At 33.5% G+C, this 72,089-nt stretch overlaps 4 protein-coding genes and 3 long non-coding RNA genes across 12 annotated transcripts; 3 read left to right on the top strand and 4 right to left on the bottom strand.

Moving 5' to 3' along the window:
- Positions 1-3,412: 3,412 nt before the first annotated feature.
- Positions 3,413-4,716, bottom strand: LOC122598686. 2 transcript variants are annotated; one of them, XR_006323692.1, is made up of 4 exons: positions 4,379-4,716; positions 4,104-4,174; positions 3,959-4,005; positions 3,413-3,678 (listed from the first exon to the last, which is right to left on the bottom strand). It is a non-coding gene; the product is annotated as an uncharacterized LOC122598686 (long non-coding RNA). The 2 variants fall into 2 exon arrangements; XR_006323691.1 differs by lacking the exon at positions 4,379-4,716 and having other exon boundaries at positions 4,104-4,341.
- Positions 4,717-6,095: 1,379 nt separating this feature from the next.
- Positions 6,096-8,251, bottom strand: LOC122598068. Of its 3 annotated transcripts, XR_006323523.1 has the most exons (5): positions 8,100-8,251; positions 7,576-7,652; positions 7,298-7,483; positions 7,088-7,213; positions 6,096-6,568 (listed from the first exon to the last, which is right to left on the bottom strand). It is a non-coding gene; the product is annotated as an uncharacterized LOC122598068 (long non-coding RNA). The 3 variants fall into 3 exon arrangements; XR_006323522.1 differs by lacking the exon at positions 8,100-8,251 and having other exon boundaries at positions 7,576-7,889; XR_006323524.1 differs by lacking the exon at positions 8,100-8,251 and having other exon boundaries at positions 7,298-7,446; positions 7,576-7,887.
- Positions 8,252-33,171: 24,920 nt separating this feature from the next.
- Positions 33,172-34,630, top strand: LOC122597070. Its single transcript, XM_043769703.1, has 3 exons — positions 33,172-33,374; positions 33,638-34,017; positions 34,206-34,630. Exons 1-3 carry the CDS (start codon positions 33,172-33,174, stop codon positions 34,628-34,630), a joined length of 1,008 nt encoding a protein of 335 aa, XP_043625638.1.
- A 7,821-nt stretch (positions 34,631-42,451) lies between these two features.
- Positions 42,452-43,146, bottom strand: LOC122594966. Its single transcript, XR_006323168.1, has 2 exons — positions 42,866-43,146; positions 42,452-42,740 (listed from the first exon to the last, which is right to left on the bottom strand). It is a non-coding gene; the product is annotated as an uncharacterized LOC122594966 (long non-coding RNA).
- Positions 43,147-43,796: 650 nt separating this feature from the next.
- On the top strand, positions 43,797-47,327 carry LOC122596196 (equilibrative nucleotide transporter 3-like). 3 transcript variants are annotated; one of them, XM_043768731.1, is made up of 10 exons: positions 43,797-43,896; positions 44,564-44,643; positions 44,771-44,875; positions 45,092-45,247; positions 45,697-45,840; positions 45,954-46,059; positions 46,137-46,315; positions 46,410-46,570; positions 46,653-46,911; positions 46,996-47,327. In XM_043768731.1, exons 2-10 carry the CDS (start codon positions 44,602-44,604, stop codon positions 47,104-47,106), a joined length of 1,263 nt encoding a protein of 420 aa, XP_043624666.1. In that variant the 5' UTR covers positions 43,797-43,896; positions 44,564-44,601; the 3' UTR covers positions 47,107-47,327. The 3 variants fall into 3 exon arrangements, with proteins under 3 accessions (XP_043624666.1, XP_043624665.1, XP_043624667.1); XM_043768730.1 differs by lacking the exon at positions 43,797-43,896 and having other exon boundaries at positions 44,472-44,643; XM_043768732.1 differs by lacking the exons at positions 43,797-43,896; positions 45,092-45,247 and having other exon boundaries at positions 44,474-44,643.
- An 8,089-nt stretch (positions 47,328-55,416) lies between these two features.
- LOC122595845 (lysine-specific demethylase JMJ25-like) lies at positions 55,417-61,562 on the top strand. Its single transcript, XM_043768302.1, has 11 exons — positions 55,417-55,908; positions 58,081-58,226; positions 58,464-58,566; positions 58,665-58,800; positions 59,079-59,139; positions 59,231-60,194; positions 60,277-60,681; positions 60,788-60,860; positions 60,955-61,040; positions 61,118-61,237; positions 61,305-61,562. The coding sequence occupies exons 1-11, from the start codon at positions 55,546-55,548 to the stop codon at positions 61,374-61,376; spliced, it is 2,529 nt and encodes an 842-aa protein (XP_043624237.1). The 5' UTR covers positions 55,417-55,545; the 3' UTR covers positions 61,377-61,562.
- Positions 61,563-62,509: 947 nt separating this feature from the next.
- On the bottom strand, positions 62,510-65,279 carry LOC122596108 (transcription factor MYB41-like). The gene is made up of 3 exons (XM_043768629.1): positions 65,059-65,279; positions 63,875-64,004; positions 62,510-63,319 (listed from the first exon to the last, which is right to left on the bottom strand). Exons 1-3 carry the CDS (start codon positions 65,189-65,191, stop codon positions 62,581-62,583), a joined length of 1,002 nt encoding a protein of 333 aa, XP_043624564.1. The 5' UTR covers positions 65,192-65,279; the 3' UTR covers positions 62,510-62,580.
- Positions 65,280-72,089: the final 6,810 nt, after the last annotated feature.

Raw genomic sequence — 72,089 nt, 5'->3', positions numbered from 1 at the left:
GTTGAAAGGTGACGATGGATCAGTTGTAAAATAGAATAATGGTGTTTGTGGATCTTCTGAATCTGGATTTTTAACATGAAGGATTGATGAAACTGTCGATGATAACCTAACCAAACTCGGATTTCATGTGTGAGTTTTGAATTTTGTTTCTTTTTTGGGGTTTTAATTTCTGGTTTTATCATTTGATTGTGTTTCTGTCACATAGGTCAGTTATGCAACTTTTGAGCAGGAAACAACAAAAGCAGGTGATAATTATTAAAACTAATAATAACATTGTTGCTTTATAGGTGTTTGCTGATATGTTTATGATGAACTTCGAATTCTTTGAGGTATGTTTCTTTTTTAATTTGTGATGGTGGTGTTTAGGAAAAGAAAAAGGGTAAGTGATTGGTTGTAAAATCTGGTTTCATGACATGGTCAGTGCATGTACTAACTTGGTACTTAAAAAAAGGTCTATATACGTTCGCATAAAAGTGTAATCTGATTCATTTGAAATGAGGTATGTCATAAACCTAGAAAATAAGATTGGGATGAGGCTGAAATTGTTATTGGATGTTATGTCTCAAAGAAGAGTATGAGGTATGAGGTATGTTTTCTTTTGAAGAGGCTGTGTAAGAAATATGATCTAGTAAATATAGATTGATTCTTATTTTCTGGGTTTATGTCTTGTGTGTGAGTTAGTCTTTGTCTAAGTAATTCTATCAAAATGCTCTTAGTCTTTGTCTAATTAATTCTATCAAAATGCTATTTTTCATTATCGGTATAAAGAATGATTTTCATTTCTGAACTTTGAGTTTCAGTAGGGTTTCATTTGCTCTTACTTATACATGACTTTGGTACTTGCAAGTGCTTTCCACCATGGATCATAGCTTCAAGCATGTGATTTATATCTTGTGTCTTTAATTGAGTACCATTTTTATAATATGATTTGAAGGAATAGATCCAAAGTTAGAACCCCTTGTCATAACTAATTAGGTTCTGATTTTTCTAAACTTTAATGGGACCAAGAAGATATGAGGGAATGCACATTGCCCAAAGAATCTGTAAGCTTTCGATATTATTTGAACCAAACTTGTAAAAATAACTAGAGTATAAATACACTCTTGCCCACTTTATTATATACGTATCATTTATTGGCCAATTGGAATGACATTTGGACAACATTAGTGATGCTCCATTTAAGAGTCAAACTAGAGTGAAACATTGATTTTACTTATGTTTAGTAGCTAAATGATATATGGCTGGTGAATGTTATAGGTCTGTTATTGTTGTATTTCTTTAATCTCTTTGTGTATAGGTATCAAGGTCTTTCACTGGATGGTTTGGGTTTGTGGTTGGAAGCTATGGTGAGCATTCGTCGACAAGGATCGATTAAGCCTTATGTTACCGAGTGAATTAAATTTGGGGATATCCGAGTCTGATTATATGCAAGTAAATGGATACCCGGTTCAAGGTATCGTACCAGTATATGTCATCGGTTAATGCAGTTTATAAGGAATTTCTATATAGTTAATTGTAATCTCTATTAGTTTATTGGCTGTTCTTTTTCCTTTTTGGTAACAGTTCTTGAAAATTTCTTAAGCCTTCTTCTTGATCAAAATTAGAAGAGGAAGGTAAGTTGGATAATTATCTAATTCAGTTTATGTAAGAAATGGCAATATGGGTGGGTTGGATTGAGTCAAAACAGTTTATATATAATTTGTTTCTTTGGCATAATCGAAGCAAAGTATACCCAAATTGATTGCTTTATACATATGTGCCCATGCATTTTATGGTAAACCAAATAATTCTACTAAGATTATCATAGTTATCATCCAATTTAAATTTTTTAAGTTGACTTCAATTGTTTTCACTTTGTTTCTTATAGGAGAGATATGCTAAAATCAAGGTCTTTTGCAAGTCATGGTACAAGATTATGATGATTACTTTTTTAATTACTTATGATAATTACTTATATGTCTTTGGTGGGATTTAGCCATTTAGGTTTCAGTTATAAATGGTTGACGATAAAGGTTGAATGGTTAAAAGTATTTTCAAAAGCTTCAAAGGTGCCACTGATAATTTCTAGGTTTGTGCAATGACAACCGATATTATTGATGAAGCAATCCTGTATGGCTTTACCCAGAGAATGCATGTCAATGTGCATGCTGAGATAAGGTGAATGTTAGGGTGGCAAAATGGGAGGGCTCAAACAAGTTGGGTAACAGCCAAAACGAGTTAGTATGTCCATTTTAGTCTATCTTGATACCTGTTTTCAAATGCATATGCTTACTTCACCGTTTTGTTTATGACGGAAACACTACTTTAGAAAAATATTTTTAGATTAATACCTCTATTTATTAAGCTTTGATGCATTGTGTATTTAGAGATGTGACAAAATGGGTGGGTTGGGTAATGGGTCAAAATGGGTTGGGCTATTAAAAAGATTTATATCCAAGTCATTGCGCATAAATCTTCCGTCGCATTACTACATTCTATGGACTGCCAACATTCACAAGATCTAGCATAATGGATGGGATAAGTGACGGGTTGGGGTTAAAATGCTCCATTTTATAAAAACAACTCAACTAGGCTTGGGTTGGCCGAGTTACAACACAGACATTAAACAGAGAACGGGGTTAGAGCAAAAAGTTCGTCATAGCCTGATAGCCCGTAAGTAAGCAAAGTAATTTAGATTTACAAACATATTAACATGTAAATAACATTTGGAATCGGTGGTGGCACTATGTATAAGCATAAAAACAATGGCCCTATGATGGAAATAATATGAAAAAACAACAATAAGAAAATCGTCACATTAGATTAGATATTTTTGATATGATGAACAGTAGCAACAAGAGGACAATCACTATAAGTGAAGAGAATAAATTGCTACACTTTTAAGGTATTTGATATCTCTTATGAGCAAGTTGGTATTAATGTCCTAGATATTGCTATATATTAGATGTTATTTATTTATGTTAAATTTAAATTTGCAAAATAGGATGGATTGATATGTTTTCAACCAGTCTAAGGCTGCTGGAAGAAGCTTAGGGAAGGCTACATGAAGCGCAGAGTGTTCATTATTTTATAACGTGTCAAGAACCGTGGCGAATTAGTGGTGGTGAACTGGTGATATGAATCCAATACAAGAATTTCATAATGCATGCTAACTGGAAAAAAGTGATGGTCATCCTCAAGAGTTAATACTTAATAGGATTGCTAGCTACATGCTCAACATAAAAGATCTGTACTTTCTTACTCAAACAATTGTATTGATTTTGTATTTAGTATTTATAAAAGCTTATGGCATGGGAAGTTGTCTATATACTGGTTCCAGTGCTTGCATTGCTTCGAATGGTGATTTCTTGGTCAAATTTGTCTCTCCTAATATAAAATATTTAAAATAAATTAATTCAACAGGCTCGCGTTTTACGCGGGATCTAAATCTAGTGTATATATATATATATGTATGGCTAGAAATTAAAAAAACTATACAAATGGATAAAAAGGAAATATTCTTGTAATATTTATGAGTCATCCAAGAAAGAAGATAGTTGAATGGTTCACCTGCTGTTTTGCCTTAGTTTTGTTTTTCATTCACACTAACAGGAGGATTGAAATTGATAGACAAACTCATTCACCATATCCCACAACCACTGGTTTGTTTATTATATGAACCACCCCATGTAACACCACCTACAAATAAAACAAAAACAATCAAATGCACAATACAATGGGATTGATGATGGCTCGCTTGAAAATATATATTTTTACTGTATATTCATATATATATATATGAATAGATGGCAGTATTTGAGTGGAAGTCATGACAATAGCAACATATGACACGAAGATGCTTACTGAATATGCACATGAATCAAACTCAATACAAATTTTGATTTTGTCCAACTATTTCATATTTATTAACAACAATAACAAACTAATTGCAAAACTCCCAATTAAGACAATCTATTACCTTTTTCGTAGTTAGTGTTGTTTAGACCTTCCAACAAAACACAAAATCTGAAAAGCCCATCAAAACCTCACAAGTAAGATAAATATCATATAGAAGTGACGCTCTCACGCTTACATGCTAACAAAAAGATGAAAACTCAATATACCTTTTCATTGTCTTCATCTTCAATCCAAAAACATACCAAACTAAACCTATAAAACGATCTTAGCAGGCAAGCTATAAAACATAGAAATAGAAACTTCAGTCACAATTTCAGCAAATTAAACCTAAATTACAATATTTTATCAATCCAAATTTCTCTAAATATTATCAAACATCTTATGCCAAAAAACTAATCCCCAAACTTTATTGATGAACTACATAAGAGGAATACAAAACTAATCACAATGAAAAAAGCACAAATGAATTTAGCAATTTCACCTTTGTTGAAGAATCAAACAACAAAAAGTAATAAGCCAGACATCTCTGAAAATCGAAGGCAATCAAGCAACAAATCAGGAAAGGAAAAAAAACATACATAAATCAGCAATAACTAAAAAAATCTATTGCCATAACCTTATGTACAAATTTTGTAATAATATAGCATATGATAAACCAACCAAACATAAGTATGCTAAAAAAAACCCATTGCCTCCATAATCTTGAATAAGAAGCGGAAAGCACATGCAAGAGAACAAAAAAACATATGAAAACCAGAAAAAGGAGAAAGGATTTTTGCCTCTCTACACTCACGAAGTCTTGTTCACATAATAAATACTTAAAACATTCAATGCATCATTATTATTGAGTAATGACTTTTGACACTTCATATTCCAAACCACTTATAACAAATGAGTTTCATTAATTAACCTCAACTTAATAATAATAATAATAATAATAATAATAAAAATAAAAACTCAAATGACCGAAAATTACATATACATAATACGTGATCATCACAAAATCCCATTACATTACTCCCTTATTACTTCTTAATGAATTAATGGCCTAATGAAATAATGAACCCTATTTAGTACCCTAATAACCCTATTAAGTATATATCGATAAAGCGTTAAGAATGCGCTAATTTTTCCACCAACCTCAACTTAATAATAATAATAATAATAATAACTATAATAAAAACTCAAATGACCGAAAATTACATATACATAATACGTGATCATCACAAAATCCCATTACATTACTCCCTTATTACTTCTTAATGAATTAATGGCCTAATGAAATAATGAACCCTATTTAGTACCTTAATTAATACTATTAAGTACATATCGATAAAGCGTCAAGAATGCACTAATTTTTCCACCACCATCATAGATATATATAGATAAGAGACTCAAACTTGGACAACAAGATTGCTATCTGAACATAAACGAAAATTATGTCACTAACCAATTTTCATTTCAAATGTATCAAAATAGCCACGTTTTTTTAGTTATCGTAAAATAACCAACAAAATCGCAATGTGAACCTGAGAATCGCAATGTAACCATTCAAGATCACAATGAGAACTTGATACACAATGGAGGAATCGCAATAATATTGCGTTTTTTCGATTATTGAGATTCTATAAAAAAAATTTTGTTTTTTTTATCTTATAAGAAGATGAGATTTTATGCGATTTTATCAATAAAAGAATAAGTTTTTGCGAGATTTTCTGAACAAGTACATGAAAATATTTGTTACAAAATCGCAAAAAAGAAAAAAAAATTCTTTTCAAAATCGCAATAACCGAAGAATCACACTGCAATCTTGCAGAATCACATTGCAATTCTTCAATTACTGAGACTCTTCAATTGTGATTATCAGGTTCTCATTGCGATCTTGCATGATTGCATTGCCATTCTTTGACTATTGCGATTCTTACAGAATATTACGATTTTGTTCATTATTTTGTGATAATCCAAAAACACTTAGACTATTTGATGCATTCGAAACGAAAATTGGCTATTGATGTAATTTTCTCAAAGATATAATACATAAGAGGTAGAAACAACTTGATGGGCCACAAATACAATAACCAAATTAAAGTCTTTAGAACACGAGTAAAAAACTTCGACCAAGGGATTTAGCCTTTTTTATGTAGCCTTTTTTATGTAATCCAAACCATGTCTCAGGGTTATGACAGAATAATAATAAAAAAAAAAAAAACAAGTGGGAGACTATTACAAAAGAAATGTAAATTCGGTCTAAAGTGACATGAATAGAATGGTCATGATTAGGAGAGGTGACCAACAGCCAGAGCCATATCTAACCTATCATTAATGCATGGCGTAATAAAAAATGACCAACGCTACCACCAGGAATCCATCCATGACTTGAAGATGTAACCAGCAATCCACACGACCCAGCAGGCAAGTCTATTGCTTCAATAGATTAATACCAAAGTATAATAAGATCAATAGTATGTTACACCATATCATTGTAATCTAAGGCAAAGTGGTAAACTGGCAGATTTAAACTCAATCGGAAACCTTATGATGATGATCTCGTCATTCTGATAGCTTTCTTTTAAGTAGTATGATCACCATCTAAAAACTCAGGTAAACTCGTACCTCGACTGGTGGGTTCCAATTTACGTTGAAGAGATTGTTTTCTTTCGGTTGGAAGCCCCTAATGATCAACAGTTAAAATATGAATGTATATAACATTAAAAGCTTTTATTCAAACTGAAACTAAGAACGGTAGGAACATAAACACTATACACCATGAATTATTGCTGCCAATTTACTATTATCAAAATCGTACCGCATTACCATGACATAGCAAAGATATATTGAAGATAAAAACAAAAACGGCAGCATCTTTGTGACTTCAATCTTTTAGACGATAGGTATTAAGACAACCAAGAATAGTTACTATTTCATTAGTAATATATAACAATACTAAGAGTCCCAAATACTCAACAAAAACACAATTCAGACAACTCTTTGCTAGCGGGCTAGCGGCTATTAAACAACCTAAAGTACAAAACTTAGTACATGTTTTAGCCTTTACTATGCACTAAAGTGACGAAGACAAAATCTCTATTTACTGATAGTAAAATCTAACTTATGTGCTATAACTCAATTAAATAAAAAGGTGCATAGCATATTGCTACATAAATTAGTGTAAGACAAACAAATAAAATACCTGAACTATTGTGTGACATCATCTGCATCGTCGAGATCGGATTTGTAAAATGCTAAGGATGTCATATATGGAATATCATAGATACCAAAATGGCGTGCATCAATCCAAAGCTTTAAAAAAGTTAAGCTGAAAAGATAGATTAATAATTTGGTAACAAATATAACTTTTTGTAATTCAACCAACAAACAAGTTATCAAATCAAATACTTACATTTTGAAGGAATTCGACTTGTTTGCTTAAAACAAGCTCATACATGTGGTACAATAAGTAATAGCCGGATTCCCATTCCTCCTTTTGTTGATAACACTAAATTCAAAAAGCATACATAGTACCCCAACAACTGTGTTCATAGATCTTACCTGCACCATCATCCACTCAAAACTTGTCGCAAAAGCACTATATTGAAAAACCATGGTGTTAATTTTAACTATTATAGAAATTATATATGTAGATATATACGCCGATTCAATAATATTAGAAATTATTACCTCTCTAATATAGGTGTGAGATGGTAATCTTTTTCACTCATTTCTTGATAACGTGATGAATCAATTATATATCCCCTCTTCAAGTATAGACAAACCAATGAGAATGAGAATGCTCACTAGGTATAACCGGACTCTCATCACAGTTAGTTTAAGGTATGAATCTATATTTTTACTCATAGTGAAAGGTGCAAAATAGCAAAGATTTGGAGTTGCTATAAGGAATGTTAAACTTATACCTTTACACAAATGATTCTTCTTCTAGTGTTTTCGAAAAACTATTAGACCTCTACCAAAATAGAAAAAAAATATGTAAATAAATCATAATCAGTCAACAATTTCTAAATTTTTTAAAAACACACTAACGAAACATTAACAAATACTTTAAAGAAAACACTTGTTGTTTTATCTTTAAATGAGAAATAAAACAGCATAATGTAACCAAATATCAAATAAATGATAAGTGAAAAAATATTGATTCAAGTAAAATGTGAACACATATAATGATAAAAAAAAATGCAGGTTACCTCATTTTTTTAAACGGTGAACTCATGATCGGAAATTGGATGAACCGGTTGATGGTATAAAAATCAGAAGCCATCAATTAGTGCCTGAGTTTTTTCTTATTAAAAGAAAATTAGTGAAAAGAAAAAGAGGTATGAAGACGGAAGAGTATAGGGAAAGACAAAGAAGAGTTCAACAAGATAGGGTTCCACTAGTTCCAAGTACCAACTATCAATTCAAGTTTTCTATGTTAGAAAGTTATATATACGGGGCCCAGCCCAGCCTAACGCCCAAGCCCACTCATTTTAATTAGCTTTAGCAAATACTAGTTGTTAGCCTTGGGAAAAAAACCGGTTCCAAAAAAACCGGTCCCAATAAACCGAGAACTCGAACTGAAAAAAATTGGTTCTTTAAGACCCGGTTTCGGTTATTGAGGAACCGATAGGTCCCTAGCCGATTCTCTCTTTTGTTTTTAAAATCGGTCCAAGAAATTGGTTTGGAACCGATTTTTTGACTAGCCGTTACTGGCCATTAGATGTAGTCGTTTCTAGTCCTTTATGTCCGTTAGGAGCTCTTAGTTACCCTTTTTTTTACCCAATAATTACCATTTTGTCATCATACAACTAGTATATATATATATATATATGTAGGATCATTTTTGGTTGTTTTTACACATTTTATCACTTACAAAAGCACAATATGTTCATAAATATCTTAACATAATCACTATATTTTACATATATATATATATATATCACTAAATATACAATATCACATATATATATACTATATATAATATATATCAAATCTCTATCAAAATGGAGTATAATTCCGCTTCACAAACGCAATCTACCGGTATTAGTTCCACAAGTGAGACAACGGTGGTGGCTATATTACCAAATAAAAGATCAGCGACCGTGTTTGAACACTTTCAATTAGTTAAGTTGTCGAATAATGATAATAAGGCTCCGTGTAATTATTGTCACCATCTTTTTGTGAAAAATGCAAACTCGACATTGACAAAACATTATAAAAATCATTGTCCGGTGAGAAAAGCACAAGAAGTCGGTACCTCCTCACAAGGTCAACAAACCTTGGCAAATGATGGCATTATTTTTCATTATTCGACGGAGACGGTTCATGAGACATTTTCCAATCTTGTTATTCAAAAACTTTAGCCATTCAACCCTTGGGACGACGAGTGCGTCACTTGCGCAATTCAAAACACCCTTTAACCAAGGTACACTACTTTAACTCGTTATACATTAACACGTTATAAAAAATTGGAAAATGGCTAAAAAAATTAAAACTACTTATAACGGAATTTGAAAATTTAAATGGTAGTTTAAATTTGACAACCGATGTTTGGAGTGCTCGCCATGGTTTGTCCGGTTCTTACATATGCGTTACGACGCATTGCATCAATCCTAGTACTTGGCAAATGATAAAGTGCACGATTGCTTTTGAAAATTTTGAGGAACCTCACGCAGGTGAAAATCTATAGTATAAGTTAAAAGATGTGTTTGCATATTATAAAATTGAACAAAAGATTTTTTCAATATCATTTGATAATGCAAGTAATAATACAAAAGCGGTTGACCATTTAAAACTAAATTATACTCCTATTTGTGATGGTGTTTTTTTTGTCATTGTGGATGTGTTGTACATATTCTTAACTTGGTTGTGCAAAGCGGTATAGGTGAAAAGGTCATTGACCTTATTAGAAAAGACTTTAAAAAGATGTTATCAGAGGTATTTTTGGGGGTAAGACTAGACATAAGAAATATATCAAAATATGTAGATACGGATTCGATATATTTAACACCTCATTGGGATTGTCCTGCTAGATGGAATTCCACTCTTCTAATGTTTGAAAATGTTTTACGTCAAAAATCTACTTTAAAACATTTTCGTGATGACCTAGTTAACAACCGTACGACATCTTCTAAGTTTGACAATTGAGAAATTATACAATCTTTAGTAGATATACTTCAAGTGTTTAAAAAGGCCACGATTTTGGTTTCGGGGGTTTATTTTTCTACTAGTAATTTCGTGCATCATCAAATTTATGTGATTTGTGAAAATTTGGTAGAATATGAGTGTGTGAATGAGGGTTTCTATGAAGACATGGTAAAAGACATGGGAATAAATTGAAAAAATATTTTATGAAAACGTCCCCAATATTTGCTTGTGCCACCGCAATAAACCCCACTTTAAATGTTAGCGGCGTTGAGACACTTATTGAAAGTATAAGTGATAATTTGGAGTGTTGAGAAAATGATGTAAACTTTGTCATGAATGCAAAAAATGAGTTTAATAGACTTATAGAAAAATTGTATAAAGTTTATGAAGATAAATGTGCCTCAAGTTCGTCTACTACTCATAGTCCTTTTATTTCTACCAACAAAAGAAAGAATTCAAAAATAAACCTATACAATATCGTTGTCCAAGCAACCACCAAACGTTAAAGAAATGAGTCTACAAGTTCAAACGAGAACACCGATTTGAATAGGTTTACCGGAACCAACTTTTTGACAAGCCTTGGAGTTGATGCTTTCATGAATGTGGATGTATTGAGTTGGTGGAAGCAAAGGGAAAGTCAATTTCCCATTCTATCTATCATGGAACGTGATTTACTAAGCGTCAAACTTCAACGGTGGCTAGTGAATCCGCATTTTCAACTAGTGGAAGAGTTTTGTCCATAATAAGAACAAAACTTACACCGGCATCATTGCAGATGTGTATTTCCTACAAAGACCACTTGGACGCCATGGAGCGTAGACAAAACGTATCAAGCCTTGAAGATACTTTGGACGTTGAAAAACATATTAACAATGAAGAAGTTGAGGAAGGTACATCCATATCACTTTCCGATAAAGAAATTCAACTTGATGAAGTTCAAACTCAAGCTCAAAAACAAGTAACCCAACTAGACTCCGATTGAAGATTAAGACTTTTATTTGATTGAGAAGTTTGTATTTGTTTCAAGAAGACCACTTGAAGATGAATCAAGACAAATGAAGACAATTTGAAGACAATGAAGATTGGAGACTTATTTGAAGACTGTTTTATTTGTTTAAGAATTTGTATTTGTTTGAAGACTTGTTATTTGATTGAAAACATTGTTATTTGGTTGAAGACATTGTATTTGATTGAAGACTTTGAATTTGTTGAAGATTAAGATGGTCAATAATAAAAGTATGCAGTTTTAACGAAAAAGAATGAATTATAGTGAATTATTAGTGAGTTTTCACTTAATTTTAAGTGTTTTTTGTGTCAATTCACTAGAGATTATCATTTGCAAGGTATCTTAAGTCTTAGTCTCGAGCCATTAACAATCAAGTTGCCCAAAATTGATTTATGATGGAAAAAAGTGGCATTAACGGCCGTTAAATGAATTATAGTGAATTATAGTCTATTTCTCACTTAATTTTAAGTGTTTTTTTGTGGAATAACTTTGAGTTTTTTGTGTCAATTCACTAAATATTATCATTCGAAAGGTATCTTGGGTCGAAGTCTCGAGCCATTAGCAATCAAGTGGCCTAAAATCGATTTACGATGAAAAAAAGTGGCCTTAATGGCTGTTAAATGAATTATAGTCTATTTTTCACTTAATTTTAAGCTTTTTTTATGAAATAACTTGGAGTTTGTTGTGTCAATCTATTAGATATTATCATTTGGAAGGTATCTTGGATCTTAGTCTCGAGCCATTAGGAATCAAGTGGCCCAAAATCGTTTTAGGATGAAAAAAAGTGGACTTAACGGTCGTTCAATAAATTATAGTGAATTATAGTCTATTTTTCACTTAACTTTAAGTGTTTTTTGTGAAATAACTTGGCGTTTTTTGTGTCACTTCACTAGATATTATCATTTGGAAGGTATCTTGGGTCTTAAGGCTCGGTGTATTAGCAATCAAGTGACCCAAAATCGATTTACGATGAAAAAAAGTGGCCTTAACGGCCGTTAAATGAATTATTAGTGAGTTTTCACTTATTTCAAGTGTTTTTTGTCAAATAACTTGAAGTTTTTTGTGTCAATTCACTAGATGTTATCATTTGGAAGGTATCTTGGGTCCTAGTCTCGAGCCATTAGTAATCAAGTGGCCAAAAAAATTTTCCATAGTTAAAAAGTGGCCATTAAATGAATTATCACTACTACACGTTCCTAAATTTGTCCCGGTTAAAAAGTGTAATGGAACCCGCTTCTTAGGCGTGTCCTATACAGGGGAGTCCTATTTAAGTGATAATAATACACGCTTTATCAACCGAGTCTTTTACATCAACAACCGGATCCTTTTAACATAATAGAACCCGCCTCCTTGGTCAATAAGAACCCGCCTGTTCTTTTTAGAACCCGCTTCCTTCCTATGGCGCCCAAATAGTAATGGAACCCACCAGTTTCTAGTTCTTTTCTTTTCCTTTCCATTAGTTCTTTTCTTTTCCTTTCCAGCTTTACACTACAGATACTATATCTTTGAACACACTAAATTCACAACAATGAAAAACACAAAATTTATAGGAAAACTTCAATAAAAACAAGTTTGAAAGCAACAATGACAAAACCAAAGCATCACTACAATACATAACAAACCAAGTCACCTTAAGCAAAACATTAAAACTAAAATTATCGTACGCAATACAGAACTATTAAACCAAGTCATTAGCTATACATAAAATATTCCTCTACGGACTCATCATCTATAGTTTTTGTATTTCAATATTGCACTTCCGTTCATTCCAAGATTAAGTGAGTCAAGGCATGTGATTTTCCTCACCAAATTTGTTGACCCATGTGTAAACAACTTTGTCCAAATCAACCCATATAATGCAGGATCGGTCCTTCTTAAAAAGATCTATCTGCAAATACAGAAAATAGGTTATATGACAGAGATGGTTTTCTGAATTTAACCGATTGGAAAAGAATTTTACAGTGTACTTGCACCTGGACCTTGAAGCACAATCGCAAATAACCATCTCAGGACGTAGTAACCACACTCCTAGCCTCCATTTTGTTGGTTGCACTAAATGGTAATATAAAGTATACATAAAATAAACATATATTATATTAACTGGTATATATATATATATATTAATATACTCCATTCATTATCTATTAAAGCATTATTCATTCTAAAATGTTCTTTAAAACTTATATCTAATTGCAATTTCTCCAACCGACAACCACCTTGAACGAATTATTGAGTTAATTAGAAAGATGAATTAATTAACATGATCAAATACGAATATGGCTTAAGATGTATACCTCTAAAGATGAATGTAACTCTGTAACAACTCAAACGACAATAGGACGAACACGAGCCATTGTTTCCCCAAACTAGCACGAGATCCACAAGCTTAGAGTAGTGATTTTGTTGAATTTTGACGACTTTTTTTGTGAACTAACTTGGAGTTTTTTGTGTCAATCTGTAACATCCTAAATTTTTAGGCCAATGAATATTAACCTTTATTATAGTTTTGTCATTAAAATAGCTTCTTAATATTTTATTTTTAGATACAGGGTTAATCTAGTTGGAACTTTACAGGATAACGGGTAAAATACCCACTAAAGTTAAGAAAGGGGTGTGGCACTCAGGAGAAGTGTCAGTCATCCCTCCTTTTGTGACTTATACTTCATTAACTCCTCCTTTTTTCCTTTTGTGACTTATATTCCATTAACTCCTCCTTTTTCTACCTTCTCTAATCTTCTTCTCTTCATTCTTTTCCTAATCAAATTCAATATATTAAGAATCATCTAACAGGAATAATAATAATAAGCTTCCAATATCTTATAAATTCAAAGTGAGGGTTTGTGTGTATGATGCGTTGGCTAAATTTTAAGAGCAAAGAGGGAACATAAAAATTTATGATTTGAATCCTTGACCTTATTCTTGAATCCTTGAGTTAATAATTTTCCTTTAACTTAATTTTGCTTTCTTTTAGAAATTAGAGTTCTTACTATTAATTGAATTGGGAAAAATTGGGGGTTTCTTTAAATAAGTTAATTGCTTCAATACAAGTTAGGGTTCTTGAATTTAACTAAATTAGGGGTTTCTAGTTGGGTTGCATGAAAGTTTTGATGATTGTTAGTGAGAACAAAATTTGACTGATTTTGCAACGAGTTAAACACTGCTGTAACAGATTATTCACTTGTTGATCACTCAAAAGAAAATGTAGGTTTACCTGTTATCTTGAAATGGCCACTGGAATGGGATAAAAAGGTGGAGTAGAACTCTAGTTATGAATTTTCGAAGTCCGTATGGTCATGCTGATCTTTCAGCAAGAAATGATTTTGTGTCTGTTTTTGAAACGAGTAAAACACACTTATACGGGTCAAATCTTGTGTTGGTCACTGAAGATAAAATGTAGATATATGTGTTTTCTTGAAGTGTCCACTAGAATGAGGTAAAATGTAGATATATTTGTTTTGTCAGCAAGAACAAAGACAATATTGGTTTCTAAAACAAGCATAAGTCACTTTTGAAGGACAATTCACATGTTGGTCACTAAAGATAAAATGTAGATATATGTGTTTTCTAATTTTGGTCACTGGAATCACGTAAAAAGACTGAGTAGAACCAAAGTTATGTTTGTTTGAAGTCAGTATAGTCAAATATGAATATGGTAATTTTGTTATGAAAGTGAGTTTGACATCATGATACAGATATAAGAGATTCATGTTTTGAAAATCAAACCAAGAGCAATATGAGATTGTAAAAGACGGGTTTGGTGCTAAGATGCTATTGAATGTGGCTAAGTGACCTTGTATGTGAATGATGATATTCTATGTACTTGTGAATCATTGCTAGGTTGAAGCATACATATTGTGTACTTGCGGTCTTGTTGATTGTTGATTTGTGGTCGCAAAGAAGGTGAGTATTCTTGCATACATTTATATATGCGTCGGCTCGATTACCATATAATGATTGATTTCATGTGTGGTAATTGATTTTGCGTTAAAGCCAACCTCTTGAGATATGAGATATATGAGGCCTCGGAAACTCTTGATATGTGATATATTGGGCCTAAGAACCTCTTGTGAATGGGACCTAAGAATCCCCAGATTGTTGATGTTGATTGAGTTGATATAGCTTATATGGATCCATGTAATGCGTTAAAGTGCAAAGGTGAGTATGTAGATATGGTACAATGGTGCCATAGGCTACATGTGATAGTCCTTTGTGTGTTGCCCTCCCTCGTGTGTATAAACGTATGCAAGATTATTCACTAAGCTTTGCTTACCTTTTATTTGTTTACCTTTTTTATAGGTTGTCCTGGATGTGGAAACAAAGACAAGTGCTTGAAGTTCGAAGCTAATTTATGGATTTGAATGTTTTAGCTAAATGCGGAAAATGGTGATGTTGATAGGACCCGTAGATACCCCTTTAAACTATTGGTTCATGATACATTTGATTGTTTTGGTAAAATATCTGTTATGTCAAGTGTTAGATTCAAGGAGTTTTTGGTTATTTATAATAGGTCATTTTGTAATAGTAATGTATAGATCATGATCAAACGTATTTTGAAAACTTATTATCCGTAACAGATTTTGACAAAGATTTACGAAAAGATCATGCCAAAGTTTCTAATTTTTGTGCATTGTCTCTTATAACAAGTTTTGGTAAATGTATTTGTCAAGATTTTGGCTATGTAACTTCTGTAAAGTTTTCGTTGTGTCATGGTCTTTTTGTATCAAAATGTAATTGCTTAACTTGAAGTCTCAACAACTTGGGTAGGTGACCCGTTTTGGTATAATATAAACGTTTGATCAAATGGATACTTCAATCGTGTTTAAAATGGTTTTGACTACTTGTTTGAATTCATAAATATGTTGGTATTAAGCTTGTAATTGATTTTGGCAAGGTTCTGAGTTGAGTCAAATGTCAAAGGTTGAATCTTGGTTCTGATTGTACTTCATCTTGGTTCTGATTTTTACTTCATCTTTGTTCTAATTTTTACTTCATCTTAGTTCTGATTTTTAGTTACTCTTGGTTCTGATTTTTACTTCATCTTGGTCCTGATTTTATTTCATCTTGGTTGTGATTTTTCTTCATATGAGTTTAAAAAAAAATTCCTTATTTTTTTCCCATTAATCGAGTTGTGTCGTTTCACAAATCACTAAATATTATCATTTGAAAGGTATCTTGGGTCTTAGTCTCGAGCCATTAGCAACCAAGTGACCAAAAGATAACAATAGGAAGTTATTCTAGAAGGAACCGAACCGATTCGGTACCTATAGTTTCCATCTTTTGCTAACCAGAATCGGTTCCGGTGGAGGAACCGGATTTTGCCCATGTCTACTATATGTGAAAAGGATTTATTTCATTTCATTGCTTTAGAATTTAGATGGTCGACTTTTGGTTTAGTGGCTTCGTTTAGGAAGATAATAAAAATAAAAAGTATATTATTTTAGGTTTTTCTTTAAAACCCCCATATACTTTTCATTTTGTCCCTTTTATTTTAACTTTAATTAATATAAGTTGAAAATAATCATTATAATTAATAAAAGAGTAAATTACACGCATGGTAACTCAAGTATACCTCAGGATACTCTTTTGGTACAATCTTTTTAATTTCTACTCGGACCATACCTAAAGTTTCAAAATCCTACTCATATGGTACCTGAAACTGACGGTCGTCTATTGACTGTAAAGTCAATCTATTTAAGGACTCATATTGTTATTTTAAAAAAAAGGACCAAAAATGTAATTATATTTAAAATAATAAACTTTATTTATTAAAAACATATACATACACATATACTTATATATTTATTTTTACTATGTCTTTTCATTTGCTTACTTTAAATTTTTAAATATTATTTTATTTTATTTTTTTGTTTTTCAGTTTTTATAAAAAAAAATTGTTTTTAATAAAAACTCATTCTTAAAAAATCAAAAATAAATCAAATTATAAAAAGTTAATCAAATTTTTTATATATAAAAGCCCTATAACCTATCACTTCCATCTAGTTAAATCTTATTATTACCATAATTTTTGGAATACATTTTTATAATAAAAAATAAACCATGTTCCAATTTTATTAGAAAAACATGTTCCAATTTTTTTTTGATAATAATACGGTACGGGATTCAATCTTAAGGCTATTGATAAGGGGTAGCGGATGAAGACAATTAGTCATATTTTTTTAGTTTTGATTTATTCTTTTTTATTTGAATATGAGTTTTATTTTAAAAAAAATAAACTAACTGAATGAAAAAACTTGGTCAAAATAAATAAATAAAGTATATGTATATGTATATGTTTTTAATGAATAAAGTTTATTATTATAAAAATAATTACATTTTTGGTCTTCTTTGTACAAAAATAACAATATTAGTCCTTAAATAGATGGACTTAACAGCCAATAAACGGTTGTCAGTTTCAGGTACCATATGAGTAGGATTTTTAAAATTTAGATATGGTCCGAGTAGTGATTGAAAAGATTTTACCAAAAGGGTAATCTGAGGCATACTTCAGGTACCATCCGTGTAATTTACTTTTAATAAAAATAAAATATAATCTGAATTATCTTATTTTCTAATCATTAGATTTTTTTTATTTTCTGATAGGTTATTTTGTTTTAACGTTAATTAATATATACGTATGATGATGGTGATTGAAGATTTATGTATAATATTTAAATTTATAAATAATTTCTTTTCTTCTTATTTAAATAGTGCAAAGGTTACTATTACGACTTCATGTTTTTGTTTTATTATTTAATGATTCTTTTTGTAATAAATCTTTATATAATTAAAAGAGGATATGAAAATTTTTATACGACACATTTATTAAGATACAAATATGATTTTAGTTTTATTGTAATTTTTTAAAATATTTGGTTTATTTCTTCATTTCATATAGATTAGTAATTATTTAAGTTACTTTTGTACTTATCTTTTTTGTAATTTTTCGATTTATTTAATCTCTATATATTTAATATGAACATAGTTATTTTAAAGAATGCTTCTTTGCTATTTTTTTCTCTTTTTAATACTTTGTAATATTATTTAAAGAAAGTTCTTAGTCAAATCTATATTTAATTATTGTAACATCCCAATATTTTAAGTTAATACAAAATTAACCCTTTTTATAGTTTTGACATTTAATTACTTTTCTAGTATTTTGTTTTGAAATAAGGAGTTAATTTTAGTTGGAACTTTAGTGGCTAGCGGGTATTTTACCCACAAAAATTAGAATGGGACGTGGCTATCAGGAAATAAGCCAGCCAATTCATCCTTATGACTCATAATTCCTACTTCAAAATTCTACTCTTCTCCTAACTATCTTATTTTCTCAAATTCTTCCAAAGTACATGCAATTGAATCTTCAAATTATAAATTAAAGAACCTTAATCTTTGAACAATAACAACAATCACCACCAATTGAATAAGAAATTGAAATTTGAGGGTTGTGTGGAGGTGGTGGTGGCCGAAATTCTTAAGAAGAAAAAGGGGGAAGAATTGTGATTGAAAGCCCTTATCTCTTGTCTCTCACATTGAGGTATTGATTTTCATAACCTTAGTTTAAATTATTATTGAAATTTAGGGTTCTTAGCCTTAGAATTGGGGGTTTTTGCTATTGGAGATTTTCAAGTAAAACCCTAACTAAATTTGAATGATAAATGGATAATTGATTGAAACAATTGTTGTTAATGAAAACCCCCCTTGATAAGAATCTCATATTTTATGATGTTTGGCTAGTGATTATGAAATAAAGCTTTATTTTGAGAATTTGGAATTTGTTGGAAAAGTGTTTAGTAGCCAAACACCATAATCTTAGAGTTGTTGAATGCAAGTAGATGTTTGTAAGAAGATGAGTCATGGAACTCATAAATGATATGTGATTATTCTTGTATAGGTGTTGAAGAATAAATTGTTGAACTTGTAGCCTTATAGTGTCAAGTAGCCATATTGAGGTGAGTATATATGCATATAATCATATTTTTGTTATTAGAGGTCATAGGTGGGTAATTCTCATGACCCATAGTTTGATTATTTATAAGAACTAGTAGGTGGGTAAATTCCTACTAGTCATAATGTATGTAAGAGCTAGTAGGTGGGTAAATTCCTACTAGCCAAAATATCCATGGCCATGTTGAAAATGTATGTTTGATGTTTGTTATGAATGATAAGGCTAGCTTGCTAGGCTTTATGTGGTGCTTGATGCACGATGTTAAGATAGCAAGGTTATGATTATATGTGTATGCGTTCGCTAAGCGTAGCTTACGTTTTAGTTGTTTAACTCTATTATAGGAATTGGTAGTAGCAAGAGTAAAGAAGCGTTAAAGTGAAGATCAAGTTGAAGGTTCTTGCCATCTCAAAGGTTGGCATTTGGGTAACTTGGGTAGAATATCCCTTTTGTACTTAATGGCTCTTGATACAAGTTCTTTTGGTTAATGTATTTTAGTACATTTCTGGAAATTTGAGGTTAAGGTGGAATTGTAAGTTTTTGGAAGAAACATGTACATGATTTGGTGATTATCCAAGATGGGTAATGACCCACTTGTGAAACAATGTTGTTGTTGATAGTTCATAGATGGCAAATCTTTTTGCAAAAATGTTTTTGTATGTCTCAAAATGTTTAGTTTAGGTTTTGAAAAGTTTAAATGTGAAATGGTGTTTTGAAGTTTGAGGTTAAAATCTTTGTGCAGGAAAAATCTGATTTTTTGAACAAAGGATTTCCTGCAGGTCTCACTGCGCCGCAGTGGGAGCCCTTCTTGGCCCACTACGCCGCAGTGGGTAATTTCCCTTTTGTTTCCGAGATTTCCCACTGCGCCACAGTGGGTGTGAATTGCGCAGTGGGGTACTGTAAAAAAAAACCTTTTATTCGATTTTGATTTAAATGGTTTGGGTCCTTACATTTTTGGTATCAAAGCCATGGTTCAAGGAATTAAAGTTTCAATCTTTTAGTTAAGATGCCTAGATTTGAACCATAGGAAATTGACATGGACCTTAGGTTTTGGATTTTTCATGTTTGAGAGTTGAAGTGTTTCGTAAGATTGGTTTAAAATGAAATAGTTTATGATAATAATAGAGCTAGCCTATTATCGGTCGTAAGCTATTACGTTTTAAATTGAACTTACTAAATATGGAAATGATCGAATATGAAGGTTTGGGGGTATTAGAAGTTATGTAATGAATGAAATGCGATATTTATAAGTCTCTTGGATGTTGTAGTATGGATTCATCTCAAGATGAAGATGGGTCAAGTCGCGATAGAAATAAGAGTGTGATGAATGAAGATTTGAGTCGTGACTTCATTAGTGAACAGACAGGGAAAGCCATGGAGAATTTCTCCCCGTTCATTGTTAAGAAACTAAATTGGACTCTCGAAGGAGCGATGAGCGATTCTATCGCAACCAAAATAAGAGAAAAGTGGCCCTCGCGGTACAGGAAGAATTTGATAAACGCTTTCCTAAAGAGAAAGTACCGGAAGCACAAAATGCTGAAGAACAACCGAAGCCTAAGAATCAGAAGCCTTATGATCTTAAGAGCTTCACTATTGCTAACCCTCCCAAATACAACGGGGACCCTGACCCGATTGTGAGCACGAGATGGGTGAATGAGATTGAGGGAGCTTTTCGCATCACAAAAACTCCACCAAAAGACAAGACCTTGTATGGGTCAAGCATGTTATGTGATAGAGCTAAGTTATGGTTGGGTGACGAAATAGTGAAGAAAGGAGAGGATGCGACGGTGAAGATGGAGTGGGCTGATTTTAAGGTGGCCTTTTTCAAAGAATTTCGATCCGAAGCCGATGTGACTAGGCTTAGGAGTGAGTTTACGAATGACTCGCAAGGCACCTTGAATGTGAATGAATTCCGGGTAAAATTTCTAGACAAAGCTCAATTTTGTTCGGAGTATTTCAAGGATGATAGGTAGTTGAAGGAGCATTTTTATCGCAAGCTTCGCAAGAGTATTCGAGAAAAGATTACTCTACTTCAAATTGAATCGTTTACCCAACTAGTGGATGTGGCAAGATGGCATGAGGTTGAACAAGGCATGCCGGATGATGAGTCTTCGAAGAGAAAGGTGGAACAAGGTAACTCTCCAAACAAAAAATTTCGGCCTAGTGGAATTTCGGGGGGTAACTCAAATAGAAGAAACATTCTCACGTGTAACAATTGTGAGAAACATCATTCCGGGGTTTGTTTATCACCCTCCAAGAAGGGATGCTTCATTTGTGGCCAACCGGGTCACATAAGTCGTGATTGTAAATTCTCCGCACGCAAACCGACCGTGTGTTTCAAGTGCTTTAATGAAGGGCATATGAAGAGTGCTTGCCCATTGTTGTCGGAGGAAGAGAGGCAAGTCGAAGCAAGAAAGGCAAATGAAAGAAGGTTGGCAAAACAAGTGGGAAATCCAAGGGGAAGATCTTTCCAAATCTCAGTAGCTCAAGCTAAAGAATCCCCCGATGTTGTGTCAGGTACCTTTCTAGTTCATGACACCCCCGCTAAGATTTTATTTGATTTCGGAGCAAATCGTTCCATTGTTGCTACTCGGTTCACTAAATACATTCCTTTACAATTGTCTTTTCTTGAATCTCCTTTATTGGTGGAAGTAGCGGGTGATCAAACTTATGTGATTAAAAAAGTATATTTAGGTTGTAGTTTAACCCTAAATTTCGAAAATTTCAAAGCAAATCTTATCCCGATGGGTTTGGGGGAATTTGACGTGATTTTGGGTATGGATTGGCTTGACCAACATAAGGCAAATATTTCTTGTACCGACAAGAGTGTTCATCTCAAGGCTCCTAACAGTAAAGATATGATCATTTTCGGTGAAAGAAATCAAGACCCCTTACCTTTATGCACCTATGCTCGAGCCCGTCGATTTATCTCTCGAGGATGCAAAGCTTTTCTTGCCCATGTTGTTGATTCAAATACGGAGACTAAGTCGATATCTAAAATTCTGGTCGTAAATGAATTTGTTGATGTATTTCCCGATGATCTACCGGGTCTTCCTCCCGATAGACAAATTGATTTTAAAATTGATCTCATTCCGGGTGCTACACCTATTGCCAAGGCTCCTTATCGTCTCGCTCCAACCAAAATGCGAGAAATGATGGATCAACTCCAAGAACTACTTCATAAGAGTTTTATTCACCCAAGTAGTTCACCATGGGGTGCTCCCATGTTGTTTGTTAAGAAGAAGGATGGTAGTTTACGGATGTGCATTGATTACCGTGAGCTCAATAAGGTTACTATCAAAAACAAGTATCCTTTGCCACGTATCGATGATCTATTTGATCAACTTCAACGAGCTTCTAATTTCTCAAAGATTGATCTTCGATCGGGGTATCATCAACTTAAAATTTGTGAAGAAGATATTCCAAAAATCGCGTTCAAGACTCGTTATGGTCATTATGAGTTCTTGGTCATGCCTTTTGGATTGACAAACGCTCCTGTAGCCTTCATGGATCTTATGAATCGTGTATGCCACCGATTTCTCGATAAGTCCATTATCGTTTTCATTGACGACATTTTGATTTATTCTAAGTGTCCATCCGATCATGAGAAACATCTTCGTGAAGTTCTTGAAACCCTTCGCCGGGAGAAGTTATATGCTAAATTCTCGAAATGTGAATTTTGGTTACGGAAGGTGCAATTTCTTGGTCATGTTGTCAATCAAAATGGAATTAAAGTCGATCCGGCGAAAATAAGTACAATCATGAAGTGGGAATCTCCCAAGTCTCCGACGGAGATTCGTAGCTTTCTTGATTTGGCGGGTTATTACCGTCGATTCATTCAAGATTTTTCTAAGTTGGTTTCACCTCTTACAAAATTGACTCGAAAGAACGAGAAGTTTGATTGGAAAGGTGAACAAGAAGGTTCATTTCAAACTCTAAAAGAAAAGTTGAGCCAAGCGCCTATTCTTACTTTGCCGGATGGAGTTAAAGATTTATCGGTTGTATTGTGATGCCTCGTTCAATGGTCTTGGTTGTGTCCTTATGCAAAAGGGGCGAGTTATCGCTTATGCATATAGACAATTAAAAACTCATGAGAAGTCATATCCCGTCCATGATTTGGAGCTTGCGGCGGTTGCTTTTGCATTGAAGATTTGGCATCATTACTTGTATGGTGTTAAATTCTCCATTTATTCCGATCATAAAAGCCTTAAGTATTTTTTTGAGCAACGTGATCTTAATAATTGTCAATGGAGGTGGTTAGACTTGTTGAAGGATTACGATTGTTGTTAGGTCCAGTTTTGGCTATAAACTGGAGCTCTCCAGCTGCATCTGGAGAGCATGAAGAATTGTCTGAAATATTAGAAGTCCAGTTGCATCGTACAGTTTAAGCAACTGATGACTTCCTCCAGTTGAGATCTAAAGACTTAAATCTGAAGACCTTCCAGTTGAAGTCGAAGACAACAAGTGGAAGAAAGGGAATGGCAATGGCAGCGAAGCCCAGTTGACATTTCACCAGATCAATCAACTGGAGATCCTTCAGTGTAAAAGCCTTTACAAAGCTTTACACTGATTACTAGGAAGACCTTTTACACTACATTCTTTTAACCGAACAATAATCTCGTCTGTGGATAAAAGTGCAAAGATGTAGAGTGGTTGAATAAAGTAACCTTTTATCTTACTTTATTTAGCACACACAAAGGATTATTTACTAATATTTTTGTGTGTTGTCAACCATATTTGTACGTCGAAGTTGAGATCCCAATGCTCATACTTCGACTATAAATAGAGGTCCTTGCCCAAGCATTTCAACAACTTTGCAAATACATACATTCTGCAATATTGGTGAAGTTGTGCAATATTCTCTCAATCGCAAAAAGGAACATTTCACAACTTTAAGTGTTTCGATTGTTAGGATAATTTCCAAGTATAGATCAATTGTATTCCATAGGTTGTTAGGATATTTACATACTTGTATTATCTTGGTTCTGCAACAACCTTTTATTTTATTTAACAATTAATAAATAAAATACACTTGAAAAATACATATTGTCTCACCAATATAAATACTTGTAACTTATATTTATTGCATTGTATTTACTTATTTACATTGTCACCTTAATAAGTAAACCTCCAGATTACCTGGTACACAATCACTCTAAACTGGTCACGTCCAGATTAAGTGATTGTGTTGCAAAGTACACTCACCATTGACATAGATGTGTCTTCAGCACCCAGCCTGTAATAGTTGGGACTAATAAGTGGTATCAGAGCGGGCAGGTTGAATTGTTTCAATTCTATAACCTAGGTCTGCTTCGATGGCTGCTGAAGGTGAGAATGGTTCTGGTCCAAATGAACCTAATCCTAATGTTACAACTCCTTTAAATACTAACCCTCCTCCTCCTACTCCTGGAGCGAGCCACGTCCATGTACATTACTCCAACACTCATGTTCCCAAATTTGATGGAAACCAGGATACCTTTGGAACATGAAAAGCTAGAATGCTCTTGCATTTTGGTGGGATAGAGAGGTATATGTTGAAAATCCTCAAGGATGGACCATATATACCCATGTCCAGTGGTGTTAGTCCTCTTCTTGACCTAACTGGGAGAAGAGGTTCAAGGGAAAAATCTGAAGAACATTGGACTGATGAGGATTGCAGACTGGTTGACCTTGATACCAGACTGAAAAACATGATCCTCGCAGCTATTCCAGAGGAATTAATTCCAACCCTTGTTTTGTTTCCCAGTTCAAAGTCTATGTGGGAAGAATTGGTTCTCCAGTTTGAAGGAGGAGCTGACACTCTTTCTACCAGAAAAGTTGCTTTAAACAAGAAGTATGAAACCTTCTTTGCTCTTCCCAATGAAAGCCTGACCAATACCTATACAAGGTTTACCAATTTGATTAATCAACTGAGAGGCTTAGGGATTGAAATGGATAAGGACATCCTTCTTGAAAAATTTTGTGATATTTTGCCATCCAAATGGGCACACATGGTTCTTGTCCTAAGACAAGGAAAGACCTTGCACAGTCACACTCTTGCATCTCTCTTTGGAGCCTTCAGATTCACTAAAAATAATAATGTTGCAAGACTGGTAGCTGAGCAAGATGCTTTAAACCATGCACAGAATTCCAAGGTCGCCAGTTTGACTGGGCAACCTTATGCTGCTTTAATGTCTGCTGAGAATGTCCAGTCACATTCTATGAAGGAGATGTTAAATAGCTTTTTGAATTCTGGCCTGACAACTGATCTCAGTGATGGTTGTGATGAGACTGACGATGATGATCTGATCGCCATGATTGCTAAAACCTTTAATAGGTTCAAGCATAAATCTAATCGATTTAATGGGTCCAATAATGCTTCCAGTTCCAACTCTCTGGATAAGGCCAATCTTACCTGCTACAAGTGTGGTAAGAAAGGTCATTTCATGAAGGAATGCAGATCTAGTTAGATTAATAGCCAAACTGGTCCCTCTGTTCCTAACTTTGTTAAATCTGATGATTACAAGGCTAAATACAAGAAGCTCAAGGCTCAGATAGCCCTTATGTCACTTGAACAAGAAAAAGAAAAAGAAAAGAATAAGTGAATGATGGCTCAAACTGAAGAAAAGTGGGAACTCTCTGATGACTCATCTGATGATGATGAAGAGATTAGAGATGTTTGTTTTATGGCTCTGGAAAATAAGCAACTGATGGTTAAAGATGATGTCATTTCTGGAAGATGGGTGGACATCATATTGAAAAAGGTAAGGGATTATGATGTTGAATTGGACATCATATTGATGGTTAAAGATGATGTCATTTCTGAATCAAAACTTGACATTGTTGAATCATTAAATGATGATCTGTTATTTGTTGAAACTTTGAGAACTGACAGTGAAAGATATCTTGAGACTGTTTTAACTGAATTTAATAACATGAAAAATAATATTAATGATTTACAAAGTGTTCAGTTGGCTCTTAAAGAATCTGATTTGAAAATTGAGGCACTGGAAAAGGATAACCAAAAATTAAAATTTGATCTTGAAAAGGAACGCATGGTTATCAAATCTTGGGTACAAGCATCTGGTAAAAGTTATGATGCATTTTCTACAACCATTGATGCTCAAAAAACTGCCTGGAAATCTGGTGATCTTCAGATGGCAGCTGTTTTACCTACAATCCACCAGATGCCAGATTCGGTTAGAATTGAGACTCCTTATGACTCTTCTGGCCCTCTCAAGTTAGATTCTGTTGAGACCACCCTTGTTGAGGTTCAAACTGGAGCCAAAAAGGCTAAAGCTCCTGTTAAGAAGGAAGCTGGTGATATTCCTCTACCTCAAAAGTCCAAAGAGCCCAAGACTCAAAAGACTAAAACCCCGGCTGAGCCCAAGTCCATGGGCCAGCAGCCTGATGAAAAGAGCTTTTTGTTGAAACTAGAGAGTCAACTCCAGAACTTGTCAAGGCAAGTACAAAGTTGTACTGCCAGAATTAAAAATTTAGAAGGAGCCTCGACTTCTTTAGTTGAAAAACAAATTGTTAAAACACCTCCTCAGAAACAAAAAGCTGAACAATCTGCTCAGAAAGGAGCAAAATCTAGCAAGAAAAAGGAGGTCAATGTTCCCATCAAACCAATTGTTTTTACTTCTGAAGCTGGAAATAATCCTCCAGATTCTTCCTCCAGTTCCAACCTGAGTCAAACTCCTGAGATATCTCAGAAGGAGTCCAGTGGACCCATCAAGAAAATATGGGTTCACAAAAATAACTAATCATTTGCCTGGGTGTGCAGGGCGATCGAAAGAAGAATATCTGGTATCTGGACAGCGCTGCTGGCCAAACTATGACCGGATGTAAGCCCCTGCTGGAAGAGTTCACTGTCCAAGATGGACCGGTAGTGACATTTGGTAATGATGGAAGTGGGAAAACTGAAGGGTATGGTGTTGTTGACAATGGGCAGGTCCAGTTCACAAAAGTTGCATTTGTTAATGGTTTGAAAAATAACCTGATCAGTGTCAGTCAACTTTGTGATGATGGATACAAGGTTCTGTTCGATATTGCTCAAGGCACCATTTATAACAAGGATTGGAAGGTAGTGATGATTGCACCAAGAAAAGGGAATGTGTACATCATGGACATGGAACCAGCTCCAAAAGAACATTGTTTCTATGCCAAGGTTGATGAGGACACCAACTGGCTGTGGCATAAAAGGTTATCCCATCTTAATTTCAAAAATATCAATAAGTTGTCTAGAAAACAACTGGTGGATGGGATACCTTTAATTTCCTTTAAAAGGAGAAGCCATGTCCAGGGTGTGAGATGGGCAAAAAGAAAAGAGCCAGTTTCAAGACCAGGCAAAACTTCAGTATCACTGAACCTCTTCACATGCTTCATATGGATCTTTTTGGTCCAGTGAATGTTCAAACTAAAGCTGGTAAAAGATACACTTTAGTTGTTGTTGATGAATACACCAGGTATTGTTGGGTGGTATTTATCAGATCAAAAAGTGATGCACCTGGTGAAATTATCTCTCTCATCAAGAAAATTGAGCTCAAGTATACCAAGAAAGTTTGTCAGTTGCGAAGTGATAATGGAACTGAATTCATCAACAAAGAATTGGAATCATTTTGCACTAACACTGGCATTTCTCAGAACTTCTCGTCAGCTCGTTCTCTAGAGCAAAATGGTGTGGTTGAAAGAAAGAATCGCACATTAATTGAAGCTGCCAGAAGTATGTTATCTGAATCAGGCCTTCCCACCTGTTTTTGGGCTAAAGCTGTGGCAACTGCTTGCCATACCCAAAATCAGTCAGTTTATGTCAAGAGACATAGGAAGACTGCCTATGAAGTCCTCAGGAATCGTAAACCAAATATTGGATATTTTCATGTATTTGGTTGTCCAGTTTTTATCTTAAACGATTCTAGTCAGTTAGGAAAGTTTGATGCAAAAGCTGATGAGGGCGTTTTTATGGGGTATTCAGATATAAGAAAAGCCTATAGAGTTTATAATTATAGACTCCAAAAGGTACATGAGACAGTTCATGTCACATTCGATGAATCTAATGAAGCAATCAATAAAAGACCAAGCCTTGATTTATCTCCAGTTGTCCCAGTCGATTTTGGTGTATCTGATCAAGTTCATCAATCAGTCAATACACCAAGAGATGTTTCTAGTCACCAGGACTTGGAACCAGTTATACTAAAGAAAAGCTCCAGTGACACTTCTTTCTATCATTCCATCAGTTTTAATCTACCTCATAAACTAGTGATTGGATCAGATGTACGTGCCGCAACAACATCAGAACCAGTTCAAACCTCTCCATTTCTTCAAGACATGCCTCTGTTTAAAGATAATCGTGTTAACACCCCAGTTGACACTGATGATGAAGCTGAAGTAGTTTGGGCTGATCCTTCTCCAATTACCACAACTGTTGAAGATCGCCAACTCCTTCCAGGCAGAAATGGCATATTGCCTTTGGTATGGGCTGAGGGTAGATTTCGCGAGCATCCTCTTCAGAAGCCTTGTCTTCAAGTTGAAAGGTAATAGGGGTCCATGTATCCCCTTCTCTCGGTTTCTATCTCTTTGTTTCAAGTTAATTCTGGGCAGAGACGAATACAAAAACACTCAGTCTCTTTACTCTGTGCCAGAATTACTGAGGAATCTGGACAACCTTGTATCTACTACTAACGAGGTCCAGATTCCTCCGAGAATGATACTGGCATTCTCTAAAACTGATGCACCAATACCAGGTGAGTCAGAAAGACAACTGGGCGGGCCTCAAAACAATGAGGGACCCACCAGTTCGTCTGCTGGTAATGTGATAGTTGCCGAACCTGGGCAACAGTCTAACCCCACCAGCTCCAGTGTGTCAGTCCAACCTTTCACCCACCCTAGAGACCTCCCAACAGGTCTTCAGGCTGCTCCAAAGGCACAAAGGTCAAAAACCCGTCGTAAGAAAAGGTCAGAACGTGCCACTGACACTAGTGCCCCAACTAGCCCTTCAGGTACTTCCCAACAAGTACCTGAAGAAAGTCAAAGGGAACAACTGCAAGCAATCACTCTCGAAACTTCTTTAGGAGAGAGTGGTGAAGTTAATACTGGGTCAGCCCAACCTAGAGTAGAGTCCGTGTCAGCACTCAACTTGAAGAGCCAAACTTTTGACACACTTGCACGAACTGACAAAATCTCTGGCCAGTCACAGCTGGAGACCGAGGTTCCAAATTCTACGGCCAATGATGCCACAACCGAGGAAAGAGCAGTTTTGGTTGAGGCACAAGTGACCTCTTTTCAGGAAGTAATTCCGACAACAGATGAAACCATTGAGGAAACTCAAACTGATCATCAGGAGCCTGAACAATCTAGGCATAATTGAGGGTGACATTCAGCTTAAGTCCTCGGACTCTTTTGAAACTGAATCTGATCAGGAAATGGCTGATGCATCTGTACATGATCAGCTCCCTTCTTTTTCTGATCAACCCTAGATCGCCAAGTTTCAATTTCACCTCTTTACCAGAAAGCTTACAAGATCCTCCTATATTCGCCTCTCGCCAGCTACTATCTTCCATGGGTGTGCCTAGAAATAGACACATCCTAACACCACCGTCGTCGTCGTTCACACCTGAGCATTCTCAGCATGAACGACAACTTGAATCTCTTCCCATCATTTCTTCAACAACTCCTCTTGTTTCAACTGCTGCTACTACAACTGGTGAACCATCATTTATATTATCTTCTCCAGTTGTACCTGTAGCCCTTCAAGCAGGTCCAGTGACACCTTCCCCTCAGTCACTGGATAGTCAATTTGCTGCCTTTCAATCCGATCTCTCAAACCTTCTTACGAGGGTGGATGAGATTCAAAAGGAACTCGATAAAAATGCTAAGTCCCTCTCCAGGTACCAGAAGGAGCACATCACAAATGTTAGAGTGGTTGACCTGGGGATCAATAAATTTTCTGCAAATGAGGACTTAGTGTTTGGCAAGCTTAATGAGTTGGTGCAGTCCTCCAATCAACTGGCAACATTGTTAAGGGAGGCATTTGCACTGACCCAAACTGGTGTCACATCTTCCATCACCAATCTATTAACTAATACTGTCAGATCTTCAGAGGTGGATGTGAAGGAACTTGAAAGACAGGTCAAGTTGCTCTTTGAAAAACCTGGTCTTAATGTGACTGAGCTTGGTACCCAGTTGGCCACTTCAGTTGGTCAGAAGATTGAAGACACCTTGGCTGCCAGAGAACAAGTATTTTTGGAAAAGGTGATGTCTGAGATCACCAAGACTGCAGCACCCCAGGTTGATCTCACTCCCATAACATATGAGATTGATCGGTTGAGGTGCAGTCTTGATACTCTGGCCAGCAAGGTATCTAAACACTCTACTGTTTTAACCAATCTGACAACTGAAGCTGGTAAAAACAAGAATGAAGAGTTGAAGACAATGTTGAAGGAGGTTCTTCATGAGATGGTTCCCTCTAGTCTCTCGCCTGATGATACGAAGCTTTTAACTGACATCCAAAAGAGTCAAGTGCACACCTTTGAAAATGCTATGACTCAATCTAAAGAAATCAATCATCCGTGGAGGACTATGAGGTTGGTTTGTAGGACTTTCAAGCAGTGTAAAGATATGCAGTCGTGGCAGCCTCTAGCTAATTTGCCTTCAAGCCCTTCAGATTTTGACAGTCTTCGTAAAGGGCTAGATGCTGCCAAGGGGGAAAGATCTGTGCATACTTCTTCTACTGCCTTTGAAGTTCCCAAAACCACTGGGAAAGAGTTGGTAGTTGCCAGTGCTAGTACTGATGCTAGCCAAGTTGTTGCTGCCACCAGTACTGAAGCTGGTGGGCATATTGAAACTTTTGATGATGTTGTGTTAAGGAGGAATGTTGATAAAGGTAAGGCAATGGCCACTGATGAATCTGACAAGCTGGCCACTGATGCACCATTATTGGAAACTGGCAATGTTGACCAGTTGCCTCCAGTTACTGAAAGTGAAAGTCAAAAGCTAGCAAAGATTGGGTATCTGGTTAAGGAAAGAAAGAAACAGATGAAGATTAATCAAGAAGAATCTAGGAAATCTTTCCCACTCACCCTTGTTGATGCAACTGACGCACAACTCCTTGGCATACAACTAGTGGAATATAAGAAAATAAAAGAAGATGCAAGGATTGTGAAATGTGTGAATGAAATGCTGGAGGTTGAACTGGACAAACACTATCAAGATGATGAAGTCAAACTTGATGTTGGCTGTCTAAATGTATCAGTGGATAAGGCCAAGAAAATAAGGTCAGAAGGGATTTCGAAAAGAATTGAGCAAGTAAAGAAGATTGTCAGCCAAGTCTTGAATCCACCCAAGGTCAAAGGAAAGAAACATAAAACTAAGGCATTGCCCAGAGATGCCAATCTGAGGACTTGGGTGGAACCTTCTGAACCAACCAATGATGACATTCGAGCAGCCACTCAGAAGCTAAGCACGAGCCAGATCAAGCTGACAAATGAATCTGAGGCTCGAACATATTTGCAAGATGTGCTGCGTCGAAGGCATAATAAGGGCAAGATTCAAGATGTGCAAGTATCAATCAAGCCAGGTGCCAGACATTATGTGGTTAAGGTACAATACTTTGGTGGACCAACTCGAACAACTAAAAATCCTGATATTCATCAGTATGGTCATTCTGAACATGTGAAGATGTTGGACATTTTGGCTAAGAGGCAACACAAGAACAAGTTTGAGAAAGGCTGGGAGTATATATTGCAGAACCTGATCAATTTCAAAGAAAATGTTGAAGAAAGATTGGGATTTGATCATGAAGACAAACAGCCGATTTCATCTGTTGCCAAGAAAAGGAAAATTGGCGAAGGGCTACATTCTTAAATTTTCCTTTGTCTATCTACTTGTAATTTTATTTTACTTTCTTGTAACTGATGTAAAGTTATTGTATATACAAGTTGTCAGATTGCAACCCACAAGATAGATAGTGATAAAATCTACAAACAATTAAAATTGAACCCAAGGCATTTGATGATCTATAAAAATGCCTTGGAACATTAATAGGTTTTATCAAACTCAAGTATTTCAAACTTACACCTGTATACAAACAAGTTTGAAAATACTTGGTAATATTTCAGGACAATTAGGGGGAATTTGTTAGGTCCAGTTTTGGCTATAAACTGGAGCTCTCCAGCTGCATCTGGAGAACATGAAGAATTGTCCGAAATATTAGAAGTCCAGTTGCATTGTACAGTTTAAACAACTGATGACTTCCTCCAGTTGATATCTAAAGACTTAAATCTGAAGACCTTCCAGTTGAAGTCAAAGACAACAAGTGGAAGAAAGGGAATGGCAATGGCAGCGAAGCCCAGTTGATATTTCACCAGATCAATCAACTGGAGATCCTTCAGTGTAAATGCCTTTACAAAGCTTTACACTGATTACTAGGAAAACCTTTTACACTACATTCTTTTAACCAGGCAATAATCTCGTCTGTGGATAAAAGTGCAAAGATGTAGAGTGGTTGAATAAAGTAACCTTTTGTCTTACTTTATTTAGCACACACAAAGGATTATTTACTAATACTTTTGTGTGCTGTCAACCATATTTGTACGTCGAAGTTGAGATCCCAATGCTCATACTTCGACTATAAATAGAGGTCCTTGCCCAAGCATTTCAACAACTTTGCAAATACATACATTCTACAATATTGGTGAACTTGTGTAATATTCTCTCAATCGCAAAAAGGAACATTTCATAACTTTAAGTGTTTCGATTGTTAGGAGAATTTCCAAGTATAGATCAATTGTATTTCATAGGTTGTTAGGATATTTACATACTTGTATCATCTTGGTTCCGCAACAACCTTGTATTTTATTTAACAATCAATAAATAAAATACACTTGAAAAATACATATTATCTCACCAATATAAATACTTGTAACTTATATTTATTGCATTGTATTTACTTATGTACATTGTCACCTTAATAAGTAAACCTCCAGATTACCTGGTAAACAATCACTCCAAACTGGTCACGTCCAGATTAAGTGATTGTGTTGCAAAGTACACTCACCATTGACATAGAGGGGTCTTCAGCACCCATCCTGTAATAGTTGGGACTAATAATTGTGAAATCTTGTATCATCCCGGGAAAACCAATGTGGTAGCCGACGCCTTGAGTAGAAAAAGCTCTCATTTTGCAATCCGTGTTTCGCCTCTTTGGGTAATGTTTGCAAACGACTTCTTTGAACGAATAAAGAAAGCTCAAGAAGAAGCCTTGAAACATGACCCTAAACAAGAGAGAATTAAAGGGCAATTGCAACATCTCTCGAAGGACTCTCGTGGTCTCATGGTTCGTTATGGAAGAATTTGGATTCCATCCTCGTGCACGTTGAAGGAAACTCTTTTCGATGAAACACATAAGTCCAAGTATTCTATCCACCCCGGCGCAACGAAAATGTATCACGACTTAAAAGTCGACTATTGGTGGCCGGGTATGAAACGAGACATCGTCAAGTATGTGGAAAAGTGTTTGACTTGTTTACAAGTTAAGGCAGAGCATTAAAAGCCGTATGGGAAGCTCCAACCACTTGATATACCACAATGAAAATGGGAGCACTTGACTATGGACTTTATTACCAAACTCCCCAAGACACCCAAACATCAATTTGATTCCATTTGGGTGATTGTAGATCGGTTAACAAAAAGTGCCTTATTTTGCCCATTCGTGAATCATCATCTTCCGAAGTTTTAGCCGATTTATTTGTGAAAGAAGTTGTAGCTCGGCATGGCATCCCCGTCTCTATTGTTTCGGATAGGGATACTCGTTTTACCTCCCATTTTTGGAGGATGTTTCATGAAGATATGGGTACTAAGTTACATTTTAGTACCACATACCACCCGCAAACGGACGGTCAAAGCGAAAGAACCATCCAAACATTGGAAGATATGTTACGAGCGTGCATTATTGATTTTGGGGGACCATGGGATGCATACTTACCTTTGGCAGAATTTTCGTACAACAATAGCTACCATTCTAGTATTAAGATGCCACCGTACGAAATGCTTTATGGTAGAAGATATCGAACTCCCATTTGTTAGGGAGAAGTGGGCCAACGAGAGTTAGGAGGAACCGATGTTGTCCTCGAAACTACACAAAAGATAGATGAGATTCGTGAAAGGCTTAAAGCGGCCCAAGATAGAAAAAAGTCATATGTCGATGTTAGAATGAGGCCCATTGAGTTTATGGTTGGTGACCAGGTTATGTTAAAGGTATCTCCATGGAAGGGTTTGCTACGATTTCGCAAACGTGGAAAGTTGAGTCCACGGTTCATAGCCCGTTTCGGATTGTAGCCCGTATTGGCAAAATGGCATACCAATTGGAGTTGCCCGAAGAGCTATCTCGTATTCATAACACTTTTCATGTGTCACAAATCCGAAAATGTCTTGTTGATGATGCGACGTGTGTTCCATTAAATGAAATCGAGCTACACAAGAAGTTAACTTATGTCGAGGAACCGGTTGCCATAGTTGAAGAAGAGTTGGGAAGGATAAACAATAAGACGGTACACACTTTCAAGGTGCGATGGAAACACCATAAGAGCTCCGAGTATACCTGGGAAACCGAGCATGACATGTTGGTGTACTATCCGTCTTTGCACATGGCATGGATCACGGGGACGTGATCGACTCTAAGTGGTGGAGAATTGTAACATCCCAATATTTTAAGGTAATAGAAAATTAACCCTTTTTATAGTTTTGACATTTAATTAATTTCCTAGTATTTTGTTTTGAGATAAGGGGTTAATTTAGTTGGAACTTTAGTGGCTAACGGGTATTTTACCCACAAAATCTAGAATGGGACGTGGCTATCAGGAAATAAGCCAGCCAATTCATCCTTATGACTCATAATTCCTACTTCAAAATTCTACTCTTCTCCTAACTATCTTATTTTCTCAAATTCTTCCAAAGTACATGAAATTGAATCTTCAAATTATAAATTAAAGAACCTTAATCTTCGAACAATAAAAACAATCACTACCAATTGAATAACAAATTGAAATTTGAGGGTTGTGTGGAGGTGGTGGTGGCCGAAATTCTTAAGAAGAAAAAGGGGGAAGAATTGTGATTGAAAGCCCTAATCTCTTGTCTCTCACATTGAGGTATTGATTTTCATAACCTTAGTTTAATTTATTATTGAAATTTAGGGTTCTTAGCCTTAGAATTGAGAGTTTTTGCTATTGGAGATTTTCAAGTAAAACCCTAACTAAATTTGAATGATAAATGGATAATTGATTGAAAGAATTGTTGTTAATGAAAATCCCCCTTGGTAAGAATCTCATATTTTATGGTGTTTGGCTAGTGATTATGAAATAAAGCTTTATTTTGAGAATTTGGAATTTGTTGGAAAAGTGTTTAGTAGCCAAACACCATAATCTTAGAGTTGTTGAATGCAAGTAGATGTTTGTAAGAAGATGAGTCATGGAACTCATAGATGATATGTGATTATTCTTGTATAGGTGTTGAAGAATAAATTGTTGAACTTGTAGCCTTATAGTGTCAAGTAGCCAAATTGAGGTGAGTGTATATGCACATAATCATATTCTTGTTATTAGAGGTCATAGGTGGGTAAATTCCTATGACCCATAGTTTGATTGTTTGTAAGAACTAGTAGGTGGGTAAATTCCTACTAGTAATAATGTATGTAAGAGCTAGTAGGTGTGTAAATTTCTACTAGCCAAAATATCCATGGCCATGTTGAAAATGTATGTGTGATGTTTGTTATGAATGATAAGGCTAGCTTGCTAGGCTTTATGTGGCGCTTGATGCACGATGTTAAAATAGCATGGTTATGATTATACGTGTATGCATTCACTAAGCGTAGCTTACGTTTTAGTTGTTTAACTCTTTTATAGGAATTGGTAGTAGCAAAAGTAAAGAAGCGTTAAACTTGGGTAGAATATCCCATTTGTACTTAATGGCTCTTGATACAAATTCTTTTAGTTAATGTATTTTGGTACATTTCTGGAAATTTGATAGTTCATAGATGGCAAATCTTTTTGCAAAGATGTTTTTGTATGTCTCAAAATGTTTAGTTTAGCTTTTGAAAGGTTTAGATGTGAAATGGTTTTTTGAAGTTTGAGGTTAAAATCTTTGTGCAGAAAAAATCTGATTTTTTGAACAAAGGGTTTCCTGCAGGTGGTCTCACTGCGCCGCAGTGGGAGCCCTTCTTGGCCCACTGTGCCGCAGTGGGCAATTGCCCTTTTGTTTCCAAGATTTCCCACTGCAGCGCAGTGGGTGTGAATTGCCTCACTGCACCGCAGTGGGGTATTGTAAAAAAAAAACTTTTATTCGATTTTGATTTAAATGGTTTGGGTCCTTACAATTATTCACCATATACCCACGAGAAAATAGCTCAATTGTACATAGGTATATCACACAAATCTTTTAGTGATGCAAAACCAAAGTTCAAGTCTTACTGAGGGGGCATATTTCTATCACAATTAAATTTTGTGCCTTTAGGTAGTTTAATTGGGGTTTTTTTTTCCTTTTACAAGGTCTTGAGGGTCAGGGTTTTTCTAGCGCAGACCCGGTTAATATAACGTAAGCTAGATCTTTGTTGCGAGCAATTGTTCTATACCTTTCAAAAAAAATTATTTACCATGCAACGCGAGGGTAGGTTGTGATCATTTGAAAACTAAAATTTTCGTGAAAACTAAAAAACTGGCCAAAACACACTGTGATCTGAATTTAACACAATGTGTTTTTATTTTATTTTTTTTGGAAAACACATTGTGTTAAGTTGATATCACAATGTCTTTGAACAATTTTTTTATTTTCACACGCTATCAAAAAACACATTGTGATTTAAAGCTTAACACAATGTGTTTTTAGATTGCACATTGTATATACATTGTGTTTTCTAAAAAAAATTAAAAAACACATTGTGTTAAATTTAGATCACAGTGTATTTTGGCCAATTTTCTAGTTTCACAGAAAATTTAGTTTTCAAATGAACATTTCACACCAAGGGTTTTATCTATTATGATCATATTTTATCATGTCTTGTTAATAGTTGTTATGTTAAGGTGATATATTGTTCACAATAGGGTTTTTTTTTTAAAGATGTGGATCAATTGTTTGCAACAAGTGATCTAACTTACGTTGTTTTAACCGGGTCCACGCTAGAACTCTTTTTCACCCACGAATACCTTGTATGAGGAAAAACCCCCAAATAACTAACCTAAAGGCACAAGATTTATATGGGATAAAACTCTACCCTTCAACAAAACTCAAACTTGGGTCTTGCATCACTGAGAGATTTGTGTGAGATACCTTGTACTTTTGAACTGTTTGCTTGTTGGTTCTCTCTTCTTCCTATCTTTTCCTTGATTGGATTACGTTAGATGCCACATATGTTTGTAAATATTAGGTTATCTCCGATGCTAGGCGTCCTTCAGCTGCAACATCACATCTTTGCAAATCCTTGAAAATCTTTCAAATCTTTTAATTTTACCTCTAACCATACAAACATCCTAACATATCCTTACATTTTACACATCATCACCAATTACTTAAAAGATTTTACAAACTTTTAAAAACATGTATTTAGTTAAAAATATATACCCTATAAACATCCATGGACAAACATGCTTCAAAGTTATGGCCAAAGAAAAAAAATCAAATATTAGAAAGGATGTGTAATGAAAGGATGTATAAGATTGAAGATACCTTTAGTTTGTAAAATATTTGTCACTCTAATATATCATTTTAAAAAAGTTTTTGAAAAGTTGAAGAAAATTTTGTACAGAAAAAAAAATACCCTCAATTTAAGAGGGCCATTAAATAAATAAATAAAAAACTTAGATTATTAGCTATATTACATTATAACTCAAATTTTAATAGGGCTACAAGCCTTCCCGGTTTCTATTTTGTTCAGTCCTTATATGCTTGTGTCATGTTGGAACATATGAAAAGATAAAAAAAAAAAAAGCTAGGAACAAGTATATAGCTTAAAGGGACTCCATTATCCATCCAACAAGTATTTGAAAGGAATGCATTCAAATAAGCAGGTAAGAATGATCACCCTACTTATGTGAGAGATGGTAAAATTCTAGTAGAGATATAGATGTAAAACATGAAGTGAAAAAAAAACATAACTAGTTAAAAAGAGATTCAATTACAGGAAAGGACAAATACCCAAAAGTGGTATTCATCCAAAATAGAGATGTCATGTTACATTGTATAACGATGATGAAAATGATAGTAGAGAGAAATAATAATGAAAATTATAATAATGACAATTATTATGGTGTAACTGAGTGAATGTTTTAGGTTGTTGATTCTATGAGTGCAGATAATCTTTAATATATATTAAAACAAAATCCTTAATTATAAATTGGAAAAGTAAGGAACATTGATTGAATCTCATCTTTAATTTTCTACCATTATATTATTTTGATGACATTTTCATTGACTAAATAATTAATCAATAACGCTTTATTCCTCATATTTTATATAAATATCTTGTAAAGTTCCTTAATTTTATATATTAAATGGCCTAATTTAATACCACTTTATAACTTTGGTAACCATATATTTAAATAGAAAAATGATAAATCTTTTTAAAAATTAGTCTAAAAATCATCCTAAAACTTTAAGAAGATGACATTTGTCATCCACTAATTCTGTTTCCTAATTTTGCCCACTGGTTATTCCACATGTCATCATCCATTAGTTAGGAGGTTTTTTAGGGTATTTTGTTATGGGGATTAATCATTTCCCATTTAAATAATAGTACTTCGTAGTCGTTAATGTATATAACTTATATATAAATAAAATCATTTATATAATTTATTATATTTTCATGTATACATAGTTTTATATATATGTATTTTTAATGTGGTGTGAATGATACAAATATTTAAGAAAATTTCCATTTAGAATGGGTTAATATGTTGAATATGGTATTTATATTTTAATGAAATTTTTTTATAAATTAACTATGTGCTTATTTATTTTTTAATAGTACATACCATTTACTTCACTATATTTTTTTTGGTAAATACTTTTTGTTATATTATATTTTTATTGTTTATTTATAACAAAACATTAAAAATATGATATTATAACGATAAATTTCAATTACATTTTCTTTTTATTATTAACGTATATTTCAACAACATCACAAGCTTTTTTCAGATATCTTTATACTACATTTCTTTATATCATTGTTTAAATGCATTGACTAAAATAATACATATGATACTCCTAATATGAGTAAAAGTTATATAATTATTACTTAGTGTTAATAAGGATATCTTTTTAATATTTCATAACTAATATAATGATGAACTACACTTATTGGAATATATTTGTTTCATACTTTCATGCATATATTTTAGTTTAATGGTTGAAAACTTTATTTGTTAATATTTCCATTGACCATGAACATGGTACGTATCATAATTGTGGTTAAAAAGTTTGTAAACATTTATTTAGATGTTAATCAAATTTTCATATATTAAAAGTTTTCTAATGTAAAGGATAATGTGATTATATAGACACTGAAGTTCCAAGCTTCTTCCTCTTAGTTTTGCTTTGTCCACTTCTGATCCTTCAACTTCTGACTTCCTTTTATTCCTCTAAATGCACCTATAATCTATACTATCTAATAAAGTGAAAAACCTTTTTTTTCCTTTTAACAATTCAGCTTTTGAATTATCTTTATTACCACTAACCTTTTAACACATGTATCCTAAACCCTAAAACACCTTACATAAAATCAAACATCTTCATAGATATCGCATATTTCACAAGTGTCTCTTTTCATTAACTATGTTATCCTTTTACGTCAACTATCTTTGCATTAATAACCACACCATTAATATCACCATCATCCGTCCCGCCGCATTGTGTGAGTACCCTCTCGTAAATGCAACTTATTATGATGCACCTATAATTGAATGTAGATGCATCTTATTACTTAACTTTTTAAAACCTGCATAAAACTTTCTAAGTTGTATTTCAACAGGAGAACCGGAAAAAATTCTTCAATATATGGATTTCAAGTCATGTGTATATATCTCTATTGGTGTATCCTTTCAAGTTATGAGGGGTAAAGTTAAAGAAAATTAAAGATTAAGATTCAAAAATCAATTTGAATCTTAATCTTTGATTTTTGTAATATGTCTCTAACTTTACCTAATTTTCTAATTTAGAGGGACTTCAATAAGATATAGGTGAAAAAGAGAAAAAATAATAATAATAAGAAAGACCTGCAAGAACATAAATATAGGAATGTCATTATCATCATTAGTATATGTTCGAAAATGTCAACATATGAATATCACTTCCAGATTATATCCAAAAATAAAACGATGAAATAGAATAAAGAGTTAATCACATAACCCTGTGGTTTACATAAATTCATGGTTTACATCCCTGCAAGTTTTTTTTAGTGTTTTTCATCCTTGTTTCAAGTATTATTAGCAAATTACTTCCTTTTCATTAACACCATTAGTTTCTTTCCGTGAACATGTTGCACGTGCCCCACATGTGAGGTCTTTTTTGTCTTTTGCTTTATCACGGGGACGTTTTATGCAACTTGGAGTGCAAACCACATGGGCGTTTTATGCAAATAACTTCTTTAATAATCTTTTTTCTTTTTGCTATTTTTTTACTTTATTTAAAGGATTATTACCTTGTAAATGTAACTAACTATGATTAAATGTCTATGTTATTTAAAGATCACGTATATGCCAATAATATATAATTAACTTTCATATTACAATTATTCAGTGTACTTGAGTATATGTGACAATCATATAATCTGTCACTTCTAAATTTTTGATTAGTCGGGGACGTCCAATAACCGAGATGTAAAAGTTCATTACATGACATCGATATTATACAAAACTTTTAATAACATATATATTTAGGGGGTGCCTGGTGGGGGGTTTTAGGGGTGGGGAATGGGAAAGACAATGAATAAACATGTCTGGTTGTACAAAAAAAAGGTATTCAATGCTTAGTAATGGGTAATGGACTATTACCCAATAAATTGAGGGGTAAGGTAATCAATCCTTACAAAATTCTTCTTCTACCTTTCTTCTCTCTTCTCTGACCGGTTGGGAACCACCATTACCACCCAACACCTCCGACAGCTGTCTGACATCACCTCTCCATCACCCTAAAAGTTCTCCCGCCACCTCCCACCGGAATACCTCCAGCCCCACCACCCACTGGAAATACCTCAGCCGCCACTGCCACCCACCGGAAACACCTCCAGCCGCCACCACAACCTTTGGTCAAGCCATCATCGTCATCATCAAGCCACCACCGGAAAATACATCATCGATAATACTATTACTATTATCTACCCATTGTACATATGAAGATACAATAAAAATATGAAGATTATGAAGATGCAGGACCTTATTTTTATGTATTATTATCAGAGAGAGAAAGGAGAGATATGTGATAGTGGGTGTGATATATATGATAGAAAAGTAATACTGATAATTGTTATTCACATTTTTTGAAAAGCTACAGATGAAGAAACCTTCTTCAATCAAGCACGCATAATATTTTCTTTATATTTTATTCATATTTATGGTTCTATACAGAGTTCTATTACCGAATATAACCAAGCAATTTTAATGCATTGATGGTATTCCTTAACATTCTATTATATTCTTTTTCCCTTTCCCTTTTCCCATTCCTTCATATGAACCAGGCACCTCTTTAATCATTGTTAGTTACATCCACATATAATAATATCTTTTATAATCATATGTTCTAAAAACCAAAAACATTTCTCAACCTTGCTTTCGTTTTTTAGATTTAAAACCAACCATCCAACACTTTTTCATTTATAACTCACCAAATTTTTACAAATTAAACGAACTATAATATGGTTATTTCTACAACAAAAATGGTTTATTATGGTTATTTCACGTAAGGAAGGAAGATTTGCAGAGTTTGTGATGGCATTGATATATGATTTATTTAGATTTTTAGCTACAACAAAAATGGTTTATTATGGTTTTTAGAGCATATGATTAAAAAAGAGATTATTACATGTGGTTATAATTAACAATGGCTAAATATTTATGTTATTAAAAGTTTCGTAAAATGTCGATTTCAAGTAATGAACCATATCCCCATTATTCATAAGTCATATTCCTAAAAAAAAATAAAAATGAAAGAAAAAAAAAAAGATAAAGAAGTTATTTGCATAAAACGTCCATGTAGTTTGCACACCAAGTTGCATACACTACTAGAAAAAACACCTTTAATGACATCGATTTAGTATCATAAAATGGGTGAGATGACACGCTTTTTGATGCCATAAATCGAGCCGTCATAAATCTTTATGACACACATTTAACGCATCATAAATTTATGACACGCTTTTATAATACCCTATTAGCAGCTAATACATGATCCTTAAACATGTAACAGGCAGACATCATACAATGAAACGGGCCTTTATTACCACGTTATGAAATTTGACACATATTAGTAGTATATTACACATGGATTGCATGAATGAAGTACATTACAAATGTCATCTAAAACTTACAAACTAGGCCTACATTATCATTTCCAAGCACAAGAAGAACCAGATCTCGATTCATCCATCCAAGAAACAGAGCACTTACAATTAAGATTGATCAAATGTGCACTATTCATATCCATATAATAATCACACAATGCCTAAATCCAAAAATTCACTCCCAAATTTCAGTTCCTGTACAACTTAATTCTTCAGTTTCATATCATACACTTCCACTACGAGCAGGATATACATATATATATAATCAGTTATAATCAGATTTAGAGAGTCAGGCAATTGAAATCAAACTAAATTGCATCTAAATTTAGTAACAAACTTAAATAAAAAAAAGAGAATTTACTGAAATGAAATCTCGAAGAAACCCTTCCAATCATCATTATCGATTGGAGCAAAATTTGAACCTTCAATCGATCGATTTTGGGGAGCGGAATTTGTGTAGATTTAGGGTTTTTTTGAGGAGCGGAATTTGTGTAAATTTGTGTAGATTTTGAGGAGCGGAATTCGAACCTTCAATCAATCGATTTTGGAGCAGATTTTCGGGGCTTCGATGTTGTAACTTGGTGGTAATCGATCGATCGATTGAATGGTTTTTTTTTGGTTATTAGTACTTAGGTTTTTTTGGTGGGGTTTTGTCAAGCGGAAGCTTTTGTCAATACGGGAAACATTATAATAAGACGACATTCAGGGATGACATGCAAAGAAAGTGTATTTCGTGTTAAACTATATTTTTTTAATGACACTAATAATTATGTATCATAAACCCTTCAGATTTTACAAGTTTAGACAGTTTTTTTATGACACACGTTTTTACAAAAGACGAAAAAGCCCTCACATGTGGGGCATGTGCAACATGTTAATGGAAAGAAACTAATGGTGTTAATGAAAATGATATACTTTGCTAATAATATTTGAAACAGGGATGAAAAAACTGAAACACACGTTTTAACAAAAGACGAAAAAGCCCTCACATGTAAGGCATGTGCAACATGTTAATGGAAAGAAACTAATGGTGTTAATGAAAATGATATACTTTGCTAATAATATTTGAAACAGGGATGAAAAACTTGAAAAAAACTTACAAGAATATAAACCACAAATTTGTGTAAACTCACATGGATGTTTTGTGCAATTAACTCTATAATAGAATACAGTGAAGAGTCCCTACAGTGAATTGCTTGTATTTAATAATTAAAGTAATTTAAGGTTGCTTGTAGATTTGAAAAATGCAACATTTTAGTACTCATAACTATGCAATTACAACTAAATCTAGTCAACCCACACAGTTAAAAGGAGATCGTTCGGACATTTTGTAGCTTTAAATCCAAAAACTTCACAGCAGATACCAAAGTAACTACCATAGAATTGAAATAGGTAACTTCATGCTCTTGCATTTATTTAAAATTTAGCTGTTTTTTTTTTTCTGAATTTCTAATTTAATAAAAGATGTTATTTTTATAACTTAAATTATTCTCAATAGCATAATATGTGGTGCTCAATGGTTGGTCAAAATGACTGGGTTTTCAAAAGCAAAAACTTCAATGGAATTCATTTATATATATTTTTAGTAACTTAGATTATCTAAATTTAAGTTCAAAATAACTAAATGCTTGGAGCTAGTTTGATTTTAAGTTTTAGTTAGAGTCTATATTAATCTTGTTTGGAGAATAACTGAGTTGACCATACAAAAGTAAAAAAGACGATGCTGTACTTTATGTTATTTACGTAATTGAGTCTGGTAGTAACTGATTTTGATCTTTTTACTATGAACGTCAATTTCATCATTCAAAAATGAACATCTTTTATTTTAGAAACAAGAATCCATTTTATAGTATAAACATTTTTTTATGGTTTTGTTTCTATCTGTATGTATGTATGTATGTATGTATGTATGTATGTATGTATGTATGTAAGCCAAGCGGCCGAACTTAATAATAATTAGAGGTGAAAGTAATAATCAAATAGATATTTTTTGCATATCTGATCAATATATCATTTTTTGCATTGTACACAACTAATCAAACCAAGAATTCTTCCGAAGGTTTTAAAAAAATCTAATACGAGTATTAGGAAAGCATCATGGCTGTTGGTGATTCAAGTCAAACTTCAATAAGGCTCGAGGTATCTCATTTTTATTATAACCATGTTTTGTTGAGTTGAAAGAAAAAGAGTGACCGGCTTGCAGCCCTTGTGTTCGTGGGCTCGGGTCTTTATAGTATAGTGGTCTTGATCTTGCATTTATATGCAGGGAAAGTTTGGTGCAAATGTGATATGTTGGATTCTTGGAATTGGATCCCTTATTTCTTGGAACAGTCTTACTTCAATAGAAGATTACTACTATGACGTATTTCCGGTGAGTTTCCTGAACCAATGACAATAAAAATACTCAATCCGTAATAGGTGGGGTTTAGGGTGGGATAGTCGGATATAGACAGTCATACGTCCACCCAGGAGTAGAGATACACCTACAGATGCGATAGAAAAAGAAAAGTCTGTACATTTTGACTTTTATTTCAATCTAGTTTAATTGATGAAATTTATCTTTCTTTTTGGCCCTTTACTTTGGAAGGACTACCATCCTTCTAGGGTACTTACCCTTGTCTATCAGCCTTTTGCTTTTGGAACAATGGCATTTGCTGCATATAATGAATCAAAGATCGATACCAGGAGACGTAACATTGTTGGATACATCATATTCTTCGCCGGGACTCTGGCCCTCATTTTGGTTTGTATTAAAATAATTTTCGGAAATAGAACCTTATTAATTAGCTGTGGGTGGCACAATGGATGGGTTGGGTAAGGGTTAAATTTGGATGGGTTGAAAGAATTTATAGTTGGTATGCGTTGAAGTCGGTAGAGTTGATTAAATACTTTTTCTCTATTTTCTCTGGATCTCATATTAATCAGTGATTAGTAAAACGATGTTGTTCACACAAACGATATAGGAGGTTGTACTTAATAGCCCTGCAACTTACAACCCGTTCTAGTTTTCACCTTTTTCTATTTGGCCCATTCAAGAAAAGAAATCGGCCCAAATCGACCCATTCATATGTAACGGAATTGAAATGGACACAGTTTGATTGCATTGTGGGTGTCATCTTTGGTTTTCCTAGTACAATATAATAAAAACATATCAATTGCCAACTTTAGTTCATATATGTATGTATATTACAGGTGGATTTAGGTACATCTGGGAAGGGTAGCATTGGGTCTTATATGGGTATATGTTCGATTGTTGCTGCTTTTGGGTTTGCAGATGCCCTAATTCAAGGTGGGATGCTTGGTGATTTGGCTCTCATGTGCCCGGAATTCATCCAAGTAGGCTATCAACTAACATTCCTTTTTTGACTTAAAATTGTTTTGAAGCCCCGAAAACATCATCATGGAGAACTTCATTACACCATTTTTATGATCATAATCTCTTTGTCTAGTCCTTCTTGGCCGGTATGGCTGCAGCAGGAGCTCTAACTTCTGCCTTGAGACTAGTCACAAAAGCAGTTTTCAACGATATTGATGATGGTCTTCGCAGAGGAGCATGTAAAAATCCTCATTACATTAATCTGTTTGGATTCAACTAACAAACGTGCATTTCTGAATATGGTAATTTATTGCAGTGTTATTCCTCTCAATCTCTACATTCTTTGAGTTTTTCTGCATCTTTCTCTATGCATTCGTCTTTGCGAAGTTACCAATCGTGAAGTACTACCGTAGTAAAGCAGCCCTTGAAGGTTCATTGACTGTTTCATCAGATCTTTCTGCTGCTGGAATTCAAACCGATCTGACCCAAAAACTAGTTTGTAACCTAATTTTTCCTGGAATTTCATTACTGACATTTAATTGATATACAGTAGTTCATAGTTTTTAATGAAGTTATGGGATCTGTTTAGGTTGATGGTTATGTCGAAAATTTACAAAGGCTGAGCAACAAAGAACTTCTATTTCAAAACATGGATTACGCATTAGATTTGTTCTTGATATTTGTCCTGACTTTGTCAATATTCCCAGGGTTTTTATACGAAAATACTGGAGAGCACCAGTTGGGTTCATGGTAAAATGCTCTTTTTTGTAGTCCGGGATTGTAAACCAATTATATATAAAAAAAAAAAGTTAACAAGCTAACGATTCTGTAGGTATCCGCTTGTTTTAGTAGCCACATTCAACATTTGGGACTTGATATCAAGATATATCCCTCTAATACAATGCCTCAAGTTAGAATCACGAAAGGGGCTGTTGGCCATAGTCATGTTGCGTTTCTTGCTTGTGCCAGCATTTAGTTTTGCTGCAAAATATGCCGATCAAGGATGGATGATTATGCTAGTATCCATTTTGGGATTAACTAATGGATACCTTGCCGTATGCGTTCTCATGGCTGCGCCCAAGGGTTATAAGGTAACTTTATATCACATTATGTTTAAGGAATTTAGTGCTTAATCATGTCATGTTAGAAATCATATAAGTAATGTAAACTTTCAGGGTCCGGAGCAAAATGCACTTGGAAATTTGCTTGTGTTTTTCTTGTTGGGAGGCATATTTTTGGGGGCGGCCCTCGACTGGTTATGGCTTATTGGTAATGGAAGCTTTTAGGAACAGCGCACGCAGTTGTTGACAATATGTAAATGCCGCCCTTTACCTCAACGTAACCGGTTTCACGTACTCGCGTATGTTTACATATATCAACATATGCACATATTTGTTTATATGGCTAATTACAACCTATATTAAGGAAGTGTACACATGTACTCAAGTGTGTAAGTTATGTACATCATGATGTACATGTATGTTTTATATTCAAAATTTAAAACGAATGAAGGCAGTTAATTGTGGCGGTTAATATCTTTAAGGTCACCATTTGTAGATAAAGATTGACCCCTCTTTGTCATTATAGATCTCCCTCCTATATCTTCTAAACAAAATCTTTTCAAAACTCCTAAAACAACATGGATCATAAATCCAGTTTTTTATTTCGATTGTTTATAATAATAAGATGCTAACTTGATGATATGATTCAGAATCTTCCTTTCTTGTCCAAGTTCGCAAAACCCCAAATACAAACTTTCCTAGAGATTCATTATGTTCATCAAGATCATGCTAATTTTCATAGATTTTTATTCAAAATCTTTTACCAATTACACATTTGTGTTATAAAATGTATGTTGTATATATGGCTATATTTCTGTAAATTCATTACATTTATCTGCATTCCAAAAAAGAAGTATATCTTAAATTGTAAATCTATGTCGATAATATTTGGCATATTTAGAAGTTACAAATTAGCACAAAGCCCGTTTCGAGTTTTTCTTAGGAAGTGTCATAAAGAACCAGCTAACGTTTTATGGAAGAAACCCGAAATTGGATGGACAAAACTAAACTTTGACGGATCATGTAAATTGGAGACGGGTAAAGCAAGCATAGGAGGAGTTGTGAGGGATCACAATGCAGAGTTCCTGTTAGGATATGCTGAACCCATCGGTGATGCAACAAGTACTATAGCTGAAGTTGCAGCGCTTCAAAGAGGCCTTGAGTTGGTTCTTGAAAATGGTTACACTGATTTATGGCTTGAAGGAGATTACAAGACTTTGATGGACATAATAGCACATAAAAGGAATGTCAAATGTCCTGAACTTCAAAAGCGCATTACTTCTATTAATCTAATTCTACCAGAGTTTCGTAACTGTTATGTGACCCATGTTCATAGACAAGGGAATAGACTTGCAGATAAATTCGCGAAAATGGGACATGAGTTAATACAGCCTCAAGTTTGGCATGTTCCTCCTTGTGAAGTCTTGAGAATTGTGGATGAGGATGCAAATGGTAAGGTTAATTTTCATATGAAATAGTCTACTTAATAAGTAAATATGTCATATTTTACGACATATATGTCAAAACTGACAACTAGTTTTTTTTGTTTTTGGGACAACATCTTCTTTTCTTTGTATATATAAAGTTGTATTGTATGTACTTTTCATATCTACGGAGATATATTAAGTAAAAGTTATCTAGTTTATACCAAATCCGCAAATCATATGAAATGTATGTATAATATGTTAAAATATGAGCACATAAACATATAACAAATCACGGGTACGCAGCAGAAATAAACGTATATGCAATCATATCTATACTTCTATACTCCCTTATAAAGAGTATTGGATTTATTAAAATTCAGCACTTTTTTTCCTCCCAAAATATCCCTATTTAAATATAAAACCTTTATATACTATCTTTTCCCTCATTCTTTCTAATCATTACACACTCTCATAGGACTTTATCACCCTCCGTCGTTGCCCTCCTTCTCCACCGCCTCCCTCGATCTCCACCACCGCCTCCCTTTAATATTGTCATCACCTTCTAACCGCCGCAACACGCGGGCACTATGCTCGTTAATTAAAGAAGGAATCGAAACGTGTATCTTTTAGCGTAAGCTTCCAATAATATTAATAATAATATATTTATTATTAGTTAGGGTTTAAAGTAAAACGTGTTTATTCCCTTACACTGTATTGTTTAGTAAACTTAAGAAAAGAAAGGAGAGGAGAGGAGAAGGAAGAGAAGTTTTACTTCTTAATCACCTCAAAAATGAATGGAAAACTTTTGATAAAAAAAAAAAACTAAACTTCCCCTTTAGAAACCAAAACTCTTTTTCTTATGATGTAGTGAAAAAACTTTGTTATCCGTTATGATATTAGATTTGTTATCCGTTATGTCGAACTAAAAACTAGAAACCAAAACTCTTTTTCTTTTGATGTAGTCGACCACTTCGAATAAAGAAAAGGGATTAAATCCTTTTCTTTGAGGACTTCAACAATGTAATAATTAATACAAGAAGATTACTTTAATTTACAATTCTAATTGTAACACAAAACTTTTAAACCTTGACCCCTATATATATATATATAACCTTGACCCCTAAATATATAATATATATATATATATAGGGATAATTATTAGGGTTTAGAACTTGATGGATAAGTTTAGTCAAGGCTTTCCTAAGCCTTTCAAAACCGGCCCCTTTAAGTGATAATTAGGAAGTTTCTTTAATTCCTAATTTTCACTTAAGTCCTTCTCTTTTCAAAGTATTTAATTAATAAACGTTTATTTAACTTTAAACGATCGTTTATTAATTATTTCGTGATCATATTAATTAATATATTAATTTAATATACTAATTAATAACATAGAGTTTACGTGTCATTTTGTGTGACCCCGTAAGCTTAAATAACTTTCAGACATGCGTTTATATAACGTGATCACATACCAACATAATAACAAGAAAAGCTACATTACATGGACTATAAAAGGAAAGACATGGCTTTGTTTAGTTGTAGAAATCATACTACAAATGAAACTAAAAGGATTTTCTACAACTTAATGCGATCATATCAAAATGAGGTGGTGTTTGTTTAGTGTGTTAATAAAAAGTCATGACTTAATAAGAAAAACTCATCCAAATTGTTTGTTTTTACTTAATAAATAAAAATAACTATACTGACTTAATTCATATAAACATTATTTATCCACACTCTATTAATTCAGTCATTTAGTGGTTAAAAAAACAAACAGAAGTGAAAAAATTTTGTTATCCGTTATGATATTAGATTTGTTAAATATTTTGATAACAAATATTTTAAAGCGATAATGTGATACACCGCTTGATTATATGGACTGTCCCAGTAAGTGTTTAGACGGTTTGGGTGAGTTTCATTAGCTGGCTGCTACTCTAAAGTCTACACATGATCATGATTATTACACTGTCGTTGAATTAGCTGAGGATCTGTTATTTGTTTTGGTTTGAGTTCGAATGCCATTTTGTAGGTTCTTAGGGGAAGGAGTGTGGACAATGAACCCAAAGTATCCAGATTTACCATGTCATTTTTATCTAATTAGAATCATTCATGTCAAAACTACACAAATTTATATCCAAACTATCCAAAAGTGTAAAAATAATACCCTAATATCCAAATCAGAAAAAGATAAAACAAGAGATAGAGAGACTGAACCCAAATAAAAAGACAGAGAGAGAATTGGTCGTCGATTTACAAAGTCGATTCCTTACCCAAATCTATGTACTCGATTGAAGACAAATAGGTGACGCGGTGTACACCCCAAGCCTATCCCCTATCCGATGACCACTCTCTCCTTTCTTATAGTTTTTGTTTGACTCCTTTTTTTACTTGCATTTCGAAGTATCTTTCATTATTGTTCCAATGAATGCAAATATATTTAACTAGTTTTTAACCCGGGCGTTGCCCCAGAAAACATAACGATACATAAAACTTGCAATTTGCATAAGATCAGGGACATATGTGTAAAGATATAAGTACATTACAAATGCGTAGCATAAAACAAAAAAAATATCACACAGAGAATAGAAAGTAGTCTCTTAGTCATGATAATTAAAAAATAAATATAGAAAAAAAAAATAATAATAAAAATAAGCAGGCTGGCAAGCTGCTGCGCAACAATATGCTTGCTTGCTTTACAGTTCCTAAGGCCCCCCTTAAATGTATATATGTACTAATTATAGGTTTGTGATTAAAGTTTATGAGCATGTGAGGGGTGATCGATATTACTGGGTCTTGACATCAAACTTTGGCAAGGTAAACCACAACCCTTTGTCAATCGACAAGGGTTTATCGTATTATTGGAAAATGTCAGTATGTGACTAATCCAATCCAACAAATCATATTGTTTAATTTACATGATTTCTTTTATAATAAGAATTCTTTATGTTTTTGACAAATTTTGACTACGGTAAATTTTGACTAGGGGTTTTTTTGGCATAAATTTTATGCCATGTCTTTCATTTCTTTTAATTCTAAAACTTTAATTTCATTAAAGAAAACCAATGCATGTCTATCCAAACTAAAACAAGTTAAAATTTGAGGTACAAGCTATTTAAGGGCTTTTAAGCACTTTAAGCAATCACTTAGCCCAAATAGCCTATTGGGCAATTCATCTTCAAAATAATATTATTTATATATAACAATTAAAGTTGTGAAAACTACAAACTTTTTTATATTTTACCTAACTACCACAAAACTTTAGAAATATTTTGTTTTGTCCCATAAACTTTAGTTTTGTTCACATTTGGTCCTTATATTAACTTTTTATACCTTTATTTTTCTAACTTATGCCATGAAATTATCATTCTTTTTACTTTTTATCACATAAACTTTTAACCTTTTACTTTTTGTCACAAGTTTTGTTCACATTTGGTCCTTATATCTACTTCTTATATCTTCGTTTTTCTAACTTTTGCCACGAAATTATCATTCTCTTTACTTTTTATCACATGACCTTTTAACCTTTTACTTTTTGTCACATAACTTTTATTTCTTTTACTTCTGGCACGAGATTGTTGTTTTATTTACTTTTTAAACTTTCGTTTTTCTAACTTTTGCCACGAAAGTTTCATTTCTTTAATTTTTATCACATAAATTTACTAAAGTGTTCACCCTTTTACTTTTTGCCACATCACTTTCGTTTCTTCTACTTTTCACATGAAAGTTTTGTTTTATTTACCTTTTATACTTTTATTTTTCTAACTTTTACCACGAGTGTTACTTTCCCTTACTTTTCTGCCCATAACTTTTGTTCGTTTTAACTTTTGTCAACAATTTCTACCACATAACTTTTGGTTATTTAAATTTTTTTCACGAATGGTTCATTTTATTTTGTTTGCGCCACATAACTTACAATTCTTTATACTCTGTCTTTTCTAACTTTTGACACGAATGTTTCATTTTCTTTACTTTTTACCAAACCGCTTTTAGAGCTCTAACTTTTGTCAACGAAGTTTTATTTTTTTAAATCTTTTACCATATAGCTTGAAGTATTTCAAATTGGGTCACCAAAGATTTATTTTGTTTACTTTTTACCATATAACTTTGAGTTTTCGCGACATAACTTTCAATTTTGTAGCTTTGGCCACGAAAGTTTCATTTTTCTTATTTTTCACCACAAATTGTTAGATTTTTCAAGATTTCAACTTCAACCATTAAAGTTTTATTTTTTTTTACTTTTTACCACATAACTTTTCACTTTTTAACTTTTATCACGCAAGTTTCATTTTATAAAACTTTTGCAACATGTGTAAATGTTACGTAATGTCTCTCAGAGTCCTGGGGCAACGCCCGGGAATAAAAACCTAGTTAAAAATATTTGCAATATGAAAAAAATAATAAAAAAAACTATTGTAAAATATATGATAACTAACTGACTTAATTACAATTTTCATTTCTGTTGTCGATCGTTACTTGTAGGTTTCATACTTCTAAGTTTCATTTATTACAATATTGGTCTAACTTTTTGAACCTCCATTTTGATCCTAACTTATAACGTCCGTTTTGAATGGAGTCATGTGGCAAACATGCATTTATTTTTGTCTTGTACCTTGTCTCAACAACCCTTTTTATTCCTAAACACATTCTATAACAATTCTAAAAGAACACATCGTCATTAACACTTTTATTTCCACCTTACTAACTTTTTTTTTCTCACACACAAAACCTAAAATCCCTATCTATATCTATAACTACATAAAAAGAAATACAAGAACATCATAGTTAATCGAGAACCGAATTTATGGCGGTGAACAAAGTTTCGAGAACCCAGATGTATGGCGGTGGTAGTTTCTTTCTTATTTCTTAAACGTCGACATATCAGTGGTTGTATTAGCTTGTTTCTTTTCCCAACGACAGGTGGAGCGTCGTTAAGGAATTGTCTAGTTATGACAATAGTTTGGTGGGACCGTAATGACATATTTATGAGGCAAAACTAAAACTTTCAGTTTGATGAAATATTTATGTTGATTTTTAAAGAGGGTGTAATATTGACACCATACCCCAAAAGGAGCGAATTTCGGCCTATCTGACCAAGAAAGTTCGTCCTTTCCGCTTTCACCTATCAACATCAGTTAACATCATTATTGTGTTTTTGACCGTTTGGACTTTGGTAGAAGGGGCGAACGTTGCCCTTTTCAAGTTTTACACATTCTGACCTAAAGTATAGATCTAGAAGGATATCTTATTCTTACTCCTAAGTAACTTTTTTCCCCGTTAACATTAGTCAACAACTCAACATAACCTAGCGACATTGGTGTTGCTTGCGTCTAATCCGTCAATGCTTCAACTGAGTTGAACCACTAGTGTAATAGAAAATATAAATTTCAACTTTTTTAATAAATAACCAAATAATTAAGGTAATCTCATCGGTATAAAATGGAGTAGCGTCGTAGTCAAAATTACCACCCACATTTGAGTTGTTACTGTCAGAAATATCCATCTAAAATATACAACATTACATACGTATGTATGTATATAAATCAATAGAATAGATATGAAAAGTTAACATATACGTACCTGATATGGAAATAAATAAGTTTTGAAAGGTTTGCTATTGATGGAAACAAATGTTGCTCGTTCATGCATAAATAGGGCAAATGAAAAGAAAGAGGAAAATGGTCGAATGGCAGAAGAGGGCCCTGGTGTTGTTGGATAATAGTGACATAAAGGTGATGGACCGTATGGGCTAAAAGTGACGCAAAGGTGGTGGAGCATGGGAAAAAGTCTGGTGTCCGATAAGGCGAATTTTCGCCCCTTCCTGCTAGATTTTTTTTGCCTATTCAGCTATGACATGTCGGGTTGAAGTGACGTAAAAGTGACAACGGGATGACTTAAAGTGTCAGGCCAGATGGGGCGATTTTTGCATTTCTGTTTCAAAAACTCGCCCATTCTGAAGGTGTCAATAAACAAAAAAGGTGTCAATAGGAAACCCTTTTTTAAATAGATAGTTGGTTACTTGTTTATGTATAGACCGATTGATTTAGAAGAAATAAAAAGGAAGGGTTGAATTTTTAATATGGGAGATGAATGCTTTAATTATAAGAGAGGGGGATATATTTTTTTTGGGAGCAAATGATAAAGTGTGTCAAAGAAACAATCAAATGCGAGTCAACTTTGTTTGATGTATATATTATACAAGATAACATATGCTAGATCTCTTGCTGTCGAACCGTAACACAAAATTTGCAGCGAAATTCACCTTAAAAAAACGACATGGACCAAATTGTAAATAACGCTAACTACTGATAATAAATCAACTCAATTAAGTGGGTTAACTACCGATTTTCCTTATAAAGAAAGATGTTTTCTTTTTCGGTTATATAAATCTATAACCACGACATGTTAAAAGACAAAATATAATAGACATTCCACAATTGCGATTCAGATTTTCTTTAAAAAATACTAGACTTATGCCCGCACAATGCGGCGGTGGTGGGATAGTGATGACGGTGGTGGTGGTGACGGTGGTGCGGGCGACAGTGGGGACGACAGTGGGGACGGTGATGGGGGCGACGATGGTGGTGAATGTAAAAGTAGTTGATGATAAAGGTGATATTGTCGTTATTTTAAGTGTTGGGGGATCTATACTGTAAATTATTTCATTAAGGGTATTATAGGTATATTAGATGGAGAAAGATGGTTAGTTTTATTAATATAGATAAGTATAACAATAATAATAGCAATCAATTGTCCTTGGGATTTAGCCCAACTGGACATTTAATGTTCCTTATGTCTTTCAGCCAAATGTTGACCACGGATTCAAAACCTTTGAAAGACATATTGGGAAGTCTTTGCCAATGAAGTAGAGCAAGGGGATTTTCTCTAGCATTAACTAGTTTCCTTTAAATCAGGTAGTGGGACTTCCACCTCCCGTCATGCCCATGAATTAACTGTGCCGGTGATATGGACATCTTTACCGGAAAATGAAAAGGGATGCTGCTGAGTTCAATATCAATCGATTAGTCAAATAGTCAACGTTAGATACACCACCAACACCCCTCATAATCCAACACTGTACACTTCCTGTTCTCTCTCTCTCAAAATCCCCTCTTTCAATAAACCCACAAAATTGTTAACAATAAATTCTCTTCAAATCTTGAAGAATAGATACATGCGGATACTTTTTATACTGTAATAATTAATATAAATCAACAATAATAAAAATTAAAAATCAAAAGAAATGGAAGAAACAGGAAGGTGTAAAAGAACAGATGGGAAAAAATGGAGATGTAAACAGCCAGTCGTTGATGGAAAATCTTATTGTGAATCACATATTCATCGCCAAAAAAAACAAAAGATTGAAGCAGCAGCAGCAGCAGCAGCCTTAAAATCAAAAAACAAAAAGAACAAAGATGTTGGTGGTTGTGTTGTTAAGGATCTTAAATTTGGTACAATGGAGATTGAGCAACAATCTGCTGATGTGAAGAAAAACATAAATTCACCTGGTTTTAAAGTTGGGGTTCATTCTTCTAAAACTTTGGTTGTTCCCGAAAGGCCGATTCGGTCCAAGAATGTTGAGCCTAAACTCAATGCTGCTATTAAGGTTGTTGTTTTCTTCTTTGTTTGATATTGTTGATTATAATTGTTATTGGTTATGTTTGTTTTAATTGCTTTGATGATACCTGGTATGTGGGGGACATGGTTATGTTGTTTTTAGTATAGTGTTACGCGATTTACGTTTCCATGGCGGGCTGCCTTTTTTTATGTTTTCTTAGGGGAATGTGGGTTATTTTAGGGCAAGTTAGAAGGGTTAAGTAAGTTGGGTAATGGGTAAGTTTAGGGAAAAAGAAGTTTAGGGTTTATCGATAGTTAACGTCAAGAATTGAAGTTTAGGTTCACAACTCGACTAGGACAAAAGAAGGGAAACCAATGAAAACCCTTGTGTAGATCACGATAGTCTTTGTTTGAGTGACAGAGCCTCAACCGGTTGAGTTTGTGGACTAATGGGGCAAAAACCAGACATCATGATTGATAACAAAAAACAGGTCTGCTGGTTTAGGTAATTGGTCATAGTTCTAAACGCGATACAAGTTTGCTTGTAGTGGGCATTAATGGTTAGGTGGGTTGGATCACGGATCGAAGTAGGTAACATTTTTAGGAGAGGCCTAAACCAATTGGTTGGCTGGTAACCGATCAAAACCAGTAAATTTTTTGGGGCAGATCTCTTGGGATGGAATGGGTACAGTGTTAGGATATTTTGAACAGGTCATGTTGACATATCAACATTTTTTTTGTTGCTTCATATATTTTGGAATTATGAGATATGATTGCTAAAGCTGGGTTCTCCAAAGGCGAAGGGCCTTTAAGTCTTTGACCTGGCAGCATTTGAGGTGATCCATTGACCAAAAGTTTTCGCATTTGAGTCCCATGGAGATCAAATATGTCGATAACTGTGAGGTATATGAATATTTTTCTTTAACATAAACTAAAAATATAAAATTGGGGCTTGATGATTTCACTCCCCAGAAGGCCAATTTGTTAGAAGAACGTTCAACCAGATCCAGATACTGCAGTGTGAATTGGTCATGGGGTAAGTTGTTGTGGCATATCGGATATTTGAAGTGAGCTGGGTAGTAGTTTGAACTACATAGCCAATATGTTTATGATTACATGGATTTTAACCCTGTCTACTTAAGTCGAATCTGTAGTTCCATACCGTAGGAAATCTGAATAAACATACCACACGTGGTTGCTGTTTATTTCATGATTAATCATTATCACTCTAGTACTCTACAGGGAAATCTATCTTGTATCGGGTTTTAACTGCATATCGAGGAGAAAATGGATCAAATAGGGATTAGATCTTTGTTATTATGTTTGAACGAAGTTGCCTAGGTGGCAAAGCAAGGGCAATAATGCCAAGCTGAAGCAGCAAATGCTAAAGCTCCATGCCCATTCTTTGATTGGGAATCCTACCGTACTGATGGAGGATGGTCGTTCCCCTTACTTTGGGACGACAACCTTTTCCGGGGGTATTACCAATGTTGCACCAAGAGATATTGTCCCTAAGTTGATGACCTTCCCCAAGGGTAATTGTCATTATTTTTTAGATGAATCTTCCTTCGGCCTTCTTGGGATTGTACAAGGGCTAGGATGCTATTTGAGATTGTCATATATTTGACATACACGGCTTAGGCGAGGTTGGTCTATGGTTAAACCAGGTAACATTTTTAGGAAAGGCCAAACGTGTTCGGTGGGTTTGGTAACCAGTCAAAATGGGCAAGTTTTTTGGTAATATTATTAGTAACATGTCCAAATGCGTAGAGTTTTAGTGTTTTAGAATGATGACCTACCTACATTGTTTTTGGGGTTCTATTATAGATTTTAGAAATATGAATTGTGAATACATAAAACTAATGTGTTAAAATAATAGTCCAGTTGTTTATGTCATGTGGGACTTTAAACCCAATTGACCCCTTAACAGAATAAAATTTATTTTAGATATAATTTCAGAAAACTGCCTCATGAATCCAAATCTCTGTTTTCCATCCATTGCAATTCTTCTGTTATATTGGTTCTTTGCAACAAAATATAGTCTTTTTTGTTTTTAAAAATCCGAGGTGTTTTCTTAATTTGAATTTCATGTTTCTGTAATGCATGCTAATCCCGTAATCCCGTGACCCAGGTGTGAAATGCGTCTTTACATAGTCACTATGTTGTTTCCCTTTGTGTTAATTAGTCTTGTTTAAGTGTGCTTATTGTTTTTCCATGACAGATGTTACCAAGTATAAAAGAGAATGTAAAAGCATCCGCAAAGATCACCAAGAAGTGCCATTGGTGTAGTATTAGTAGCTTTCCTGTTCTTGTCAAGTGTTTAACTTGCAAAAAGCATTACTTTTGTCAAGAATGTATAGAGAGAAGGTCTGTTTTACCCTTATAGTTACTATTCCAAGATACTGCTAGCCCTTATACTGATATCTGATCGTGCTGTCTTTTTCACTGATTTCATCACATAGCCTAGGCTGGTTATAGATTAATCCATTGATAAATTGGAGTTATTGCTAGTTTTTCATCATTGTGATTCTTGAAGTTCATTTAACATCTTTTACTGAAAGTTAGTCGATGATTATTAACATTTTCTTGTTTGAATGGATTTAGGTTTCATTCTAAGGTGGCAATCATGAGAAAATGTCCTGTGTGCCAAGGGGATTGCTCTTGCCGAACTTGTACAAAAGGAAAACAGAAAGGAGACAAATCACAGGTTTGTATCAGAGCCATAAAAACGGACATGCCATATCATGTTTAGTATAACTTTATACTGATAATCCGTCTACTTTTGTGTAATGAACTATATTTCAGGATATTGTTGTATATGATCCTAAAAAGAAATTTGACAAAAGCCAACAACTTCACATGATCCGGGAGCTTCTTCCGGTGATGGAGAAGATGAATCTAGAGAAGATGGTCGAGCTTGATATTGAAGTTAAAGACAAAGGTAGACGATCTTTTCTCTTCAAAGGTGGTAAACAGAGGTGTGGTGACAGGTTATGTAATGGGTCAAAAACAGGTTTTGGTCACAATGTTTATATTTTTAGTTTGGCTCAAAATGGGTGAAATTGGATTCATGTGCAAACACTTCCTTATCAGAAGTTAGACCTTTATACATTGTTAATCTGCTAACTTACTATAATTACTAAATCCAATTTAATATGTTTCTTGTATGTTGGGTGAAGTTTGAAAAAGGAGAATCATATTGGTTCAATTTGTTGACAGGAGTTAGTCATGACGAACTACAGGTTCCGGTTGCAACATACCCGCAGCCGAAAGAATGCAGGTCTATTTTTAATCACTCATTATTCTTGAAATGATCATGCTGGTTTAAATAGTCTTATGGCTTACACCTATTTATTTTTATGGTGCCATAGTTTTTGCAAAGCTTGCATTCCAGATGTTCACAGAAGCTGTGACCAATGCTCATATATTCTCTGCATACATTGTTGTCAAGAGTTTCGTGATGGATACTTGCGTTCGGGTCTTGAGTATTTTAAAAACATGAAAATGGTTAGAAGCAGAAAATCTAGAAAAATATCGTGGAGAGTTTATGTAAATGGTAGCATAACATGCCCACCAAAGAACTTAGGTGGTTGTGGGGCAGGCATCCTGAATCTAACTTGTTTTTCTCAATTTCATTTCACTAATGATCTTGAAGCAAGTGGAAAGGAAATAGTTGATAAGTATAAGCGTAAGAAACCTTTCAGGTTATCTGAATCTTCCCCTTGCTTGTTATGTGACGGACATGGTGATTTGGGTAGTGAAAAATCAGGGGACTTGATTAAAAATGATGTTCTTTATTTTTTAACCAAGAAAGAATTTATGGGAAAGAATCTTGAACATTTCATGAAGCACTGGGGAAGTGGTCAACCCATAATTATCCGTGAAATGCTTCAAAGTCAACCTGATTTGAATTGGGAGTTTGGTTGCTTGCTGTGTGAGTACCTCAAAAAGAGTGCTGAATCCCGGTACAATACCGAACCAGGAACATCAAAAAGCGCTTTGGATTGGTGTGAGGTTCAGTTTAGTAGAAAGCAGATTTTTTCCGGGGGTATAACACATGAAAATGTGTGGAAAGAGTTTTTACATTACAAACTTCGGTTCTCTTTGGGATTTTTGCAAGATCACTTTCCGAACAACCACACTTCTGTCATGCAAGGGCTGCCTGTTCAAGAATACATGAATCCGTTGACTGGTTATCTCAATCTTGAAGCATATCCACCTCATCAAAGTCATAACCTGAACTTGGGTTCTTACATTGACATCTCATATGGTGGAGCGGAAAACCTACTGGCAACAGATATGTTGAAGAAATTATTGTATCATGCTTACGATGTGGTATTTTTCTATTTACATAAATTGTAATATGATTTGGTAAAATTCCTATCATCACTTGTTGATCTTTTCCTTGTACATTCAGGTTAATATTCTGGCTCATGCTAGCCAACATCCTATACCTGAGAGAAAGCTCAATGAAGTCAAGATCTTGATGCATAAATACAATTCACAAGATCATATGAAGTCTTCAAAGATTAAAAATCGTAACAATATTGAGGAACTCTTTATTAATTCATCTAGGGCGATAGATACATGTAATGGTGAAGTCGATTTGACTTTAAGGTTGGAGACTGCAGATAATGGTGAAGTGGGTTTGCTATCTGACGATTCAAGCATTGAAGATTCTGATGATGAAGATTTATCTAGGGTTAATGATACTAGTGGGATTCACTGGGATATTTTCCGTAGAGAAGACGTTCCAAAACTTGTAGAGTATCTTACAAAGTATTCTGATAAGCTTATTAGACATTATGGCTCTCCCAAAAAGGTACAGTTTCTGTCCTTTTATATTTCATAATTCTGAATTCCTAATAGTTTGCAATCTTTTGGGTTACTCAAGTATCAAGTATGTACTTCCTTTCATTGCCCTACAGGTTGTTCATCCACTATTTGATGAAGTTTTCTACCTAAATGATGATCATAAAACGAGACTCAAGGAGGAATTCGGTAAGAATCCATCTTTCAAGGTTTTAGGTTCTAGTTTCATTTTTGACTATCATTAATGTCACATTTATTTTTACTTCAAAAAAATGATGACTAGATGTGAAGCCTTGGAGCTTTGAGCAAGATGTTGGCGAAGCTGTTATCGTTCCTGCTGGCTGTCCTTACCAGACCAAGAAAATTAAGGTAATGTGTAATATCTTTACTTATCGAATGTATGTTTTTAAGGCATGTGAGTTATTCTACAATTTTCACTTTTGTAGTCATGTGTTAATGTGGTTTTGGAATTCATCTCACCGGAAAGTGCATCTGAGTGTGTTAAAGTGACTGATGAACTTCGTTTACTTCCGCTAAACCACAAAGCCAAAGGGAGAATGCTGCAGGTATATATCTTGATTTGTTGTCTTGAGTTTTCAAGTATTTTCTTAACGGAGAATGTTTACTTTTTAGGTTAAGGAAATGGTGATTAATCGAATGCACGAAGCAATCAAAGATATCCGTGAGGTTTCACAAGTAGAGTAATTTGCATTGGCTTGAAGATTGGCTTTTGTAAATTTAGTGGTAGGCTTAGGCAGATTAGATATACTAGGCTGCAAGTGATTCATGATGTAGTGAGGTGCTAGTTGTGCTATAAAAACTAAAAAAATTAGTGAATAGTTTTTTTCCCCCTTAAATATCTTAATTGGTGGGTCGGTGTAATGTTTTCTTTTTCTTGGTGTTTTGTGTTCTAAATTTTTTAAAGCCGCTAACTGACAAGTCGCGTCCACAAACATAAAGTCCCGAGTTTGACTCATGGAGAAGGCGATGGAAGCCCAAGCTCTAAAGTATATATTCTGGGATGATATCAACTTTTATCAAGTGTTTTAAGCCTGCTTTTGATACAATATAACTAACATGGATTTGATATTTGATTGCTTTCTACTTGCATTCCAGGTTCAAATAAGTTAACTTCGAAAAAGTAGTGAAACAGGTGCGATATTCTGAAACAAATGGCAGAAGATGGTAAACTGCAGATGTCCATGCTGAGTACCAAAGGTGCCTACTGAGCAGGTAGGATAGACCAAAAGAAAGGTAGAAGTAAACGATCTGTTACAGAATCGAGTCAACTGATCTACCAGTCAATATCAGGTTCCTGAACAGAAACCAGGAAATTTTAGGCTCAATTATCTATGTCTATACTCGATATCAGTTTGAAATGACCAACATAATACACTACTACTATACTAATATTTATTCTACACGTATATATAACACAAAGCATATTGGTTATCAACCTGACATCATGTCTTAGATTTGAATCTCACTAGGTTGTATCAAGGGCCAAGGGGAAGGGGTGCCAAGGAAGGGTCTAAAAACGGCAATGGGATAACTGGTTAGACCAGGTATAATATATACGAGTTTAAATGACTCTTCTCCTTGAATACCGGAAAACTTCATCCGCTTGCCATTTTACTAATACAACAAGTAAGTATGTCATTAAGGATAGAAAATATGAAAGATACTTTGGACATTTGATCATCTTTAATTGATTAGTCAGTGGTAGGAAAGAAAATGTCATTTTTGTATTTAAGATCATCACAAAATCATTGTCGTTATTGTCGTCATTGTCATTGACCTTTTTTTGCCTTTTGAACAAGACAAGTTATCTTATGACATTTGGGATAAATAATCTGTATTTAATTAATTTTGGAAAAAATGCAATATCATTGACTTGTACTAAAATGCGTTAAGAAAAATTGTAAAAAACATTAGCATTCAATTCTTGGTACTTAAGCAAGTTGCTACTAGTATCTGCATCTTCTCTGTTACTTCCAGTGATGCAAGTCGAATTTGAATTCGAGTTCATAGGACTAGAGCTTGATGATGCCATTGAAGAATTTAAGATACTAGATGCATGACAAAACTTGCTTCGAACGTTTAATTGAGGATCCATGTGATAGCCGTAGTTGTGATCATCTAATGGGACAAAGTTTTCAAGGTTATTGCAAGCTAAACTATCTATTGCCTGATAAATGTTGGGCTTTTGATACTTGAGAAATTCGTGTTGATTGGGTTCCATGAGCTTAAATGTTTCACTAGGAAATGGGACCTCTCCTGGAATTAAGGTTTGGTCTTGGACTAGATGATTGTTTTCTTGGACTTGGAACGTTTTCTCAAGCAGATTTTCTTGCATACTTAGACCGACGAAGGTAGCATTTTGCTGATTGCACTGAGATGAAAGGAGAGAAGCAGCAAATCTTAGTAATTCTGGGTTAACTACATTATGGATCCCTAACAAACTCATTTGAGACGAGTTGTAAAGAGGCGCGTTTAAAAGGGATGCGACATCAAGAAGATCAAGTCGACGATTGTGAGTGACTGGATCAATTCCCATTCGAAGAAGCTTTTTCCTGATGTGGGTATTCCAATAATTTTTAATTTCATTATCTGTTCTTCCTGGCAAACGAGCCGCGATTGTGGACCATCTATTCATTTAACCAGATATCAACAATTAGACTAAACTATGCTGAAAAAGATTGATACAGACCCCATTTTAGAAAATGACATTTAAAATAGGGCTAAAATACTCTATTTCAAAGCATCCAAAAATTACTTTAATAGACATAAATTACATGTAAATTTTAGCTATATATGCGTTTTGTTTTGCTATCGTATGACGTATGTATCTCGTTTTAAATTAAAAACTCAAGTACATATATCATAGGGATCTACTAAACTATCAATTTCTTCTTTAAATTGAATGTGTGATCTATACTGAATTATCTATAAATTGAATGTTTAATAAATTTTGGAAAATGCTAAACAGTCCTTAGGGCTTTACTTAACATGAAAAAAAAAGTTGTATGTTTCCATATTAAAAGTTCACCCCTTGATTTTTATAGTAAGTGTATAGCTATTTAATGCACCTTAACGAAAGCTTTTAGGGTTTTTTTTTTTAGCAAAACCCATAAACTTTAATATATTATATATATAGTAAGGGAAAAAGAACTATTATAGGAAATATGATAGCTTTAACTTACTTATTACCCATGGCACTATGAAGTTGAATGATAGTTTCTTCCTCATCAGAACTGAACTTGCCTCTTTTGATATCAGGTCTAAGATAATTAGTCCATCTCAATCTACAGCTTTTTCCGCATCTTTGTAGACCTATTATAAATACATAAGCATGTATACACAAAAAGAATATTAAGACCAAGATAGCCTAATAAAACATTTTGGTTTTAAGAGAATTATAACAAGGTTGCAGAAGTTAGGCGTTTTTATGTCAGCAACTATAAAGTTGGAAACACTTGCTATCAGCTTGGCCAATGCGGAGACTACTCAGATTGTAATTTTCAATATAAAAATAATGTAATTTGTAATTTTATGTTTAGAAGTAAAAAGTTTTTCTAAATGACATATTCTACTCCTACTTCTACGTTACACGGACGGATACCTAAGATGAAACCCATGATTCTGGAAACCCCTTATTAGTTCACCCCATAAAAGTGGAAAGTAAGATTCGAACTAAGGTGGATTCTTACAAGTTCAAAGATCTTACTAATGTATAATAAGCCATCAACTTCATTGACAATAAAAATAAAGAGTATTCTTAAATTTTTTTGAAAGTATAATAGTTAATTCTCTACAAATAAGCTTTCATACTGGTAATTCTGTAATACTTGAGAGATCTAGCAATAATTTCACCGATTTTGACTAACTTTTTAGAGATATTGGCTTTTTTTTTTAAGTTGACTTTGTTTGACCAATTTCCTACTTGAATTTTGGCTTAGTCGCCTCGACTTACCTCTGAGGTAGAAATACTCGAGGTTAACTCAGCTAACTCAAACGACTTTTACAACCATAAATTATAGTATACATATAATAGTAGTATACATAATATTAGCCAATTTAGGTTTAGTTTGTAACAAAATATCACTTCTCTTAAAAGAGTAAAATTCACAACAATTTTTGGCCATATACCATATCATGGGTTTACGCACATGCTTATATACTCACAACAAACTATTGTGAACTTATTTTCACCTTCCTAGAATTGATAAAAAAATTCGGTAACAGTAGAATTAATAAACTTCTACGAGTAATAAAAATGTGAATGTAACCATACATGTGTGAAGTATGGCCGTTTTCAGAACAACCATAGAGCTAGAAAGGTAAATCGTGTAAGACTAAATGCATAAAGCAAAAGAAAAATATATACCAGCATTCTTGGGAAGAGTCCTCCAATTTCCATAACCATTTTTGTGAATGTAATCAATGAGCTTTTCATCTTCTTCACTAGTCCATGGACCTTTCCTTAATATACCATTTTTCTCACAAGGTGTTCTTCCCATGGTACGTGTACCAGTAGTACTACTATTGATTATTTAATATTAATTACTCGTATATAAATTTACTTTCTATGTTACAAATTACGGATATAATAATATGAAAGTGTGTTGAATAATGGAGGCAGTACGTACATATATATAAATATGCATGAAGATAAGGAAAGTCAATGAAATTGATGGGTGGCCGTCCTTTTTATGTCCGTGTCTACGTGTCACTTCTTAGAAAAATAACGCACGATATGGACGATTTACAACTTTTAAAGTTTCTTTAAATGAATAAAGATATCTAAAGTTGTTTTCAAACATCTTGATTTTTAGATTAAAATTAAAGGTCAAGATTCCAATATAAATTTTGAATCTTGACTTTTGATTTGGATTTCGCTAAACAAAGCCTTAAGGACTTTCGTTAAGGTGGATTAATTAGTTATACATTTACCATAAAATTCAAGGGGCCGACATTTAATATGGAAATGTATAATCTTTTTATGCACGTTAAGTGAAGCACTAAAGGCTTCATTTAGCATTTTTCTAAACTTTAAAGTAAAATCAAACGTTAAAATTAAATGGTTAAGTAGTTTAAATTTTAATAATTAATTATAATCTAATTAATGATATAAAATGATCCAACTTTAAAAAAATTCTTACCCACCTTTTAAACCTCTCTTATAAATCTATATGTATATTTAGAGAAGTGTTTAATTTATATTAATGATGAATTTAAGTGAGTTTTCTTTTCATATATATTATATTGGTGTTCGCGCAATGCAGGTATGGTGAGACGCTAATAGTGTGGTTATTAACGTAAAAATAATTTCGTTACGGGCGGAGATTTGATAGTATTTACGGTGGGATGTGAAAGGGGGAAGGAAGCGACGAATTGTGAATTACAGCTTTTTTCTATTTGTTTCTATGTGAGGGAGAGATAAAGGTTGACTTTTTAAGGGTATTTACTCAGTCTATAAAATTTAAATAATGATGTATAAAGATAGAGGGTAAATTAGACATATCAGGTTCTTAATTTTAAGGGAGAGGGGTTGAGTTTTATAAGAGGGTATAGATAAATGATAAGGGTTTCTCATCGAAAGTTTAAATTTTGGAATTATTCTATAAAGGTGTTTTTTAACGTGAATCAAATTAAATTAAGACAATATGTATTAAAACTTTCAAAATCCCAAATAATTCATTACCTTTCCAAAAAATATAATCCATAATTCCATATATAACCATGATGTGTGTAGGGCCCAAAACTCGTCTTTATGCATTATTGCGAGTATTTGTTTTCGTTAAACACAATACCATAGATGGAAGAATCATTATCAAAAAACTTTAACTATTATTAAAAATACTTTATAAGTTAACTGATTTTTTTTTTTCGTATACGTGGTTCTCGACTAAGCATTTTTCATCATCGACGTTAATCATTGGCTAAAATCACCCATATGGTTTACATTTCTTCTCTGCCGTTATAACTTTGCAGTTAACCCCTCATATGCAAGTCATGTGAGGGGCATTTTCATCTTTTTATAGAGTTAAGTGTAAAAATCGTCCTAGTGGTTTGTCGTTTTTGCATTTTTCATTCTCGTTGTTAACAAATCTATGAGAACTTTTCAAACAAAACAAAACAAACAAAAAATGCCGGTAACAATTTAATTTAAACAAAACAAAAATCTATATACCTACATTTGAGAATCTGGTCAATCACTTTCAAATGTAGGCACGTACATAAAATGTTTTAATGCCGATAGTATTACCCGTAATACCAGTATCGGAGGGTACTCCGGTACCACTATTTCCAGTATTTTTGGTATTTTTTGGTATTCTTGTTTCGGTACTTTTGGTATTCTCAATTTTTATTTTTTGAATTTCTTTAAAAATTATTTTTTATAATACTTTATTGTTATTTTTTGTTGTAATTTGTGAACTTTTTGATATTTTTTTATAAAGTACCTCTTTGGTATTATTTTTGAGTAAATTTTATATTTTGACTATTTTCGTTAAATTATAGCAAGTTTTATGACATTTTTCTATGAAAAATGAAAAAAACTAAATTAGCTGTATCGGCCTATATTAAATTAGATCATCATATGTAGGTATATATAGGTTTTTGATTTGAGTTTGTGGTTTTTGATTAAAATTTTGTTTGGAGATTTGTTAAATATAAGGATGAAAAATGTAAAAACGACAAATCATAAGGACGAATTTTGCACTTAATCATAGGGACAAACCATGCAGATGGGTGAAAAGACATAAATGCCCCTCATGTGCCTTGTGGTTAACGGATCTAAGAACGAAATGCAAACCATAGAATGATTTTAGCTAAAAGGTAACGACGATAATGAAAAATGCTTATTCGAAAAATCACAAAGACGAAATAAGTACTTTGGCCTTGATGAAAACATTGAATAATTTAAATTTTAAAAATTCAAGGCTATATCTTATGAGTTTAATTTTTGAAATAACAATGTATCTTTTGATTAATTTACAGTTTTGTCATTTTTTTATATTGATTTACACTTCCATTGGACTTTCATACATATGATATATTTAGTTTTTCTTAAATTGTGTGTTAAATTTGTATGCGAGATGAAAGCTAGAAGCAACATACATCGTTTTCCGGCGGGGTATGGGCGGTGGAGTTGGACTAAATGTTTTACATTATTTAATTAGCTGTACTCCCGGCATCAAACAGCCACGTAGCCTCTTTAGTCAACCTTTTGCATACAATTTGATGGGCCCGTAACTAAACTTGTAATACTTTAGACAATTAATTATGGTATATTATATTTCAATCTCATGATCAATTGATTGTAAATCATGCTCATATATACGTCATGCATGGCTCACATTGGCAAACTGGATAAGTACAATACATGAAAATCATCATTTATCCATTTTCATCTTAAATTCATAATATAGAGAGACCGTTCAATGAGATACGAAGAGGCGAGTTGATACATTCAGTGTCAAATATTTAAGGAAGTCATTGGATAGGTCCAAAATCACGGAATAAAAAAAAAAATGATTAATGCTCCTAATAAAATAGCCTAAAGATCCTTCTAACTATTGGATTATGACATGTAGAAAAATCAAGGGGAAAGATTAGGAAAGAAAATTAGTGGATACCACATGTCAACTTCTTAGAGTGTTAGGAAGATTTTTAGGCTATTTTATTATGAGGACTAGTCATTTTCTATATAAAAAAAAAATAACTCTAATATAAATATATTTTCGAACTACGGAGCAAAATCAAACGAAAGAATTTGAGTTCTTAGATCCGCCCATAGATTTATATTCTGAATCATACACAGAGATGTTGAAAATTTTAAATAATATTGTTGATATGGCATGGTTGCTGATAGAAATTTATCTTAGTGGCAAGGGTGTGGTCGGCTTGTTTTGTCGGTAAAAAGCATCGGAAAACATTGACATTTCGGCTACATTATAACATCTCCATCGGCTTGTATCAGCAAGTTTAATCGGCAAACATTGCAAGAACCATCGGCTAGTTTTTGGCTAATGAAAGTGAACGTTGGGCAAGACCACCTGGTCACTTTTGGCATGTGAGAGCGTGTACTTTTGTTTTTTTTTTTTATAAAAAAATTTCTCCCCTCAATTTTTTAGCCACAAAATTGACAAGTTTTATACTACACCACTAGTTTTGGCAAGGTTTTGGCTACTTTTGACTTGTTTTTGGCTAAACCACATGTCAAGCTACCATTGACTAATTTCTTACCAAAACTTGCCAATTTGACAATTTTTTGACACTACACCCTTTCCCCTTAGATATTTCACCAAGAACAATAGGATCAAGAAAGAAATTCTAACGAAGATAAAGTATTTATTGTCAAGAAATAAACTATTGAAAATCGTAAACCATTATAGAAAATACATTTACTGTTTTAATTAAGAAAGGCAAAAAATAACGTTTTTTTTTTTGTTAAAATCTAACAAATCATACATGGGGAATCACTACAATGATTTTTTTAAAATCATGAGTCATTATAAAAATATATATTTACCGTTTTAGCAAAAGGTAAAATGATGATTTTTTTGGTAAAAAGTTAATGAGACAAAATGAACCGACGACTCAAATCTATATTACTATAGTGCATCTTTCATCAGACAACATTAATGGGTTGGTGGACAGTTAATAAATTCTTATACTTTGAGAAAATTTGTCAGGATTTGAATCTCACTTTCTACATTTATATGAGTGAATTATGTGGGGTGTAGGGGTTTCAATGTCTTGGGATTCATTCCAAGCATACATGATTTGAGCTGCGTATATTATCCAATTAGATGTCAATACGGTGTCTCAAATGCTATCTATCAATTACTAACTCGTTAGTTAAAAAAAAAATAGAAAAAAATGTCTAGGGAAACTCACCAATTATATTCATTCTTCCCATTATAAAAATGCATGGAACTTGTTAGATATAAGAAAATAGCCTTTATTTTATGTTTAGTTTTGTAACATTTTATTTCTACGAGTGGCAAATTGGCAATAATGATAATCTAGGAACATGTAAAAACACTTTATCCTCAAATAGTTTTGGAATCTTTCACCATAATTTTCATTCTAAACTTTCAACTAACTAGATCAATACTCGGTCGGTGACCAGATTACCAAATAAATTTAAAAGCATTTTATTCAGAAATAATATTTATTATGAAATTGAGTATAATGTTAAATAAAGTTTTGAATTTGCACAACTTTTGATATAAGATATATAGAGTCGGTTTGATATATATTAAGATTGCCAATACTCAACTTTACCTGAAATTTGATTTAAAACCGAATCAGAAAACTGGGTTAGGGTTGTGAATCTCGACCTAGTAACCCGCCAACTTGACTTTTTGTGGGCCAGGGTTGAGTTGACCATTTGGTTTGATAAGTCAATTCGTTAACCTAAATATAATTTAATTTATATAATGTTTTTTAATAGGTCAATCCATCAACTTACTTGATCCAAAACCCACAACTCATTTTGATTTCAATTCAACCCGTCAACCCGTCAACCCACCAATCTATATTACTTTAGGTCAACTCACTAACCCATTTAACATGTCAACCCACCAATCCATGTGATATGAAATTAACCCACTAACCCATTGCAAACCCGATTTTTTTGTGTTGGTGGCCGAGTTCGGTTTGACAGCAGGTTGAGATTTTCAAGTCGATTTTGATATCAAGTCAGGTTCAGGTTGGTTATTTTCAACCCGTTAATCCAAATCAGTTAACATAAACCTGTTATAACTATGTAAATAATTATAAACATATTTATTTTAGCTTTTGTTCTATATAAAGTTATTTATCCGTGCATTGAAAATTTTAAAGTCGATCTTTGGTGAAGTGGACCATTGTCACCCTCACCCGATTTCATACGTAAAATTTATAAGCATCATTTGAAAATTTGATTTAACTAAAAATTTAAATCTTTTGATAAATTATTAACCATGTTACGCATTGTGGGGATCCGATTCTTGTTTATATTTTCGCATCGTATTTATACATTGTATCTGTAATATCTATAATTTCCAATTTTGATTCTTGATTTTCAATATTGATTTTGGTTTCACATTTCATGTTGTAGAAAGTAAGCTATTGTTTATTAATTGAACATCCTTACTTTTACCCGTATTTCATTTCAGATGGAATTACCAATTAATAGAGAAATAAGGTTATGTTGAAGTTCCAAATGGTATTAAAATTAAAAGGCATGTTTTTTTAATATTATTATGGTTCTAAATTTAATAAAAGTACATTAAATACCTTAAATACCGGTTACTTTTTATAAAAAAAATTTCAATTGTAAATACCATACGTTTAAGTAATTACAGTTTACAACATAGTTATGTTAGTTAAATACGTCTACTGGTACTAAATTAATATTGTGAGTAAAAAAATAAATAAATAAAATTATTCAATATATAAACCTAACAGAGTTGTATATTTATTAACTTTCCAATATTAGTCTACAAATGACTTTTATTTTTATGCTGAGGTTTACTTTTTTAGTTTATTTTGAAAGGTAAAAAATAAAGAGTAAGTATTAATATTTTTTTGTAGGGAAATGCTAAATACAAACCTAAGGGCTGTATTTAACGTGCATAAAAAACTTGTACCTTCCATATTAAAAGCTTGCCCCCTGATTTTCATGGTAAATGTACAAACAATTTATGCACCTTAAACACAGCGCTAAGGACTGTATTTAGCAAACCCTATATTTTTATGTTATTATAAATATTTATGGGGATACTTTGAAATGAGAAGTGTTATTTTTTTTTAGTGATATAAACTCAAATGTCATATAAATTGTTAAGGATAATGTAATTAATTATGAAATTGTGATTGATGAGTATGTTGTTACCGATCATTGTCGTGTTTCTTTTTTGGTACACGAATTCAAAACTTCTAAGAATAATTAGCATTAGTATTATTAACATGCAATTAAATAGTTACCTTGTTTATTATCTTTTGACTTTTAGATTTTAGAAAGTTGATTTTGAATTTCAAAGGTCAAGATTTAAAAGCTTATGATTTTCAATGGCTAAGATCAAAAATTTAAAATATTTTTTTCTCTTAGCTATGGTAGCATATGTATATATATATATATAATATAATGTGTGTCGTTCTTACATATTCTCCCTTAACTCCCTAACACTCTAAATCACATATTCATATCAAATCACAGTGAAATCATGTATTAGAAATTTTAGATAAGAAGGAAAGTTTATAAGAAATAGGCGAGAGGAACTTCGATTATATGAAAAGCAACTTTGTTAATGACTTATCCGAAGAGTGTGCATACAAGATCTTTTCAAAGAAAAAGTTTCAAGTACAATCTCAAAGTGCTATCAGTGGAAGTTTGTTGGAAGTGACATAGATAAAAGATGTATT

This window comes from Erigeron canadensis, chromosome 4 (assembly GCF_010389155.1).
Source record: "Erigeron canadensis isolate Cc75 chromosome 4, C_canadensis_v1, whole genome shotgun sequence".
Classification (NCBI taxonomy): Eukaryota; Viridiplantae; Streptophyta; class Magnoliopsida; order Asterales; family Asteraceae; genus Erigeron; species Erigeron canadensis.
Note: the sequence above shows the minus strand (reverse complement) of the source record. Positions and strands in the feature narration are given on the sequence as shown.

What these genes read in the sequence shown, in the direction of transcription:
- LOC122597070 (XM_043769703.1), top strand. Translation starts at nt 33,172, where the DNA reads ATGTTTGCAAACGACTTCTTTGAACGAATAAAGAAAGCTCAAGAAGAA. An exon ending in GATGAAACACATAAGTCCAA is followed by an intron (nt 33,375 to 33,637) that starts GTATTCTATCCA and finishes GGGTGATTGTAG; the next exon opens with ATCGGTTAACAAAAAGTGCC. An exon ending in ACCGTACGAAATGCTTTATG is followed by an intron (nt 34,018 to 34,205) that starts GTAGAAGATATC and finishes GTTGGTGACCAG; the next exon opens with GTTATGTTAAAGGTATCTCC.
- LOC122596196 (XM_043768731.1), top strand. Translation starts at nt 44,602, where the DNA reads ATGGCTGTTGGTGATTCAAGTCAAACTTCAATAAGGCTCGAG. An exon ending in ACTACTATGACGTATTTCCG is followed by an intron (nt 44,876 to 45,091) that starts GTGAGTTTCCTG and finishes TTACTTTGGAAG; the next exon opens with GACTACCATCCTTCTAGGGT. An exon ending in CCGATCTGACCCAAAAACTA is followed by an intron (nt 46,316 to 46,409) that starts GTTTGTAACCTA and finishes GGATCTGTTTAG; the next exon opens with GTTGATGGTTATGTCGAAAA.
- LOC122595845 (XM_043768302.1), top strand. Translation starts at nt 55,546, where the DNA reads ATGGAAGAAACAGGAAGGTGTAAAAGAACAGATGGGAAAAAATGGAGA. An exon ending in CCGCAGCCGAAAGAATGCAG is followed by an intron (nt 59,140 to 59,230) that starts GTCTATTTTTAA and finishes ATGGTGCCATAG; the next exon opens with TTTTTGCAAAGCTTGCATTC. An exon ending in GAGACTCAAGGAGGAATTCG is followed by an intron (nt 60,861 to 60,954) that starts GTAAGAATCCAT and finishes AATGATGACTAG; the next exon opens with ATGTGAAGCCTTGGAGCTTT.
- LOC122596108 (XM_043768629.1), bottom strand. Translation starts at nt 65,191, where the DNA reads ATGGGAAGAACACCTTGTGAGAAAAATGGTATATTAAGGAAAGGTCCA. An exon ending in GACTCTTCCCAAGAATGCTG is followed by an intron (nt 64,005 to 65,058) that starts GTATATATTTTT and finishes TATTTATAATAG; the next exon opens with GTCTACAAAGATGCGGAAAA. An exon ending in CATAGTGCCATGGGTAATAA is followed by an intron (nt 63,320 to 63,874) that starts GTAAGTTAAAGC and finishes TTAAATGAATAG; the next exon opens with ATGGTCCACAATCGCGGCTC.